Raw genomic sequence first — 59,041 nt, forward strand, 5'->3', positions numbered from 1 at the left:
AAAAAATAAAAAATAAAAAATTGTCCTAACCATATCAATTCTCTAGTCATGTGGCCGAGGTAGTGGAGATTTCGCTGGAAACCACCTTATCCGGTGAAGTTGTCAACTGTTGCGAATTGGGCTGAATACAGGCTGTGCATTTTGATTTTGTTGGCCTGGGTATGGATCTGACTCAATTGATGTTGGGCTACGTTAAGGTGGGTTTATCGGGTCAAGCTGGGCCTCTCCACACAGCCACTGAACAATTATAGCCTCAAACCCCCAACCCACATTAACACTTCAGTACAATATGGAAACCCATAGTAACCCATTCTACCAAATCACTACAGCAATCTTTACCGACACCAATACCACACACTTAAGGGTTGTTTTATATCGTGATTTTATAGAAAAAAAAAATGTGATTTTAAATTAGATTGTAAAAAATAATTTATTTGAAAATTAAATTTTTAAAAAAATATTATTTGAAAACGCAGTTACACATAAATTTGCCTTTTTAATGGAATTTTTTTGAAAACAAAGAATTTTAATTTTAAATATCAAACTGTGATTTTATCAAATACTTAACTGCGTTTTTAAAAATTACTTTTCCAAACCGCACATTTTGAAAATTGCAAACTCAAACAGACCCTTAATCCAAACCATTTAGAGTATGAGAGCAATTAATTAGAGTAATTGCGAATAACAAATAAGTTAGGATTAGATCGTCTACAATTATTTGTCTAAATTTGAGAGAATTCAGGTAGACGATTGTGAGAGACCACTTATGAAACTTAACTAATTAAGTAAAAATTAAGCTGTTCAACTACTTATCCAATCAGGTAGATCTTATAAGTGAACTCTTATAATTACGTATTTAAATTTTTTTAAATTCAGATAAATAATTATAAATCTATCAAGTAATCATTAGTTTTACCGTTACTTTTTTAGACGAGATATTAACGGTGATAGTAAATCTTCAAATATGTACAGTGACACTTTTGAGGTAGCTGATGGACACAGAGCAGCAAACCACTCTTACCTAAACGACAGGTACCAAAATTGTATTTAAAACAAGAAATTAAAGACTACACCAAGACGTCGTCGTCTCATTCAGTTAGCACGTCTTCCATCAACGAGCAGCTCACTACCCTAGCTTAGCTTCTACTTAAAGAAACAGGAAGAAAGGATCGTATAATAGAAAGCAACCTTCTACTACTTCTTTGTGATTCTTCAACAATGGCGTCCTCACCTCTTTGCCCCCTCCTCCTCCCACTGCTTCTTTCTTCCATTCTCTTGCTGAATCGCCCTGTCAAATGTGATAGTAAGCACTTCTTTTATGACTCTTTTCTGTTTTGTTAAACTCCCTTACATGGGTCTTGTTCTATTATGCATTTATTACTTGGGTACATCTTTTCATTCTGAGGTTACTGACGATAACATAAGCCCCTGAGGTTGAATCAGTTCTACGATATCTCATTAGGGATTGGGGAGCTTCTTTAATGTTTTGTCATGGATTTTTTGTAGTGTCCTAAACCCAGTTCAGATGAGATCTGATTTTTCTTTTTTTCTTTTTTTTTTTTCTCTCTTTTTTTTTTTTTGCAAATGGGTGTTTGTAATTGTTTGCTTTGCTTGATGTTTTGTAAAATCTTTGACTTACATGCTTGGATAAGTCTCTGCAACAGCAGAACTTGTTTACTGGAGATTTATACTCACTTGTGCTGGGGATCGAAGGAGATTTAGATTAAATGTTCTTTTAGTGATGCTAGACACGTATTTACTGATGGATTGTGTCCTTTAAAATCAATGGCAAACGCACAATGTGGCTCTCTGTGGATAATTTTGCCACTATTACACGATTAATTTCAATGCAGAGTACGCAATAATGAATGTATTGCGCTGTTTGCACTTTTTTTTTTTTCCCTAAAATACCACTAGTTTGCACTTTGTAGAGTTAAATGGTAGATCATTACGCTTATTTTTAGTATTTTGCTTATTCATTTCTTGTTACACCATGTCCATTGGTCAGTATACATATATACTTGTTGATGAATAATAATAATATTATTGAAAGAAAAGGGCAAAGCCTTCGCACATGAAAAGTATACAAGAGAGCCAAATACCCTAAAGACTACTACAATCTAAAAAACAAATCAGATCTACCAAATTCAATGAGTCAAAATTAGGAACATGTACAATAACTCAATCCAAAAGAGATCTCAAAATAGAGAATTTTTGAGAAAGCACCTTGGACATGCTTTCCTCAAAGAGGCGCCGATTCTTTTCTCTTCAAATGCTCCACATTAAGAAAGTAGAAATAACTTTTCATATTGCGTCTTTGGGGTGTCCCCACCCTTGATATTTTCAGCAATGAAGTAGTTCTAGGATGTTACTAGGCATCATCCAAGAAGCCCCGAATATGTTAAGAACCAAGTGTCAGAGATCAATAATATACTCGCAATGGATGAGAAGGTGATTGATAAATTCCTCATTCTTTTTGCATGGGCAACACTAGTTAGCTAGAGAGAAACCCCGCCTTCTAAGGTTATCCACCGTAAGGATGCTACCCTTTTGTTGTTGTCCATAAGAAGAAAGCAATACGAGGAGGGGTCTTAATCTTCCAAATACATTCTCACCCAAGGGAATTAACTATGCTCACCTGACTATAACATTTTATAATAGCTCTTCACTGGAAAACCGTTTGCTAGTTGGTGTCCACAACAAACTATCCACTTCTCCCAGATGAGTTTTCGATGAGTATAGTAGATTGAGAAATGAGTCAAGAGATTCCAATTCCCAATCATGGGCTGCCCTAATGAAGCTTGGATTCCAATGGATTTAGGAGCTGAAGAGGTCCAAGTAGTCTGACACTAAGGCCTCTTTGTTATAGGCTATGGAATAGAATTCTGAAAATGAGTACTTAAAGAGCCCCTTATCTGCACCACACGTCATGCCGAAAGTGAATGCGGGAACTGTCCCCAACCTTGTAGGATACAAAATTCAAAAAAGATACCCAGTCGTTTCTAATATTCCTCCAAAGACTCACCTCGCAAGGACCTCATGCTTTCTCTGAACACCAATCCCTTTTCTAGATCCCATACTTCATATCAATCACCTATCTTTATAAAGAATTTTTCTCTTGCCCAAATCTCCAAAACCATTTACCGAGGACGGCTTTGTTGAACAACGCGAGATTTTTTATACCCAACCCTCCTCTAGAGATTGGGGAGCAAACAGTAATCCCCAAGAAAGGTAAAAGAAGAAAGTTAAGTGACAATGGAGGGCCTCCCAAAGGCCGTAATCCGTGGGATGATTCTATGATCCAGCATTGTTGTGACCCCTTTTCAGTATTGTGAGTGACATATTAAGGTCAACTCTTTGGTGATACATCACCAATTGTCCCATAAGCTTAAGTTTATATAAGATGATGAATTTAATCATTTAATTAATGTTCTAACACTCCTCTCACATGTAAGGGCGGAATAGCTTATAGCTTGCGGTGTTGAAGCACTCCCCCTCCCCCAAGCCATAAGGTAATTCTCCCAAAAATTTAAAAATTCCCCCCAACATATATAATTTTTTGAGGTACTCTAAAAAATTCTTCATTCTACCCCTTGGGCTCAAATTCTCTATCAATAATAAGTGAGGTTAAATGCGTGAAATATTTAATTGAAATGGAAAATGAACTGTAGAGGTGAGGTTTGAACTCAGAACCTCAGGTCTGATACCATGTTAAATCATCAATTGTCCTAAAAGCTTAAGCTAATAAAAAATGATGAATTTAGTCATTTAATTAATATTTTAACATAATTATTTGCTTAATTCATGGGCAATTGTTTGCCACCCCTCACCATTAATTTCTTCTTGTGCAGTCTTTTTCTCTTCATTTAGATTGTGAAATCAATAGCTTTTATTGGGTTTTTTTTTTTTTTTTTTTGGGGGGGGGGGGGGTGGGGGTGGGGGTGGGGGGAGTAAATGATGGTACTACATTCTTTACTTGGGTGTGATGATATCGATTGTAACTTGTCAATTAAAAGAATTGGGCTGGTGCCATTAGTCAAAAGGTACAGCTGCCAGGAGGTTTGGCCAGGGTAGCCATTATTCTCTCCAAGTAACCCTATCCCAATAGCCTCTAAGGATGGTGAGAAGTGGGGCTGGATTTCCTTGTTTTTATTACGATCTGTTGGAATGTAAGACTAAAATTGTTTCATGTTTTATGTCAAATTTTGGATTGTCAAGTTGGTAGTTGCAGGCTAGGTTGAAACTGTTGTCTTTGCAGGGTGATTTAGTGAGGCATGCAAATTCGTATTCTGTATACATTGTTTCGGCGTAAATTATGTAATACAGTTTCCTTGCTCTATGGGACATGTTTGCGGAGTAAATTATGAAACTGCCTCTTTAAAGGACAAAATGGGACAGGCTAATGTTTGGCTTGACTGACCCAGAATGTTATTATTGGTTTAGATGCAATTTAGGCCCTGGTCGGAGAACCTGAAATAATATCCAAACTTAAGTGGGTCAAAGTGCTGCTTAATCTTGTTGTGAGGGTCTGAATACTCAGAAGTATAACCTTACAAACAAGATATTAATTCAATTCAAGTAAAATCAGTTATTAGCTGAGCTTACTTAAGCTTGTTCTTGTTATTATTGTTTTGCTCAAGAGACCTCTGATTGTTTTGGTAATTGCTCCTCTTTAGGTATATCAGCCATCCACTATACCTTGATGTTGGGATTCATTACTCTAATTACTTCCTTTCATGGAGGTGGAAGTCTTTTTTAACCTCATTTTGCCATTTCAATCTGTCAGATGAAAATTCCAAATGGAAGAATAAAGATCTAGGAAGATTCATGACTTGAAACAGGATTGGAGCATGTCTTTCTGTAACATCACATTTAAGAAAGCTGTCAAACATGAGAGTTTGGTTACCAAAGAACTTTGAGAAAAAATTTCTGTCTCATGCCTGTTTTTTTGTTTTCACCCTCCTTCTTGATGATACAAATATAAAAATGAGGTCGTATAGGAACAAGATTAAGCTTTCATTAATCAGTCATCGGTTTTTAGGTCTTTCAAAGCCTTGGTCTTCTAAGTTTCACTTGCCATGTTGGTATGCCACAACATTTACATTTTGCGAAGAAAATTGCGAAACATTTATAATTGATTTTGCAAGTGACCATTTATGGTAATTGAAACAAACTTGGAACAGTTAATGTTGAGAATATCAGAGAACTGTAGTGTGAAAAGTTCAGTGCATTTTATGAAATTCATGGAATTGTAAATTTCAAGCTTGCTGCAATGTAGGTATATTGGGAATAGATATGATGATGGTAGAAATACAACATGCTATAGCGTGAATAATACAGAACTAACTAGTGTATTCCGTGTAGAATGCTAGAATCATGAACTTCAATCTGCCTGTCTCGTCTTACTCTGTGCGTCTGTGTGCATGTGTGTGTTGATATCTGGACACTGAACTTCCTATCCCCACCATTTTGTTGCTGCAGATGAGGATGATAATCTTCTTCGAGGCATCAACAGCTATCGAGCATCCTTGAACTTGGCAGCTCTATCAAAGAATGACGACGCAGAGTGCCTTGCTGGTGAAATAGCTGACCAATTCAAGGGCCAACCCTGCACAAACACTACAGGGTCCAACACAGTACCAGGCACTGAACCGCAATTCGCTGGCTACCCGAACCTTTTAGCTAAATGCCATTTGAATGTCTCCAACACGCAGGATGGGGTCATAATGCCTGCTTGTGTACCCAAACTGGAGCCAAGTCTGGTCCTCACTAACTTTACAGGGTCTCAGTACTCAGGTAATCTCAATGACACCAAGTACGTAGGAGCTGGGATTGGCTCTGAAGATAATTGGATTGTCGTTGTTCTGACCACAAACACATCCACTGGAAGCTTTACCCCTTCCAACGCTGCCAGCGTAGTTTCCAGGATTGGTTTGATCTTCCATTTGCTGTTTTTGCTGATGGGTTATATCTTCCTGTTGTAAACTAAGACGATGGCCAGACCCTTTGTTTTCTTGACAGTTTTTGGAGGATTACTAATCAATGGGCCATGTTAAAAACTTGCGACACAGGAGTTTTTCCACTTTTCCAACACATATATATCTTCAAAAAAAAAAAAATGTTACGGAATACAGAGCTGCTTTCATGGTGAAAATTTGGGTCCATTCCTCAGTTCCTGCATACATTGATCTGCCAAGTTGTACTTGATAGTTGAATGTTGGGTAGGCCTGTGAACGGAGCGGGTTGTGCAAGGATATGTCTTGTTATCATCATTGTGACATTGTTTTGTAGTTTTTTTTTTCATTGTTGACGTTGTTTAGTTCTGCACTTGTGGGTTTTCTGCGATGAGAAATGGAAGCAAGAATCTAGAACTATTCCATTCATTCCATTTTATCAATATACTTTGGCGTGATGTTATTTGAACCTCCAAGCATTATATGCAAGTTTCAACTCACTACCTCACGAAAAAAAAAAAAAGACATGTAAGCACAAACTCCCGACACATACCCCAGTTGGCAGTTGCATGAAATCTTTATGCACTTTTATTTTGCACCAAAGGAAAAGCTTAACGGCAGATTTTTCTAATCTTAACGATGTTCCCATTAGTATGAGATAAAAGCATATTGATAAACATGAAGTGGGATAACCATAAACCATATAACTAAGAGCAAGGCAGGGCCAGGTAGCATAGGAGGACAACATGCGAGGTGGTAGCAGCTGGGTGGGTGTGGTTTGGCGCGGACTGGGAAAGAAAACTTCGCACTCATCGTATTCAAGCCCTCCTAAGTATCCTATTGTCCTCCCCGATGTTTGGATTTCCAGCACCAAACACCACCGTCCTCAATCCTCTGGAAATTTCCGTAAGTTGTCAAAGTGACACCATTTTTTATTTTGCTTCGTTTTCTGTCTTTCCCGGGTTCAAGTTGTCCAATTCATACGCTTTTGGAGTAACATTTTTTACGTCTATAAAAGCACTGAAAATGATTGATAATGGCATGCAAACCAGCTAGTGGTCGCACTGCTGCAATAATTGATGGGAAATCGATTGCACAAGATATAAGGCTCAGAATAGCTGGTGAAATACGTAGAGCGAAGGCTACCATTGGGAAATCTCTCGGATTGGCTCTTGTTTTGGTGGGTAAAAGGAGGGACTCCAAGACTTACATCAATATCAAGTTAAGAGCTTGTGATGAAGTTGGGATTGCAACTCTGATTGCGGAGCTACCTGAAAACTGCACAGAAACTGAACTTCTTGATGTTGTCTCTGGTTTTAACGAGGACCCATCAATACATGGTATTATTGTGCAACTTCCTCTGCCACAAGTAATTTCTACAACTGTTATTGCCTTCTTTTATTTTTTTTCATTTACTATGCTGTCTAGTTTTCTAAAATTGCTGTTGCCGGGCTTCAGTGGCTGTGACCTTACCTTATGTACGGTACAAGAACAGAGGATCTACATTTTGATGGATTTTTATTTTTGCTAGTTAGAACTATTATTCTAAACTAGAGTTGTTGCCTTCAATTGCGCTGGTGGCAAATTCTATTGATATTCCATCTAGACACCATATATGTAGCTCTAGTCAAATTTTTCCTTCGTTTGCACCTATAGGGCATTGCGTCCTAATAGCACTAGTAGTAGATACCCTATAACTCATTCCCTTTCCTAAAGGGAAAATTTGGAAAGAAAAAAAAAAACCACACATCAGTTTCCCTATATGTGCATTAAACCATTGATTGGGTAAATAGGATTAGGAACCACTTCTAATTGAAATGCTTGACACAGCATTTGGACGAGGAAAAGATTATGACTGTTGTGAGTCCAAAAAAAGATGTGGAAGGCTTCCATCCCCTCAATATGGGGAATCTTGCCATGAGAGGAATGGAGCCTTTATTCATCCCCTGTGCCTCTAAGGGTTGCATTGAGTTGTTGCTTAGGTTTGGTGTTGAGATTATTGGGAAAAAATCCGTGGTAATCGAGAGAAGCAAGATCGTTGGATTGCCTACTTCTTTTCTGTTGCAGGTAATCTCTACTTTTCTGCTTATACAGAATATTTATATGTCCGTTTGTGTGATATATTGTTGGTCGGCAGAGGCACCACGCAACGGTCAGCACCGTACATGCATTCACCAAAAACCTGGAACAAATAACTTCTCAGGCTGACATTGTAGTCACTGATGTTGGGATCCCAAACATAGTCCGAGGCAGTTGGCTAAAGCCGGGAGCAGTTGTAATCGATATGGGAACAAATCTAGTAAAGGTAAGCAGTCAAAATCTTACATTTACCTTGTCTCAAAATCTTGATTCTTGAAGATTTTTGTTAGTCTCAATCTCAATTTATATATGGAATAAATAAAGAAGAAACTATTGCTGATTTAGCCAGATGACAAAACAAGTAATATGATTGTCTTTGTTGCTATTAAGTGAGTAGTGACATGGATTATGTGAGCACTGGCTTGAAATTGTAATTGTTGCTATTAAGGTTAAGGGAGAAATAAAGAAGCGTGACAAAGGAAAAGAGGAAAGAGACCGAGTAAAGTTTAAATTCAATAGCACTTACTTGAGAGTGCAATCAGTGCATAGATGAGAAAACAAATGAAGTGCACATGATCTTACCATATCAGTGTTGAGCTTTTGATGGATATCAGTTTACTAATAAAGCTCTTGCGTAAGTATCTTGAAATGCATGCATCTTTTGATTAACAGTAGCAGCCCTGATTGTGACTGAACTGGTTGAAATGAATGAACTATAGCCTATGGCAGTGAAAGAAAATATAAAGCTATGGAAATTAAAGGAAAATAACGGAATAATAAAATAGAGACAGAATTTTACATGGTTCGGTCTATATGACCTATGTCTACAAGATAAAGTCTTAAGGCTACAATGTATCTCTTATTCACTTGGTTGATTTTACAATACAAAAGACTGTATTTATAGAGTTTACAGTTGATTTGAAATCGTAATCAAATTCCTAAATTTAGGTTAATCCATCAAATCCTTAACTTTAGGGTAATCAAAAAATGCTCTAACAGGCGGATCATTTATTAAGATGCCAATCAAACCAATCCTCATTAGAATAGCATTACACGCCGCTGCTCTCTTTTCAGGATCTTGGTTAGCAGAGTAAATGTGTTGATTGCTTGGTCACTTACCATGACCAAGATAGGATAACTGCATTAAATTTACTTGAATATCTGCAATATACAGATAGATGGACGGAGCCAAGTATTATGCTTTAAAAAGAGAGGCAAAAGACATGCACATGTTATTATGAGAGTAATTCAGACACTCATTTGCTTCTTGTTCTTGAATATAAGTAGTATAGGTATATGTATCGTTGGAACAACTGAAATATAGGCATCAAGGAGAAAAATAACTTGCCTTACCACTGGTGAAGTGATTTCTCATGTTGCTACTCTTTATGATGATTTGTAGGACCCAAGTAGTCGCCATGGATTCCGGGTCACCGGAGATGTTTGCTATGAAGAGGCAATCAAGGTGGTGTCGGCAATCACCCCGGTGCCTGGAGGGATGGGTCCTGTTACAATCTCAATGCTCCTCTCTAACACGCTTGACTCTGCTAAACGTGCATTTGGATTCATTTCATCATGAAGTGGTTGTTTCTTAAATTTAGTTTTATTGTAGCTTTTAACCCAAGGCACCAAAAAAAATCCAAAAGAAATCATCAATATCATTTAATCGAAGTTTTAGAACCTATTGAGCAAGAGGCAATGTGCATTGCTCTCACAGGGTATGTGTGCTAGTTTTAATTTATAAATTTTTTAATTAATATTTTCTGTGCAAAATAAATTTATATATGATATCAAAATCAGATTTTATTTATTTTCACCTAAAATTAAGTCATTGCCAAAACGTTCAAATGAAATTGTTTTAGCAATAACTCGTAATTATTAATTCTTGAACTTGTGCACGAATATGATACAGATGAGTGTTTTGAAAGAAAACGGAAGCATAAGAACTTTAGTATCAGTAAGTTTGGAATCTCAAAGAGCTGTGTGGAGCATCTATGAAACTCTATTCTTTTTTCTTTTTCGGTAGAAACAACAGAAGATGTGATCCTCATTTTGATTGAGACTGTACTTGACCCAAAAATGAAACCAAAAGAAATCTAGCTGTCCCATATAAAAGTCGAATAAAATTAAGCATAATGTCCAATCGTATAACATGCTGCTAGCAGATCATTTCTCAAAAAATAATAAATAATAATAATAATAATATTTATTGAGCGGGATATTCCAAGAGAAACAAAATCCCCTGTTCTACAAATATATACTTTCCTTCTTGACATCCAGAACTTGGTCTCTGGCATCCACAAATGTTTATTGGATGCTGCCACATTATTCCAGTCCATCACTACCATGGAGAAATTCACTAGTCTCTTCATCTATGAGGTTTCCATGCATGTATGTCTCACTCTCATCACTAATTCAGGTGCTCTTCTTCAGTCTGGTGCGAGTCACAAACAGATACTTTTTCAGTGCAATCATTAGGACCCATGTCGTCTTCGTGATCTTCTCCTTTATCATCAAAAGCAATGCCGAGCTTAGCACAGTCTTCAGTATCTGCGCATGTAATCCTTTGAAGAAACCCAGTAGGCCTTCTCTTTTCCCAATGGCGTAGAGTGCACCTGAAACTGTCTTCTGGGATTTTTGTTCAGCTCCATCTTCACCTGATTCTGCAGCCTGAATCATGACCTTGCACCTGTTGGCAATTAACTTAGTTCTTTTAATCAAGTTGTGAAGAGGCCTAGACACCTTATTAATGCATAGTATCTTGAGAGAAATGCCATATTTTCATGCAAAACTTGCAGAAAGTATTCTTAAAAATAAAACTTGAATGAATTCATCAGCATGAGGTTCAAAAAGCCCCCTAAATATAATCCATGTAATGCATGAGGAAGAATGTTTAAATTGCCCATCCACCTGATAGCCGGGTAAGTCAAGCAGGTAGCCACACACTTTGAAACTGCACCCAACATGAAAGCAGAAAAAGCAGAAAGAGCTTCTGGCGACGACTCCGTACCTGTTTTTTGGCTCAGCTTCTGCTTCAGTAGTCTCTGTTTCAGCTGATCGAATACGGTGTACTGTACAATACACGTGTTCTAATTTCAGTTTAATTGGTCTTCTCTTGCACCTTAAATCAACTATTCTAACTACTCACAAAATTGGAAGGTGAAAAATCCATGGATTAGAAAGACCACAGCTAGCAGTTACCATCATCAATTAAACATATGGCCAGGATGAGGTGTCAAGGTCATTGGTCCACTCCATCAAAAAATTCAGAAATAAAAGTCGTTCGCGTCTAAATACAACCTCAAGAATCTGAAATGGGACCAGTGAAACCAACCACACTCTACACACAACCTATATACTTGCACACTCAAGTACCTGGATAGATGGGTTTGATGTCAAAAGAAGAGATATGCCAAGACCATCAAATGCCTCACCCCAAGTGCCCTCCGACAGAGTCTTCCAAAGTCCTTGGGATTTCCCAAACTCACTCGTCTGCATCCTTGAGGATGCTGTATCCAAGGGCTGTAAGGTAAAACCAGAGATTAGAATATCCAAACATTGAGCATTGAAACTACAAAAGGGTCTATTTTGTCATCAACAGCTCTTTCTTTTTCTCCAACCTTTTTTAATAGTTTAGGAATCACAAAATGGTCTATTTTGTTACTAACAGAACTTTACAGTGGTCTGTGCAATTGAATACATAGAATCACTTTCAGGATCTCAAGGAATAGCGAACTGTAAATTTTTTATAATCAATATTGCTATGCCTCTTTACTTTTATTTTACTGACCTATTTTGGTCAGTCATTTTCTTGTAATGATCCCCTTAAGAGGACATGCACTCACCCAATTTTAAGGAAAAGCACAATGAAATATTTTACTTCCCATGTAATGTTTAAACAGCACCATATTAATAGATGCCCGACATGCATATCATCATATATCTACGAGCATATTATCCGAATCCTTTTGAGAGCTCAACAAACAGAGTTCAAAGCACCATGTAATTCGTAAGAACCCCACAACAGACAACTTAGTCAAGAACACATAACTAAGAAAACATGTCAATATATGACTCGCCTGTGTCACTAAGACTGTACAAGCCCCGGCAGCAGCAGCAATAATCAAGTTTGCTTTAGTTCCAATGGTTTTGTTTCCACTTTTCTCTAGGTACAGCCTTTTGAAGAAGCTGTATCCATAGAAGTAAACAAACTGTGAAATAAAGGACTGCAGGTTCTTTGTCCCAAGCCCCTGGTATAGTGAAAGCACCTGCCGGGTAGAAATTGCTTCCCTTAAAACATCAGAAATATTCCTGCAAAAGCCAGAGCAATAAATTATATAAACATATTCATAAGTGAATCGTACCTTAAAAATCTGTGTTACACAAAGCAGCTTATTTGACTTTTAGGCCATATTCGATTAGACATATAGAATAAGTTCACTGATTACACTGTTGAAAAAGGTCAAGCGGAGAAGACAGCAATTCATATATTATGAGCATTGCATGAAGAAATTAATTATAAAAGCACCCACATGGAGTCAACTATCCTTTTTTTTTTTTTTCTTTTGTTTAGAATGTGAAGCTACTTTGGATGACAACGGCTATTATTTCCAACTGGCAATGAAATTGTCCATGGTTGATATAAAATATGTTTATCTCATTATAACACTGTGGAAGCTAACCGTTTTCAAAATAAAAGACTCTAAAGGAAAACATCAAGCATTACAGAATAATCATGTAAAAGGAACTCAATCTAGGCATCATACATCTCCCTTTGAATATACCTAAATTAAACTTCTCTACAATGTAATTATAATATCAAACCAGTAATTCAGACAAAAACAAGTGTCCACTAATACAACAACCTTTTGGTTTCCTGGATATGCTGATGTTCGGTTAGATTATTAAGGAAAATTAATGGTTTACAGAAATCTTCCAACAAATCAATCTAATTTGAAATTGTTTAGACACCAATTTTAATTCTATTTTCCCCTACCTTCACTCCAACTAAATACAGAAACTTACAATGTGGGCTTCTTCATCCCAACAACCCCTCCCACACTCTCTCGCCCCAAACCTCTCTGAAGTAGACCAGGCGGCATTTGGGTTTTTGAAGACATCTGGAGCAGATCAGAGTGTGGGCGTTCAAACTAGGTCTAGCACTGATTTGAACTGCCTGAAAAACGAGCCATAGAAGGAGCCATAGATTGGCGTCGGAACTTGCAGTTCGAACTGCAATTGGAATGCCAGCCCAGAAGCTGTCGTCCCAAGTGTCATTTCGAACTGCACTTGGAAAGGCAGGATCAGCAGCAACCCAGAAGCTGCCATCCCAAGTGTAAGTTCGAACTGCACTTGGAACCGCAAGATTAACAGCTGACAAAGTCGTCAGTCCCTATTGGATCAGAATCCTATTCGGCTAAAGATAATACTATAGACTTGAATAAGGATTCTTCTAAAGCTTTAGAGTTAAACAAAGACTCTTCTATTTAGACTTCTCTTTAGATTAACTCTAGACTAGTTGTGAATGTAATCTACTAGGACTCTAGAGTTATATGTTCAGATTAGATAGATAGTTTGTTTCATGTAAAACACATCTAGCTATTATCTAGATGTTTAGGATTCTTCTATAAATACAACTACTGCCATACATGTTATGTAGGCAGAATTGCAAAACAATGTAAAACTCTATATGGTATCAGAGCCTTTCAAGACAAACATCAATGGCTATCCCAACATCTGAAACCAATTCCACTCAAACCTCCAACCCACCTCCTATCTCCACCACCATCGCTTCCCCTGCAGCATCAACACCTATTCAAAATGTTCATCACCATATCTCAGAAAAACTCACCCAAGAAAACTATATTCTTTGGCAATTTCTTATGGTTCCTTTTTTAGAAGGCCAAAACTTGTTTGGCTATGTTGATGGAACTCTTCCGCAGCCTCCCAAGCTCATCCCCGACAGCACTTCAAGTCTTCTTGTTACCAATCTAGCCTATCTAACCTGGTATCATCAAGATCAGATGATTTTTAGCACCATCATCTCCACCTTGTCTGTGGAAACATTACCTCATGTAATCGATCTCTCTACATCACGTGACATCTGGATCACCCTGGAAACTCTCTTTGCTGCTCAATCTCAATCCCAAATTCTACAACTCAAGCAGCAGCTCTCCAACCTGAAGAAAGACGCTCAATCTGTCTCAACCTACTTTCAAAAAGCACAAGGCTTTGCAAATCTCTTGGCTGCTATTGGCAAGCCCATTGAAAACTCAGAATTAATCTCCCACATCCTTGCTGGCCTGGGTGATGACTACGACCCGCTTGTCACTTCGGTTACTACAAGGCAAGACTCCATCCCTCTCACGGATCTTTATGGCTACATGTTGTCCTATGAGCAGCGCCTTGAGACCCATAAATCAGCCCTTGAACTGAACATCTCAATAGCAAACACAGCTCACCGACAAAGCCCCTCCTATCCGAGGAACAATCGTGGCAACAACTCCGGCTATCGAAACTTCAATTTCTCTCGTGGTAGGGGGCATGGCCTTGGTCGAGGATCATCTCCGCAATACTCCTATGGTCCGGGACAGTCCCAACGTCCAATCTGTCAGGTATGTCACAAGCAAGGCCACACGGCTGCAACCTGCTAGTTTCGGTTTGAGCAAGGATATCAAGCAGAAAATCCAACACTGACTGCCAACCTGGTTTCTGCCCCTTCTGCATCAGATTCACAATGGTATCATGACACCGGCTCCAATGTTCATCTCACTAATGAACTCTCCAACCTCAACATGCATGTTGAGGACTACACGGGTACTGATCAAATCCAAGTAGGCAATGCGCAAGGTTTTCATATCTCAAATTCTGGTCGTGGACTCTTACCCACCCCCTCACGTAATTTTCACTTATTTTCTCTCTTTCATGTTCCTCAAATAAAACAAATCTCATCTCAGTTAATCAATTCACACGCGATAACCATGTTTTTTTTGAATTCCATCCTACTTGTTTCTATTTTAAGGACCTTCGAACTCGTCAACTCCTCCTTCAAGGCCCGAGTAAACTCAGTCTCTATCCATGGCCATCCTCTGCTACCTCAACTTCCATTCCTCTTACTGCCTTCATTGGTGAAAAGGTTTCTTTGGATAAATGGCATCTCAGGCTTGGTCATCCTGCCTCTCCTATTGTCAACCAAGTTGTTCAGTCCAATAAGCTGCCCCATGTTTCCATCAAAGTCTTCCTCAGTTTGCTCTCCATGTCAACAGGGCAAGAGTCATCGTTTTCATTTTAGTTAGTCTCCTTCTATTTCCAATAAACCCTTCAATTGTTGTTTGTTGATGCATGGGGCCCTGCCTCCATAACCTCTGTAAACAACAACCGATTTTATTTAAGTGTGGTTGATAATTTTAGCAAATATACTTGGCTTTTTCCTCTTGCTACTAAATCTGAAGTGTGTGCCACTTTTCTTCGTTTCAAACAACTTGTTGAAACATTCTTTAATACTAAAATCAGATCTGTTCAAAGTGATAATGGTGGCGAATTTCATCCACTTCAAATTGCACTCAATTCCATGGGAGTCTCTTATCGCCTAAGCTATCCTCTCACTTATCATCAAATGGGAACCGTTGAAAGGAAACATCGCCACATAGTTAAAACTGGACTTTCTCTTCTTGCTACTGCCAGTGTTCCATTTACATTCACAGCCTTTGAAACAGCCACATACCTCATAAATCGACTTCCTTCCGAAGTAACAAAGAAAAAGCCCCCATATGAGTGTCTCTTTCACCTCAATCCAGATTACAAATACTTAAAAATATTTGGTTGTGAATGCTGGCTTTTCCTCCGCCCATATCACTCTTCAAAACTCTCCTTCCGATCCTCTTCCTGCGTGTTTATTGGCTACAGCAAAAACCACCTTGGTTACAAATGTCTTCATATCCCATCCGGTAGAGTTTACATTGCAAGACATGTTGTCTTCAATGAAAATAGTTTTCCATTCTCAACTTCATCACCACACAGAGTCTCATCTTCTCCTTAAACACCTTCATCTTTATCGATTCCTTGTTTTCAGTCATTACCTTCTCAAAATTCTGAATCCTATCTAAATACACCAAGTTTTACATTTCCACATTCATCCACTTCTGCATCTCCATCAGCAACTACCACTACTCCTCCAAATCTTCGAACCATTGTTTCTTTTGACCCTTCTTCAAATTCTAAGTTAGCTTCTTCACCTGAACCACTGTCCGTCCTTCCAGCTCGAGTCCATGGCATGACCACACGGTCTCATAATCAGATTTACAAACCTTACACATTTACTGATGGCCGAGTGAAGTATCCACCTCCTCAAGCTCTCATTGCTTCCATAGCCGCACATGAAGATGAACCTACTTATTTTTCTCAAGCCAGCAAACATCCAGAATGGCGTACAGCAATGAACACCGAATTTGATGCTCTTCTCAAAAATGGAACATGGTCTCTTGTTCCTTTCTCCCCATCCATGAACATAGTTGGATCAAAATGGGTTTTCAAAATTAAATGGAAAGCAAATGGGGACATCGAACGGTACAAGGCTCATCTAGTAGCCAAAGGGTTTTACCAACAACCTGGGATTGACTTTGTTGAAACATATAGTCCAGTCGTTAAACCGATCACCATTCGCACTGTGCTTTCCATAGCTGTTTCTGCAGGTTGGGAGATTCGGCAAGTAGATGTCAGTAATTCGTTCCTCCATGGTCTTCTTCAAGAGACGGTGTATATGGCTCAACCTCCTGGATTTCAGCATCCTCAATTTCCAACAACTGTGTGCAAGCTTCGCAAAGCTATATATGGCTTAAAACAGGCCCCATGCGCATGGTTTTCTCGGCAAAGTGCTCAGTTAATTGATCTGAAATTCACTAACTCCAAATCAGATTCCTCCTTGTTCATTTACAAAGCTCACGGCATCACCATCTTTGTGCTCATATACGTTGACGACATTATAATTACAAGTTCACATCCAATGGCAATCACTCAGCTCATCAATGATCTTCACTCATCTTTTGCACTCAAGGATCTCAGCCGACTCAATTTTTTCCTTGGTGTTGAAGCTACATGGCATCAAGATGGTCTTCATCTTTCACAACAAAGGCACATCAATGATCTTCTCACAAAGACCAATATGCTGCTTGCAAAGCCAATTTCTACTCCTTTGTCGGCTTCCACCATACTTCGTAGATTTGAAGGTTCAACTATCACAGATCTAACCTTATACCGAAGCACAGTATGATCACTTCAATATCTATCCCTTACTCGACATGATATTGCATTTGCTGTCAATAAGGTCTCTCAATTTATGCAAGATCCTAGGGAATCACACTGGTCGGCAGTGAAGCGCATCTTGAGCTACTTAAAGTCTACAATCTCCTATTATTTCTGCATCTACAAGAATTCTTCCAAGCAACTCACAGCTTACTCAGATTCAGATTGGGCAAGTTGTCCAGATGATAGAAGATCCACCTCCGATTATTGTGTTTTACTTGGTAAGAATATTCTGTCATGGAGTTCAAAGAAACAACCAACCGTTTCTCGCTCAAGTACTGAATCCGAGTACAAAGCAGTGGCCAAATACAGCAGTTGAATTAGCATGGATTCAGTCTTTACTCAGTGAACTTGGTGTTACTTCTCCACATCGACTAGTTCTACATTGTGACAACATTGTGCCACATATCTCACATCTAATCCTCTCTATCATGCACGTATAAAGCATATAGAGATTGATTATCATTTTGTTAGAGATATGGTTGCTAAGAAACTTCTTGATGTTTGCTTCATCTTTGGGAAAGATCAACTGGTTGATGTTCTCACCAAGCCCCTTACTGCTGTCCGGTTCGGGATGCTATGGTCCAACCTCAACGTGCATTCTCCCACGTCAAGTTTGAGGGGGCGTATTGGATCAGAATCCTATTCAGCTAAAGATAATACTATAGACTTGAATAAGGATTCTTCTAAAGCTTTAGAGTTAAACAAAGACTCTTCTATTTAGACTTCTCTTTAGATTAACTCTAGACTAGTTGTGAATGTAATCTACTAGGACTCTAGAGTTATATGTTCAGATTAGATAGATAGTTTGTTTTATGTAAAACACATCTAGCTATTATCTAGATGTTTCGGATTCTTCTATAAATACAACTACTGCCATACATGTTATGTAGGCTTGAGTTTTTCTCCTATTTCAATTCCTTGATAGAATCTTGGTTTTTGAGAAGAGTTGTGATTTGTTTGTTGTTTGTCTTTGCGATCCCACTACGTCACGTTGCATCACTCCCCCACCTCCCCAAAAAAAGGATACTTTAACAAATTTAACAATAAGAAACAAACAAAATCCTCAACCATTCCCATTTAAAATATTTTGATTGGTCTGAAGCAGTATAAATCCAACCCCAGCAACTACAATATTAGTGATAATATAAGCACATTGACTGAGTAGCACTAACTTAATTTTACCAGAGCCTGTAGAGCATTGTAACTCTATAGACAATAAGTACAACATGATCCCTCAAATTATAATTCGTATAGTTACATATAATTATGTTAGGGTCAAAATATAAGTTTGGCCCCTACTGGCTTGAGCCTCATGGCCCTTTATAAAAACCCAAACTTTATTATAAAAACCCATAGAAAAGCTCAATTCTGGCCTCTTTACACCCCAATATTTTTCCAGTTTGAATAAGTTTTATGTGAAAACCAAACGGGTTTTAAAGTCAATTGATGATTCCACAATGTGAAATACATAATCATATGCATATCAGCATATGTAACTTAAGGCACCCAAAAAAAAAAAAAAAAAAACCTTAATTAAGATAAACTAAAACCATCAAACAGGGTTTAAGTCAATTGATTGCATACTACAATGTCTTCTAATTGTTATTTGATAACCATAGTAATTTTTATTTCCTGAAAAAACAACCAAACAAAATTTGAAAAAAAACAAACCAAAAGAAAAAAACAGACAATTGAGAAACACCAAAAAAACTGAGAAAAAAATAGTACACAAAAGAAGAGCAGCTTCAATACTACTACGAAGCCCTATGCTACAGAGTTATTGTCTTTGGCCCTCCTCGATAAGAATTTCTGGTTCCGTCCTTGGGTGTTCCCATGAGAGATACATGACCAAACAAAAACCCAGTTGCTATTGTTTAATATGCTCCTCCTGCGCATTAATAGATGCTATATTTTCTTTTTTGGACTGTCCTAAAATAGATTAAAAAAAAAAAAATCTAAAAACTGGAAGTCTTTTTGTCTATTTAACTTCTTACATTACCCTTAAATTTGAACTATATTTTTTCAAATTTGAGCTCTCTTTCTTTTAGGCCATCTAATGGTATTCTGACAGAGTGTTTGATTAAAGTACATGTCATTAGTGAACTTTTTACCGGGAAATTTGTGTGTCATTTGTAAAAGCTTATGTCCCGAAATAAGATTCAAACTTTTTTTTTCTAGGCAAATAAGATCCAAACGTGCTACGTGTTGGTTCTTGATCATTCTGCAGCGGCAATAACACCTGTGCTCCCCCAATACGAATAGTATCACAATTCAGTGAATACAACTACCACATCCTATAAATGTCTTAAACATAGTCTTACAATATCCCATCTTAAAGTATAAATTGCTGTCACATAACCAACAAATACTTGCCGAACAAAGTTCCAAAATCCTTGGAGAATTATAATCAACCCCATTACCACAGAAAAGAACAAATGAAAATAATTAGCAAAAGCCTTTGTAGAAGAAATGGAAATTCTACAAACAGGTGCAATGAAAACATGAAAATTGGAAACGTGATATATAAATAAATAAAAAGATATACGTGTGAGACCCAGAGGCCAACAAGAACTAAAGAAAAAAAACCAACCTGTACTTCTGCTGATGGTGAGCTCGAACTTCAGCTTGATATTTGGTCTTACAGGTATCAAGAGGGTACAAGATGGTGGTGCTAATCAGAGCTCCAATGGCCCCTGAAGTGGCCTCTGACAGGGACTCCAGATCAGCGCCCATCTTAAAGAATGAATAATTGGGTATCGGAGAAATGAAAAGAACGGCTACGAGATCGAGGCATCCATGAATTTAGGAGCTGGGTATGGTATATAACATAATAAGAGTCCAGAAGAGAAGAGGATCGGGAGCAACTGAAAGTGACGCAATGGCAAACACAATGGGTTGCTTTTCACAGTTGTGTATCTCTTTGGGAATCGGAAACGTTTACGTATGGGGCTTCTCCCTCTGTGTCTCTCTACGCGCTTGGATTTGACTGTTTTGTTTTTTTTTTCCGGTTAAATACATTCCTCCCTGGTGGTTTAACTCCTTTACCTTTTTTTTTTAATGTGATTTATTTCGTATCTTTTAATTTTTGTAAAAGACGAAAATAGTAATTTCATTCAAAAATTAACGGTAACATAAGTTACTCCTACTAAATTCTCTTTAAAAGTGAGGCACATGTTTCAAATGCCACATAAATTTGTCATCTGTTGCATACGGTGAAACATGTCACATCAGTGCCATATCATATGTTGGCTGTCATATTTTAAAAAATAAAATTAAAATTAAAAGCTATAAAAAATTGAAAAAAAAATAATAACAAGAAGGGTGGCTGAGTCTTCCCCTTTGATGGTCTGAGTGTGGCTGAACCACCCTATGACCACCCCCACAAGGCCAAAGAGCAAAAAAAAAAAAAAAGCTTAGGAGTTTGGCCCTTGAGGGTGGTCGAACCAACCACCTCAGGGGCATGGGGTGGCCGAACCACCTCTAGACCGGCCAAGAGGGTGGCCCAGTCACTCTTCCTTTTGTTTTTTCTTTTTTCAATTTTTTTAAGCTTTTAAAAAAAATTAAAAATATGGCAGTCCAACATATGACATGGCACTAATGTGGCATGTACACGTCATACCCGCAGCTGAGATGGCAAACTTATGTGGAATTTGAAACATGTGTCGACTTTTAAATAGAGTTTAGTGGCATTGATGTGGACTATCGTTTATTTTTTTATGAAAATATCATCTTCATTTTGACCAAAACCAGGGTACCGTCTGTAATACAAAATAAATCACAGGGGGCACGAAATAAAAGGAATTAAACCACAGCAGGCAAAAACGTATTTAACCCTTCTTTTATATATGCAATAAATTATATTTTTATTCAATATTATTTTATAATGTTGCTTGTCATGGTAGTACCAACCGATCTTTAGATTAGTTGTTATTTTAAAAAAAATCAAGAATCAATTAGAACAACAACACTGATATTGTAAGATAATTATGAAATAAAAATATTATATTTAAATTTTCTTTGTTTTTTTATTTTTTATTTTTTATTTTTTTATGACCATGGTATCTAAGAGCATGCATGGGATAATGATGTAAGAGTAGTAATTTAGGGATTATGATCCTCTCAAATTATTTATCAAAATTTAAAAGAATTCAGGTAAGTGATTATAAGAGATCACTTACGGGACCTACCTGACCAAATAAAAATTATAATTGTCCGGCCACTTATCGGGTCAGATGAGTCTCATAAGTAGTCTTTCACAATTACTTGCCTAAATTTTTTAAAATTCGGATAAATAATTTGAAAGAATTAGGGATTTGATTCTTACACTACAACTGCACAACAACCCTTTACATGAGGGTGGGCTCCAATGTGTGGGACATACCCTCATATGAGGTGTTGTTGTATTGGTATTGTAAATCTAACATTTTTCAAAAAAAAAAAAAAAACACTCCTTACCTCCTTTAGCTGAACAACTCTTCTCCAACTTCCTTTTGTATTCCTCTTTCCACTTTTTTTACTTGTTTTAAAGGAAAATGATAGATTTACAACATCACCACAACAACTGCATAACACTCCCTCACATGGGGTGGGACCCAGTGTGTGGGGGCCCACTCCTATGTGAGGAATTGTTGTGCAATTGTTGTGGTGTTGTTGTGGTGGTGTTGTGTAGGAATCAAATCCCAGTTTTAAAACAGCCTCTAGCTATCCCTCTTTCTTCCGACGATCACCGTTGCAACGCATGTACGCCACGCGCTGCCTTTGCGCACATGGGCTGCATGCACCGACGCTCTTTTTGGCCCTTTCCAGTAGATTTTAAGCTTCTCTACCGCCCATCCATTGGCTCTCGTCTTGTGAGTTTTTTTTGTTGCAAAAGAAATTCCAAATCCATATCTGAACCTAAAAATATACTAGCTTAGAATTTCTTTTATCTCACAATCCATGGTGTCCGATGGGGGTGACTATTTCACCAACTGCACAAATATTTCTTAGGGCATATTAGATATGCATAACAGACCCTTGAAATAGAGTCATTCCTTTATTTGGTTACTATACACAATTCTTTGTAATAGCCATTCATAGGAATGACTAGTCCCCTAAAAAAATTAAATACTTATTCCTCTCATCTGTTCTTGGAGGAGCAAAGTGTGTTTTTCAAAATATCCACATTTTTTTTTTCAAGAAAAAAAAAAAAAAAAAACTTTGAATGTTCTATGAGTGGTTGACCACACTAACAGAACATCGAGAATGGTACGACCATCTCTAATGCCATTTGAGGTGGCCAAGACCACCCACATGGCTCAGGGGTGGTCGCAATCAACCCCCAAGCATTGCCAAGGGTGGCTGTGGGCACACTTGATGCTCATCGGAAATGATATATATCGTTCACTCCTGGTGTTTTGTTGGGGTGGTTATGTGTTGTCACCAAATATAAGAATATGAATAATTATTTTTTTATTTTTTCTAACCTCTTATATTCCTATGAATACTTATTCCTAGGGGAAAAAAAAAAAATATATATATATATATATATTTGGTTGGGGTGGGGTGGTCCACCCATAAAAACAAGAAAAATTGAGGCATTTTAAAAATTTTAGGAGGTAGGGTTAGTTTCACTCGTGCCAATTCCTATTCTTAAAAGAATAATCATTTTGTGTACCAAAACATGCCTATAGTTTCCCTAGCTCTTTTTGTAACCAGCCTAAAACTAAGAATCTGCTACTTCTTTCATCTCGAGGATACTCCTTAGGGTTGTGGAATGTATTGATGCAAGATATTGTAATATTTTATTATTATTATTATTTTTTTTAAAATTTTTGTTTCAAATTGTTGTTGTAATGTTTGTTTTCACTCGTCTATTAAAAAAAAAAAAAAAAATAGAGATCCCCCCCCAATTCTTAATAACTGGTAACCGCTAATAATCGCTAACAACCGTTAATCGAATAACTAGATAACTGGGTAGCCGATAACCAATAACCGATATATATATACACACACACACACACACAAATAATTATATTTATCGTAGATAAGCCCTAAAATCAACCTTTAAATTTAAGGAATAAATCATCTTAAGTTTTTTAATAATAAAGGTTTGGTGTTTTTTGAATTGTCATCATATTTTAATTACAATACAATTGTCATTATATTTTATAATATTTGTTTGTTTGATTTTTTTTGCAATCATTTTATTTAATCTATGGACTTAATTGTGAGCTCATTAAGATGAATGAATGATGAATAGTAAGTGAAATTATGCACGTCTACTAGTATTTACCATTTAGAATTGAATATTGGATTAAAAAAAAAAAAAAAACTGAAAAAATCAACAATGTATGAAAACTGGTTATCCAGTTAATAATCGGGTAATTGGCGGTTGGTAATAACCGTAACCGATTGTACACCCCTAAATTGGTCGACCACCACAAAATATCTTAAAGATTGAGTGAGACTTTTTATTTTTGCCTCTTGCTAGATGGCGTGGTTTGTTCCCGGTCATTCATTACAAACGAACAACTAAAATTGAGTGAATTGTAGGCCTTGTATGAAATGGACCATCGTCTAGTCAAATTATTGAGGATTAATTATTATTTTAGTACATGTGGTAATGCCTAATATCAAATGGACTCATCGGTTTCCAAAAGTATCATAAATGGTCCTTGTATTGACATGAAAGACTCATATAGTACTTTCGTATAATATTTTAATTGAGAGACATTTTAAATTGTCAACGCCTCTCACAGTGCAACACTTGTCTCATACGCCGTATCATATTGTTTAAAAATACAAAAAAAATAAAAATAAAAATAAAAAATAAAAAATTCCAAGGGTGGCCGAACCACTCTAAATGGGCATGTGTTGTTTCGACCACCTCTAAATGAATATATGGTTGTCAATCACTCTCATTTTGCCAAAGGGGATGACTCCATATTATTGTTTTAATTGTTTTTTCATTTTAGTTTTAGTCATTTTTTTTTTATTGTTTTTAATTCTCAAGTAATATTAATGAAGCATACGAGACAAGTGATGATTGTTAATTAGTTTAATGTCTCTCAATTAAAATATTAGTCGGAAATATCATTTAAGTCTTTCGAGTTAATACAAGTACCATCTATGATACTTTTTGAAACTGAGAGATCCATTTAATAAAAAGAAATTTAGATACTATAATTCGGAAAGCTGCGTAATTGCGCAAATTAATTTTGAATAAATTAATAAATCATATTTAAAAACCATTTTATCCAACAAAATTAAGGTTACACTCCAAACTAATCATTAAATAAAAATATAAAATATTTAATATCACTCATAAAAGGCCATACCACCACGTCCAAATGAATCATTTTTAACCCAAATATTTATGTTTGAAAACAGATCCCCCTCCCTCGCCTTTTCCCTCCTTCAAATCTCCACTCTCTCTCTCTCTCTAGCTCTCACACTCGCTCACACCGAAAATGAACCTCACTGAACTCTAATCTCTCTGCTCGAACAGCAACAACTCAGGAACCAAAACCCCCTTATACAGCGATGCAGGACATTTTCGGATCGGTTCGCCGATCCCTGGTGTTCCGGACCCCAGGCGGCGACGACGGAGGGTTCGCCAGTGGCCTGGTCGAGAAGATCGGCTCCACCATCCGGAGATCGCGAATCGGTCTTTTCTCGAAGTCTCCTGTCCGAGCGCTGCCTCCGGTACCCAAGGACGACGCGTCGCCGATCCGGTGGCGCAGGGGCGAGTTGATCGGGTGCGGCGCGTTCGGTCGGGTCTACATGGGGATGAACCTCGACTCCGGAGAGCTGATCGCCGTGAAACAGGTTGATTACGTATCTATATCTCTGCGTTGATTGGTTTATGGATTTGGTATTGAAGTTTTGGTGGTTCTACTTAGTAGGTTTCGATTGCGGCGAATAATGCTTCAAAGGAGAAAACACAGGTTAGGATATGAATGTGCAGCTCTTCATTACGTAACTTATATGTACCTCTGTGAAAATTATTTTTTTGATTTGAAATAGATTGGGTTCTGAGACGAGCAGATTTCCACTTTGCAATATACTGATTTGTAAGTTTTATGTATTTTAATCTCATTAAAATAGGCTAACATTAGGGAATTGGAGGAGGAAGTGAAGCTGCTGAAGAATCTGTCACATCCAAATATTGTTGTGAGTATGGGGTTGCGATATGTTGGTGGAAATGATGATCGGTTTTTCATTTTCTTACTGTTTTTGTTTTTGTTGTTGCTTAGAGATATTTGGGAACTGCTAGAGAAGATGAATCGTTGAATATTTTGTTGGAATTTGTCCCGGGTGGATCTATATCATCACTATTAGGGAAATTTGGATCCTTCCCCGAGTCTGTAAGTGACTATTACATTGTCATTTAGAGGTTTCCGGTGTTTAATTTGCTAATGTTGATTCTTGAAATCATTCGCTAAACAGGTTATACGAATGTATACAAAACAATTGTTATTGGGTCTTGAATACCTTCACAATAATGGAATTATGCATAGGGACATCAAGGTACCTCACACTTCCTTTTAACAGGTCCATATTTTTTGGAGCTTCTCTCTTTCTCTTATCATAATGGGCCATAATGGGCATGATTCATATAGGGTGCAAACATTCTTGTTGATAATAAGGGATGCATTAAACTTGCGGACTTTGGTGCATCCAAGAAAGTTGTTGAGCTGGTATGCCATTGTCTCCAAACCCACCTCAAATAATCAGTCAGTCTTTTTAGTGATTTTTTATCGTAGCTAAAGAGGTTGTATAACTATACAGGCTACTATTAATGGTGCCAAGTCGATGAAGGGTACTCCATATTGGATGGCTCCTGAAGTTATTCTTCAGACTGGGCATAGCTTGTAAGAACGAATACACAACATTTTTGCTAAATGTGACCACATTTATCTGTTTTTTATTTTGGCATGAAATATGTAAATTAAAAAAGGTTAGTTTACATTCAATTCGCCTTTTTTAATAAATATTAAGAACCTTTTTGACAGTATGAAATAGAAGAACAAGGTTTGGCTATTAGCACAACTGGTAGTTGTAGCAAAGCATGTATACTGCGTTGATGACCCCCATGTTATGTTTAAATAAGAGAACAGGTGGCATTGAATTTTTTTCTTTTTACTTCATTTGTTTTTTGTAAATTGTTTTGAGATTAAAGCTTATGAAATATTTTTAATGAGACCACCTAGAATCTAAGAAAAGATGAGAAAATCCTATGAAAACCTTCTTGTTCCAAACTTCATCGTGAGGAAATCGCTGTGCTCTCATACAGTTTATGCTTCAGTGCCACTCTTTTCTAAAATGGAGAAAAGTAGAATATGGCTGTAGTCCTTAATTATGATCTTTGGACCTATTAATTTTGGAATGTGGTTTTCTTAGCTCTGCTGATATATGGAGTGTTGGATGTACTGTGATTGAGATGGCTACAGGAAAGCCTCCATGGAGTCAACAGTATCAGGAGGTACTCACTTGATGCTACTTGTTAAACTTACTACTTCAGTTTATGTAAGAATTTGACTGTAATTTTCTGAAGTCGGTATGTGTCCTCCTAAAATTTTTGAAAGTAAGAATCGGTGTTTCTCTCAGGTTGCTGCCCTCTTCCATATTGGGACAACTAAATCTCATCCACCCATCCCTGAGCATCTCTCCGCCGAGGCAAAGGATTTTCTGTTAAAGTGTTTACTGAAGTACATCCATTGTTTCTACTTTTCTGTTGTCATTATGTTTCCAACCCCCGACAAAATATATCAGTAGTTTGAGACTTTGATGCTGCTTTTATAAAAAAAAAAAAATACTAGTTCGTACTCTATGATTTCTTTTAGTCAACTTTTCTTCTTTGTAACTCTTACACACATCAAATTATGGCGGCAGGGAACCTAACTTAAGGTCTACTGCATCAGACTTGCTGCAGGTAATCTCTAGAGATGTTCCATATCAACTGTTCATAGATTAAGCGGCAGTAATACAAACATCATAGATAAATACATGCCTAAACATAAGTGTGTGTGAACTATTTCCTTTCAATCTGAATGTTATTGTTCATATAGATACATGCACAGAGGCAGACAAGCATTTTACTTATGATACTGTTCTTTCTAATTTGCAGCATCCATTTGTCACTGGGGAGTATTGGGAATCTCATGCAGTTTGCAGTTCAGTTATGGTCCGTATATTGGCAGTAAGCTATACTAGTTTGAATTCTTATTCTTTTGATTAGCTTATCCCATACTTTAGTTCTTGTTATGTCAGGAATCTGGAAACCAGATGGTAACACCTGGGATGAATCTTAAGAACTCGTAAGCATTTTACTTCGATGATTTTGGAACATTTGATGAATTTTGATTATTGTTTATTCTTTATTGTTTCTTTTTATTTTCTTATCCCCAAAAAAAAAAAATGTTGACAATGGAAACTACATTGCTGCTGAAGCATGAACTCCGTGATTAGAAGGTCAACCTGCACAGGCTTAAAAGATGTCTGTGAAATGGGTAGCCTGAGGTGCTCAACTGCATATCCTCCCAAGTCCTTAAGAGTGGGATCTTGGGGAGCAAGCAATTGTGATGATGACATGTGTCTGACGGATTATAACGATGAACTTTTGGTTGATGAATCCATAAAGCTCAAATCCATTTTAGGTTCGGATGATTTAAATAAGGTAAAGAACTGTTATCATGCCCTTTGTGTGGTTTAGATGGTTATAATGAGCTCCAATAACAATGGCAGATCTCTTTCATTGAACCAGAGTTTTAATCCCATGTGCGAGCCTACCGATGACTGGCCCTGCAAGTTTGATGAAAGGATAGAGTTGGAGAGAAGTGGAGGAGTAGACTTGTCTCCTAGTGCAACAATCCATAAGGCTGCTGGCAGCCCTGGAGTATCAGGTAAGGGGGAGAATGACTTCACATTTCCATGTGGGCCGATAGGGGCTGAGGATGATGATGAAGTTACCGAATCAAAAATTAGAGCCTTCCTGGATGAAAAGGTACCTTGCCCTTAGAGATCATTCTTTTGTGAAAGAATTAATGACTTCATTTTGTTATTTTCTCTTATATTTTTTTACAGTCTTGAATTTTTATATGACAAAAATATGGCATGGCAACTTGCTTTATAAAATTACATTAGGCTTTAGATCTGAAGAAGCTGCAGTCGCCTCTATATGAAGAGTTCTACAGCACAATGAATGCAGCTGGTCCTCCTAGTGTGGTTCAAATGGCAAACGGTGAAAGAGTTTTGAATATCTCGAGTTTACCTCCTAAAAGCAGGTCACCCAGTCAGGCACCTAGCAGAAGACTTTCAGCAGTTGTTGATGCTGCGAATGGTGCAGGACATGGGAGTCATACCAAAAATCTATCAAATGCCAGTGGTGTGCACGATCGAGCTCTACAGGAAATTCAGCCACCTCAGGCTAGGGAATGGAAAGAGCTTCTTGATGCTCAGCAGGAATCATTTAGACCAAGGTTCAGTATATGTTGTTAGTTGAATGTGTTAGCTTATATTTCCTGACAGACTTGTCTTCTCCCATCTTGTAACCAAAGATTGAAATGTCTGCAGTGCTAGCTTCTCTGAGATACAAAGGAAATGGAGAGAAGAGCTTGATGAAGAGCTTCAGAGGAAGCGAGGCAAGTTTACATTTTCTGAATATGATTTAAATCTAAACTGCGCTCTGTTTTGTGGTTTTTGTTGGACCATTGACCTTGAGGACCAATGCTGTGTTCAACTTTAGAATTAACCACCTTGGATTCTAGGTACTAATATGCATGCTTGTAATTAAATAAGTATTAGCCCTGTCTTGAGCATTGATCAGTTCCTGGGTAAGGTATCAGGGAGCTTCTCTTATGGGTCGCTGAATGTGCTTTTGAAACCAAGAAAAATTTGTTTACCCAAGCTCCTTTTAAGTTGAAAAGGGTTTTGAGATTTATTGTTCAGTGTACTTTAGACTATCTAAATTTAGGAAAAAATATGTCATGATCCCCCAATACTTTCGTGCTTCTTGACTTTGAGACTCTAGTTTCCAATTTAATGAATTTAAGATCCATGTTTTGAACATTTGTAAATCAAGATCTTTGTTAGGTTTTTTGTCAAGTAAATAACAGAAATGAACATGAAAATATAATTATACCCTTAGATAAAAATAAAAAGTAAAAATTATCCATGCCCCCCATGGCCGGTCAACTTCATGGCCATGGAGGGAGCGGCCATTCTGAGGAGATCCACAGCCGTGGGTCTCCTCAGGCCGAGACCATAGCCATGTTGAGGAGATCCACAGTTGCGGATCTTTGGCCGTGGAGACCCACGATCGAGGCCATGGAAGTTGACCGGCTATGGGCTATGGCTTTTTTTTAAAAAAAAATTATTATTATTATTATTATTATGTTAATTTTTATATATGAGGGTCATAACTATATTTTCGCACTCATTTATGTTATTTATTTGACGGAAAACATAATAGAGGTCTTGATTTAAAAATGTTTAAAACACGTCTTAAATTCATCAAATTGAAAATTAGGGTCTCAAAGTCAAAAAGCACAGGGGATCCTGGCATATTTTCCCTTAAATTTAACTTGTTGTTTGTGTATTGGTCTTTCGAGCGTGAGATTAGAGAACCTTTTCAAATTGATGGTCATCATGACCCAAGACACTCTAGAATTTCTAGGAACGAGAAAATTTGAGATGCTTGAGAGGCGGAGGTGTTGCAATGGGCAAAAGCTATGCCATATATCTGGTTTCTGAAACCTCTCATTACCAAGTTAGAGAAACCAATCCCATCTCATTCTTCTCGACTAGGCGATGGGGATGTCACACAAAATTCTATTGACACTTGGCTCTAGTGAGAGCTGCAGGTTGTGTTAATGTGTTAGTGAGCTTGACATACATTTTTGGCCTATTTTCTAACAACTCAAGTTTTTAGGACCGATAGTTTTTGACATGTAAGTTATAAAACTATTTGTTCATAATTTGGGGTAGTCTGGTGTTGTTGACACGCATATCTAGTAAGTCATGTTTGCACGATCAATAAGACAGTCAAGACAGATTTTTCCCTTGAGGTGTTCCGTTAGAAAGACAAACTTAGAAACATGAATGTATGATATCTGGAATATAGTTGGGAGACAATAATTTGTTAATGAAAGTATCCTGAAAACTCCACATGGAGTCTTCTGACCAAAGATTTCGTCACTCTCATGATTTTGTCTCAACTAATCTTGAATAAAGTTGCATGATCACATTCTCTTTTTTGTAACCATGACAATGGAAAGTGTATATTGCAGAGATGATGCGCCAGACAGGTGCAGGAGGGAAGACACCATCTCCAAATCATCGGATTCTTAATCGGCAGAGAGAACGTCTATGTTTTGCATTCTCAGGCAAATGATGCCACACATCTCACCTGTATCTATGCCACTGTTCAATGGGAAAAAAATATTGTGATTTTCCATTGGGAGTGGTCATGTATGTAGTATAATTATTGGTGCAATGGCGGCAACACATATTGGTCACATTGCCAAATTTGCGTGAATAGCACGCACTGCAACCTTCCAGAGCAGTCTTGGTCATTCAGCACAAAATATCACACAAAAAAGATCCTCATATGCTCCTTTTTCTTGTGTATGATATTGCGGGATATGAAGCACATTAAACTTACTTTTTGAGCTTGTATTCAAATTAAAATATATTATTTACTGTTGGGGTATGAAGAAGAAAGACTAGCTGTAGTAGTTTCTACATTAGGTTTTAGGAATTTGACAAACGGTTATCAATCTCTATAATTCTCATGCTTGCAACACAAAGTAGTTTGTGGTGTTCTGGTGACAATGACATCAAATCCCCCAAAAAATGATGGAAACCTCTCTCATTATTTATCCATTTTGTTTTCTTTTTATTTATTTTTATTTTATTTTTGGAAAAGTTTTAAGGTGCTATTCAGTTAAAGCTGATTTTTAATTAATTCCCTTGCCCTGAAAAATCTTAGTATCATTTCAAGTCAAGACCGGTGGAACTGTGGGCTGCTAACAAATGAAATGGATCTCTTGAAGTAGACAGATACTTGTGGCTGCGTACACAATAAAGGAATGAGAGAGATAATTATCTTTCACTGTGTTTGCGTGCTCTTTTGAGAAATTCTTTATGTCATACCTATACTTCCTTTGTATCACTTCAAAATTGACTTGAGTTTTAAAATTACCATTAGATCAAAAATTCAATGGCAATTTTAAGCTTCGGAGGAACATAAGAGAAGCACGAGTATGAGTTTTAGCATTATTCTGTTTTTTTTTTTGTCATGGTAGGTAGCTTGTTCTGGAAAGTGGAAACGAAGAACATGTTTAAACGGTGTGCGTGGGCGGGCAGTACTGGGCACCGACGATAATATATTTGGGAAAGTCAAAGAAGCGTATGAGTTTGGTTAAGGAATGATTAGTGTGGGGAGGGCAGGAACAAGGAGGTGTTGAAGCCATCCAAATGTTTCTCATATGGGCCGCGCTGATTTTCCCACATGTCTCCTACTGCACGTACATGGTGGACAATTGGTCTTACATCAAAAAGATTACGAAGAATCTCCAAAAATTCTTCATGTTCCCACCCCGCCCAATGCACCAAAATATCAGGCAATCGATCTACTAGTGTCTGCCGCGCGGGCAGTGTTATCTAGTTGGTGGGCAATTAAGGTCAAAGAATAAAGCAAAAGCTAAAACCTTTAAATCTCATCCAATTTTTGAACATTACATGGTTGAAAGTTTTTCCGGAAAACAGAAAGCTAGAGCATGCATGATGGAAAGGCATTTCTTTTTTTCTTTTTTTTTTTGATTTAAGGGGCTGGATTTTGCGTGATAAGAAGGGAACTAAAGTGCATGGAAAAGATGTTGGTGTGCGATGAGGTGGGCTTGTCTCTTTCGCTTTTCTAGTTTTAAAGGAGAACTTCTTGACGTACGTAAGAGACCCGGATTCTGGGAGATCAACGTGATATGATGAAAAAGATGAGTGAGACTATGAGAGAGAGAGAGAGAGAGAGAGAGAGAGAGAGAGAGAGAGAGAGAGAGAGAGAGAGAGAGAGAGAGAGAGAGTTTATTCAAACACATACCCCTCAATTCATTATGAATTTAATTGGATACAATTGCATGTGTTATATATATATATATATATTAATCAACCCATATGATCTTAGATTATCTTTTTCTAATACGAGATCGACTTGATTATTTTTCACTAATACGACAGATCAAAAACTTATTTGGAGTCTAGTACTATATATACGGATGTTGTTTTCAATGATTTGATCTAATAACACTGTTAGACGCATGCAGCACGCATCCAATAGAAATATCAACAAAGAAGAAGAAGAAGAAGAAGCAAGAATCAAAATACACAAGTTTGACACGATTAGGCTAGCTAGGTTACAAAGGTTTTGTAAGTTAACTTTCTGTAATTCAAATCTTCTATAGTGGATACTTTTTACGTTTAACTGACCCTAGCTTGAAACTGTTTTTCTTTTGAATATATATATATATATATATATAAAATAAATTATAAGAAAAAGAAAAATTAAGGTCGACCATATATATATATAGTCCCATTAATGAGTAGGAAGGAATTGAAAGATTCCTTTTTTGATTGACTAGCTAGAATCATGAGTGTATCATGATTTATGACTAAAATCTTTGAATGTGATTTCATGCTGCTTCTTTAGAACTTTGTTGTTGGATATATATATAAATGACTATGAGTGAGTGATCTCTTTTAAAGATCTTCCATGGACAAGTGTTCAAAGATTTGGTCCCTCCTGGTCATGGTGGCAGTAAAGGTAGATTTCTCTTTTATTTCCTTTTCATGCCGATCCATATAACTAAAAAGACAAGAAAAGGGGGAAAAAGAAACATTCAGAAAAGGGAAAACATTATGTTTCTCCATTCATATCTGATACAGTGGTAGCCTAGCACATGTTTTTTCTTTGCGGTGACCCAATTTTAATAAAATAATATTATATTTTTTTTAAAAAATTTTATTTCATGCTAAAAGGAAAAACAAAAAAAAAATCATTGCATTAATAATCAACATATATCACGTGCTAAAAAAAAATAAAAAAAATTCAACATCTTGTTTTCCATAGAAAAAAATAATAATAAAATTATTATTATTTTGACTTGGGCAGGCCCTCAAATTGTTATGTTATATAAATCATCACATCCATGTCTTGAAATCAAATCCAGCCAAAAATAATATCCTTTTCAAAAGATAAATACATATATAGAGACCTAGTGGTCACGATTGAAAGCCAACTCTTTCTTTTTTTTTTTTTTACTTCTTTTGGTAATGACTAGGCTACTTTATCAAGCCTTTGTCCTTTTAAACCACAGACATGTAACTGACTTGTATACTAAGATTACTCGAATTCTTTGTTTTAAAAATTTAAGTCGATAAGAAGAAGTAAATTTAATTATTTAATTAATACTTTAATATTTTTTTTTTATTTGTAGGCTCAAATATTTTTTTAATAAGTGATGCTCAACACGTAGAATATTTAATTAAAATATGAGATAAATGATCGAAGAAGACATGGTTCAAACTTAATTAGAACCTATTCTCTAATATCATGTTAAATTACGTATTATTTGTCTAAAAAATTTAAATTAGTTAATACTTTAACACACGATCCGTACTCGATGTGAAAGCATGTTTCAGTGGCTTTTTATGTGGAGTGCAGCACCGTACCCTCACCGGACATAAAGACATGAATTTGCAACCACAAGAGTTGTCCCAATTTGGTGTCATGTTTCAACAATATTGAGGCTGAAAACGAATTTACACTTGCAAGGTATACAATAATATGTGTGCGTGGGTACCTTTTTTTTTTAAAAAAAAAAATAAATAAATAAATTGAAAAATGTATCGGATTTTTGAAAATATAAGGAGCAGCTTAAATTTCATAATTTTAAAATCTACAATTTTTTTTTAAAAAAAATTGTAAAAAAAAAAAAAATCCTTCTCTGTTTCGTTGACGGCATTGTCGGAAAGGACGTTGGTGCTAGCTAGCTGTTGAGAATTAGCACTATTTTACAGACCTCAAGCCAATTGATTGGAACGGTTTGGTCGTGAAAGGATGCCTCAACAAATCGTACAATTAAGTTGAGACCAGCGAGGATCCATCCATCCATGGCCTGTGGAAATGGAATGCATGCTTATCCATACGTCTACGTGGAACAGATGTGTAGGAAAGGGATCGGTCGGAAAGAAAGAGGGCAGGCCATCACTAATTAATTCATAATGCATATTTTTTATATTTCGATAAATATAATTCCTATTAGTTGTTATAAATCACATTCTTTCATTTCTCGTCTTTTTCCAATTAATATTTAACCAAATGCATTAATTTTCCATATGATAATAAATTATCAGGGGCCTACTGCATTATCCATAACCAGCTAGAGCCAGGAGATTTGTCAATTTTTATTTCTTTATTTATTTATTTATTTTTACGAATAGTATGCATGTATATCCAAGGTTGGGTGGATGTGGTGGTGGTGGTGGTAGTGGTAGGGTTTATACGAGTAATATTATGGTAGCTTTTTCCACAAAAAGGTCATTACTTTTGATGGTGACGCCATTTTTGGGTTGTGCCCACCAACACCAAGATCAAATATATATATATATATATATTTTTTTTCTTTCCAATGACCACAAATAATAATAATAATAATAATAATAATAATAATAATAATAATAATATCGTCCTTTACCCTAATTAAATTAAGAACAAATTGCCTCTATATATGCTCGGTTCCCTATCTTAAGTTCTTAATGCTTAGCTTAATTGATTAATTACACTTGATTATCCAGAGAGAAATCGAGATCGAGATCGAGATCGAGAGAGAGAGAAAGAAAGAAAGAAAGAAAGTCTCGGTTTGTTAATAATAATAGGTATGATTTTTTCCAAGCCACGACAATTTTGATGATTATAAGAGGAGGGTGGGGGCATTGAGAAAATGTAGCTCACCTATATATTTATGTTTCCGTTGAAATGGACAAAATTTGTGGAAAACAAATTAAATTAAACCTTCCCCACAAAAAAGGGCAATAGGTCGATTGGCTTGTTAATATGGAAATTAAGCAGCCTGCCACGTATGAAAAAGCTCATGCATTGCGAACCCGCTAAAAGAGTTAAAAAAGTTTAAGTACGTGTAGCAAGTTGTCTTAGCACTTGTTAAAGAAACAATTGGCTTTTAATTTGTTCTACAAATAAACAAGATAGTGGGAGCTCTATTTAATTTAATTTGTGGATGCACTGATGAACACTGATGAGACTTGCAACTTTTCAAATCCTTAATCGCCAAGAAAGCTAAATAATTACAAACAAAAACAATTAAGTGGGGGTGAGTTTTCTTAAGGTAATTAAATTTTTGTTTTTTAATAATAAATAAATAATAATAATAATTGGGCTCGAAGCATTTAAGGAAGTGACAAAAATTACCTTTCTTTCATGTAGTTTATAGACCCAAAGGACAGACGTACACCTCATTTATTATTTACAGTTATTCTCAATTTATTAGTTTGTGACATCTAAGGTCTTGACTCTCTTCTACTATCAATTTCATATATTTGGAAAATTCCGTTAGTATTTGACGTTAAAATATATTAGGAATGTTGCGTGTGAGTTACACATGTAAATTTTTTATTTGAAATACCCAAAATAGCACGATTTAAGGAGTTAGCTAGAATATCACATTTGTCTTTCAAATAAAAAATACAAAAACAAAAAATTAAATAGAGAGAGAGAGAGAATGTTGTAGTACCACAACCTTAGGATGAGAGGACGGTTGAACCACTCCTAAATTAAAGAGGAGTTTGGGGTGGCCGAACCTCAAACTCTTTTTTTCTTTGGTTGAAGCGTAATTTGTATATTTCAACAAAAATTTTACACATGTAAGTCGCATGTACAAATTTCTAACCATTTTAATGCCAAACGCTAATGAAAGGTGTCGACCGAAAGGAAATGGTAGTTTAAGGGGGTCAAATATCCAAATGGTATTTTGGGAACTATATACAAAGAGCAATGCTATTTATTTATTTAATATAATGTTATACGACTGCCATACAATTATTTGATGATGTGACTATGAAATCAACTCTTGAATCCGTACTTGTTAAAAAATAAAATAAGGGTTGATTTTTACTATCACGTAATCTTAATTGTATGACAGTCGTATAACAATAATTTACTAAATAACATCGCTCATCTACAAATTACCTTTCAATTCATGAATATTAAAAAACTTTATGAAGCTTGTAAACCCAAAGGAATGCACCATTCTTTTACAATTGCCTTATCATATGCAAAATTTGCCTGACAAGCTTTTCACTTCGCTAGTGCCTTTGGTGGAGCTGATCATCAATTAGGTTATAACTGAACCAACTTGAGAGAACACTTGCGGTCTCTCTCCGTCTAGGCCCCTCATTTCACTATAAAAAACTTTGTTTTTAGCCACTTGCAATTAGCCATGTGTATGGGGTCATACACATGGCTAATTGCTAGCCACGTGCATTTAGCAACGGCCAATTACACGCAGTGAATCCAGTTGTGACTAAATGCAATTTTAGCCACGTGTCCTTTTATATATACGGCTATTTAGCCATGTAGCATTTAGCCACGTGCCACTCCAAGTGGCTAACTGAAATTTCATTTTTCTGGCAATTCTAGCAGCGTGTAATGAAAGACACGTGACTAAAATTTTTGTTCTTTTTTTTTAAAAAAGAAAAAAGAAAAAAGAAAAAACAGAACAGAAATTCTTCTCCCAATCTAGCGTAAATCCAGGTCGGGACCGGCAATCACCCAATCGCCGGATTCGAACCCATCAAACCAAAAATACAAAAACCCAAAATGGGAAAAAATTCAATACACCAAAACAACAAGAAGTCGCTGGAAATAAAACCAGAAAAAAAAAAAAAAAAAAAAAACCAATTCGCCAGCCATTAAACCCAGTTGCCCACTCAACCACTCGCCGGAAATCATCAAACCAAAACAAGAGAATCGGTTGATCTGGATCTGGATCTCTACCTCTCCGGCCGTGATCCTCCGGACTCCAGCTCCGTCGTCGACCACGGATCTATCTCCGATCGGTCTCCCTCTTCCATCTCCCTCTGTGTGAAGAAAAGAACAAAAAAAAAAGGAGAAGAAGGAACGGCGAGCGTGGGAAAAAGGGAAAGAAGGAAAAGAAAAACCGAACGGAAATCAAACCAAAAATCGGCCGACGAGGGTGAGTCGGCCGGATCTCCTCCATCTTTGAGAGTTGGTCGACCACAAGCTCAACCTCTCGGGCCGTGACCCTCCGGACTCCAGCTCAGTCGTCATTCGTCGGATCTATCTCAGAATCTCTCTCTCCAGCTCTCTCGGTCTCCCTCTTCCATTTCCCTCTCAGTGACTGTGTGAAGAAAGGGGAAGAAATAAGGGAAAGAAGGAAGAAAAAAGAACAAAAAAGAAATGAAAAGAAAAGTCAAAGGGGCGTGGGGAAATGAAAAAGAGAGAGAAAGGTGGAAATGAAAAGATGCTGGGCGGGGAAATGCAAAAGAAAAAAAAGAGGGGCAAATTAGAATTAGTAGTTGGCCACGTTTATTTGATGCATGCTGTCAATTGGACGAGTGTAAAAAATACACGCGGCGGATTTATTACACGTGGCTACTTGCTTTTCATATGCAACCTGCCACGTTGTCATCAAGACACGTGGCTAGTTGGCCGTGTAGCTACAGTAACCATTACTGTTGACAAGCGGCTAATTGCAGCATTTTTTGTAGTTTTTAGCGCGTATGTGATATTATGATCACGTCTAAATAATGGTGCGTTTGGGTATCGAATATTTCGAATATGAATAATATTCAGAATCTGATCACGGATTTCAAAGTAATGAAAATGTGTTTGGATGTTGAATATAATTTAAATTCTTTTGAATATGTGTTTGGGTGTTGAATTTGGAAGATTGGAAAAAAGTGTTTTATAATAGTATAAAGTGATTGGAAATGATTGGATTGTATGAAAAGTTGTGTATAATGATTGGTATGATAAAAAATAATAATAAAAAATATATGATGGGTTTTAAAAAAGTGTTTTATAATAGTATAAAGTGATTGGAAATGATTGGATTGTATGAAAAGTTGTGTATAATGATTGGTATGATAAAAAATAATAATAAAAAATATATGATGGGTTTTAAAAAAGTGTTTTATAATAGTATAAAATGATTGGAAATGATTGGATTGTATGAAAAGTTGTGTATAATGATTGGTATGATAAAAAATAATTAAAAAAATATATAATGGGTTTATTCAAACTATTCAAGTGACCCATGGGTTTTATTCAACTTGGATCCGGGTATGGGTTTTTGAATAAAAACCCGGTTCGAATATTGAATATCACTACGAACCAAACGCACCATAAGAAAGTCACTCTGATCGCCTCTTCTATCTTTTTGGTTTTAAACCAAACACAAATGTTTCTCTATGCGTTACGGAGAAGATCACACTAAATGATTTTTAGGATGGAAAACAGTACACTTCTATGAAAACAATGGTTCCATGCATATAATAGGGGGACCTCAAGTGACCCTAAACACATAAAGTCACGTACTTTGGAGAATGTTTTTTGTTTTTGGTTTGAAAATGCAAAAAACTGTTTACGTGGTTTAATGTTTGAATTGTTTGTCGGAGAAAACAAAAATTTCATCAAACAGAACCATGTAATTTGTAGAAGTTGCGAAGGTGCTTTTGCAAATTGCAGTTTTTTCGTTTCCTCACGATGAATGATGATCAGTTTTAATTTGTGGATAGAAAGCCCGTGCATTTATTTTCTGTTGTCAACACGTACTCAACAGTCAACACGTGCTTCTTGTTTGGAATATAGAAAGCGTACGGTGAGGTGGAATAAATGCAATCCAATCAGGGCCACGCTTTCATTTTAGTAATAAGACCACACACACCTACTAGCGAGTCAAAAAAGTTTTTGTTGGGTCTACTGGCCGGTGTTGCAAGTTGTAACAGCGCTAGCCAACTTGTTTGCTTGAATATTTATCAATTTTATAAAGGAACCAACTAACTTTAAAAATGACCTATGCACATGGGTTTGGTCAATATTTTTAACAAAGTTTTATGTTGTTTTTAGGGTTAAATACATATTTACCCTCTGTGCTTTACGACCTTTATTTTTTGCCCCCTCAGTTTCACTTTTTATCAATTTTGGTACCTGTGGTATATGAAAAGACAGAAATAGTACCTCCGTCTGATTTCCTGTTCAAAACTAACGTCCACCTACGGCATTTTTTGTCATGTTGTTGTCTGGATGTTGTTGGAAACGATGTGTAAAGAATTGGGTTCTAGGCTTCAAATTTTTAGGTACCCAATGACATGGGTGGACATTAGTTTTGGATGGAAAATCAGACGGAGATACCATTTTCGTCTTTTCATATACTACAGGTACCAAATTTGATAAAAAGTGAAACTGAGGGGACAAAAAATAAAGGTCGTAAAGCACATGGGGCAAATATGTATTTAACCTTTATTTTTATCATTGTACTCCTAATTTCTTTTTATTTTTATTTTTAAGCATTCAATTGTAATATGAAGTTATCAATCTCGTAACAATTGTTTTTATCAGGCAGGTTTCATAATAACTCTTGCGTCGAGGAATTGAAACGCTAATCATATATATATTGTTATCATTGTGACAGATCATTTTGGAATGTCTTTAATTTGGGAAAAAATTTAATTTAGTCCTTAAATTTTCATGCGATTTCAATTTAATTCTTAGTTTTTCAATTTTGATAATTATTATTATTATTTTCCTGATTTCAAATAAGTCCATCTGTTGACTTATCCTTCAATTAATTTAAGATATGTCATATCAAACCAATTAATTAATGACATATGACTTTCGTTTGACACATTATGTACCTATTGTACGTGTTATGTGACAAAGTTGGCCAATCACCTCTCTTTTTGAAAAATCAAATAAAAAAAAATTGCTTTAAAATTTTTAGTTTATTTATTTAGAATATGTTTCTAATTTAATGTAACTATGCCATGTAACATGTACAGTTGGCACATAGCATGTCAAACAAGAGCTATATGACATTAATTGATGATTTGACATGGTATATTATTAATTAATTGGATGGTAAGTTGATAGAAGACCTGATTTGAAACCATATGAAAACCTAAAGCTAGCTACTTCTAAAGCCTTAAAAAAAAAAAAAAAAAAAAAAAAAAAAAAAAAAAAAAAACCCTAAAGCTAGCTAGGGGACCACCTTGTCCATATGGCAATGTGGTTAAGAGTTGTGTATTGGGATGACAATGTATCATATCTCCTTCAACAAATACTGTGATGTCAAATATCGTGCTCATTAATAGCAGAAAAAGAAGTTAAAAAAAAAAAAAAAAACATTAAAACACTTTCTAATCTAGCTAGATTATGTAATTAAAGAAGACGACTTAACAAATGGCAATAAATAATTTGATCACCGTTAGTAAATTGTTATACAACTGCAATACAGTTTGGATGACGTGGTAATAAAAATCAGCATTTGAATCAATAAGGGAGATGATTTTCACTGTCACATCATCTTGATTGTATGAAAATCGTATACCAGTCTATGAAATAAAATTTATCTTTATAAGTACCAATATTGTATGACCGCAACCAATATTTTTGTCTCTTAAAAAAAAACAAGATTTTTGCTCCGCATATATAATATTATCTGTAAGTGGACCTTTATAGATCGAATCTAAGGTTGTTAATTGCTACCTTGGTTACAAAAGATAAATGTGAATACAATTTGTATGATGTGCTACAAACACTGTGAGATAAATCTATACAAAGAGATGACATTGTCTTTGATGTTGTGTATTGTTTGAATGTAACCGATTGAGTTTCAATGATATTTTGAAGGGGTTTGATTGTTGTACTACATGCCCACAACATGGGGGTACAACAACTCCTCACATGAGGATGGGGTCCAGTGTGTGGGGCCACTCTCATGTGAGGGGTTGTTGTGCCTATGTTATGGGCTTATAGTGCAAGTAACATTTTCCTATTTTGAATGAGGAATGTTAGAGCTTTTTTTAATGTTCTTTTGAAATTTTTCTATGTTGACATGACAATTTTTAATTTTTAATAAAAACAGAATGTCATGTCAGTATTAAAAGACTCAAAGAAACACTAAAAACAACTCTAATATTTCTTATCAATAGCTACTGCAGACATCTTAAGCTTATCATGTGTTGAATCCGTTGCGGATGATATGTCTCTAACAACCTTTAACTACGTATGATGTCGACCACTAATTAAAATCTTAATGATAGTTTTTAAATTGTCGATTCGAGTTAAAAATTGTCTACTCACTACAAAAAACTTGGTTTTTAACCACTTGCAATTAGCCACGTGGACGAGGGTCATCCACGTGGCTAACTGTTAGTCACGTGCAGGTAGCCTACGTGGGTTACGCGTAGTGAATCAGGTTGTTAAATGTACATTTAGAGACGTGGCCTTTTATATATGTGGCTATTTAGCCACATATTATCCCAAGTGGCTAAATACAATTTTATTTTTTAAAAAAATGGACACTTCTGGCCACATGTAATTAAAGCCACGTAGCTAAAAAAATTTATTCTTTTTTTTTTTTCTCCCAATATCGTATATATACGATATTTCCAGCGTACATCCAGATCAGGATTGGCAATCACCCAGTCGCCGGATTCAAACCCATCAAACCAAAAATACAAAAACCCAAAATGGAAAAAAACTAATCACGTACATTAGATTCAAAAAACCAAAACAACAAAAATCCAGCTGCTGGAAGTCAAACCAAAAAAAAAAAAAAAAAAAACCAATTCGTCGGCCATCAAACCTAAACAACAAAAACCCAATCGCCCACTCACCAAAAATCATCAAACCAAATCAACAAAAACCCAAAATCAGATTCAAAATCCGGCTTGTCCTCCGATCCCTGCATCATCGAAACATCAAGGGATAAGAGAGAGAGATCAGCACAAGACAGAGAGAGAGTGAGAGAGATAGAGAGAAAGTATTTGTGGTCGACGGAGATCCGCGGTCAGCGAGCGTGAGTCGGCCAAATCTCCTCCATCTCTGAGAGTCGGTTGATCTCGATCTCTACCTCTCAGGTCGTGACCCTCCGGACTCCAGCGCCGTTGTCGACCACGGCTCTATCTCAGAATCACTCTAGTTCTCTCTCTCTAGCTCTCTCGGTCTCCCTCTTCCATCTCCCTCTCAGTGTGGAAAAAAAAAAAAGGAGAAGAAGGAAAGGCCTGCATGGGAAAAAGGAAAATAATGAAGAAAATAGAAGAAGGAAATGAAAAGAATAGTTAAAAAATGGGCTGGGGGAAATTAAAAAAAAAAAGAAGGTAAGAACGTGAGAAATAAAGAGGAAGTAGAAATGGGTTGGAGTGAAGTTTTAGCAATTAATGATAATTAGCCACGTGGCCAAATAAATAAGTGGCTAAAATTTTAAATCTTAAAATAATTTTAATAAATTAGCCATATGGCTTATGTGCCACGTGGCCAATTGGTGATGTGAGCAATAAACCACATGGCTACAATTTTAAATATAAAAATTTTAAAAAAAAGTTAAAATAATTTTAATAATTTAGCTATGTGGTTTATGTGCCATGTGACCAATTGGTGATGTTGGCAATAAACTACATGATTAAAATTTTAAATATAAATATAAAAAAATTTTAAAAGAAGGTTAAAATAATTTTAATAAATTAGTCATGTGGTTTATGTGCCACGTGGCCAATTGGTGAGGTGGTCAATAAACCACATGGCTAAAATTTTAAATATAAATAAAAAAATAAAATTTTTTAATAATTTTAATAAATTAGCCATGTGGTTTATATGCCACGTGGCCAATTGGCAATGTGGGCAACAAACCACATGGCTAAAATTTCAAACCTAAAAAAAAAAATTTGAAAAAAAATTTAATTCCTGAAAAAATTGGAAAAATTTTAGCCACGTGGCTGAGCGACTTAGTAAAAATTCATGTGGCTAATTGCCTACACAAATCATTTAGCTACGTGATATATTATCCACATGGCGAAATATCACTACATAAAACTTTGTTTTTAGTCACTTGCAGTTAGTCACGTGCATTTAGCTACGTGGGTTACACGCAATGAATCCGGTTGTTACTAAATGCAATTTTAGCCACGTGTCCCTTTATATATGCGGCTATTTAGCCATGTGACGTTTAGCCATGTGCCACCCCAAGTGGCTAAATACAATTTCATTTTCTAAAAAAATAGGCAATTCTAACCACGTGATTAAAATTTTGGTTCTTTTTTTTTCTTTTTTTTTTTTTTTTTTTTTTTTTTTTAAAAAAAACAAAACAGAAATTTATGTTCTATTTTTCTTTTTTCTTCTCCCAATCCGGCGTACATCCAGGCCGGTCTTTTTTTTTTTTTTTTTTCTCTCAATCCGGCGTACATCCAAGCCGGGACCGGCAATCACCCAATTGCCGGATTCGAACCCATCAAACCAAAAATACAAAAACCCAAAATGGGAAAAAAATTCAATAAACCAAAACAACAACAATCCAGTCGCCGGAAATCAAACCAGAAAAAAAGAAAAGAAAAAAAAAAAAAGAAAAAAAAAAGAAAAAGAAAAAGAAAAAAAAGTCAATTCGCCGGCCATTAAACCTAAACAAGAAAAACCCAGTCTCCCACTCAACAACTCGCCGGAAATCATCAAACCAAAACAAGAAAAACCCAAAATCAGATTCAAAATCCGACCGGCGAGCGTGAGTCGGCCAGATCGAGATCGACCGATCCATCTTTGAGAATCGGTCGATCTCGATCTCTACCTCTTTGACCGTGATCCTCAGGACTCTAGCTTCGTCGTCGACCACAGATCTATCTCAGAATCGCTCCAGCTCTCCGATCGGTCTCCCTCTTCCATCTCCCTTTGTGTGAAGAAAAGGAATAAAAAATAAAAATAAAAAAAAAGGGAGAAGAAGGAACGGCGAGCGTGGGAAAAAGGGAAAGAAGGAAAAGAAAACCGAACACCAAAAACCGGCCGGCGAGCGTGAGTCGGCCAGATCTCCTCCATCTCTGAGAGTCGGTTGACCACAAGCTCTACCTCTCGGGCCGTGACCCTCCGGACTCCAGCTTCGTCGTCGACCACGGATCTATCTCAGAATCTCTCTCTCCAGCTCTCTCGGTCTCCCTCTTCCATCTCCCTCTTTGTGACTCTGTGTGAAGAAAATGAAGAAAAAAAGGAGAAGAAGGAACGGCAAGTGTGAGAAAAAGGGAAAGAAGGAAGAAAAAATAACAAAATGAAAAAAGAATAGTTAAAAAAGGGGGTGGAGGAAATGATCAAAAAAAAAAAAGAAAGGGAAAAATTGAAAAAAAAAAAAAAAAAAAAAAAAGTAAGAAGGAGGGAAATTAGAAATGGGTTGAAGAGAAGTTTTAGCAATTAATGATAGATTAGCCACGTGGCCAATAAATAAGTGGCTAAAATTTTAAATCTTAAAATAAATTAAAATGGCCACGTGGCACATAAGCCACATGGCTAAAATTTTAAATATAAATATATAAAAAAAATTTAATAAATTAACCATGTGGCTTATGTGACATGTGGCCGATTGGCCATGTGCACCATGTGGCTTGGCCACGTGCACATAAGCCACATGGCTAAAATTTTAAATATAAATATAAATAAAATAATTTTAATAAATTGGCCACGTGGCTTCTCAGACACATGGCCAATTGGCGACTTGGTAAAAATTGAAGTGGCTAATTACTTACACAAATCATTTAGCCTTGTGGTATATTATCCACATGGCTAAATCGCCATGTGGGTACCGTAGCCACATGGCTAAAAGTAATGTTTTTTTGTAGTGTATTGACGTGGTAAGCCACCACGGGGCGTGGTTAAAATTGAAGTTTTTTTTGTAATGACTTACGTACCACTGATTATATATTATTGTACATTTTTTGGTTCAAAACTGCTGCTAAATCGCAGATTTGTTCCAGCTAGTTAGTTTGATTCTTGCTTTAATTTACGAAGAGGAAGAATAGTGAATATATGCATGCTCAGGGTTACTTCTTCTCGAATAGCACAATATTCATAAATATTAAGAAAGAAACAAAATATCACGTGTGTGTGTGTATATATAGATATGTGTGTGTGTGTGTTAATTTTGGAATTGAGTGTAAGTAGTTGATAGCTGTTGGAAAGTAGTTAGTGGTCGTAAAACTAGCACGTAAGTGGTGAGTACGGAGATCCACCTGCACTGCAACTTGGTCGGTGAATAATAGGTGGGGGGGAGGGGGAGCCTGAGACCCACCGTGTATAGACAGCTATTTGGTAACCATCAACACGTGGTCGGGTAATTTTTCGTACACCCCAACTTGCACTGCTGCTTCATCTTTTTCTGCTATCGAATTGTTTTGTGCACCGAGTACGGGTACGTTGATGCCTTCGTTTGAATAATTGTTGTGTTGTCGATTTTGTTCCAAAGCGATGGATCCGTAGGCCCCGCGCTCGTACGGACACAAGATACCAATTGCTCCTTTGTTCTTAAATAGTGTGTCCCACACGTTAAATCACAGTTAGAGGTATACTGATGATCATGACCATACCATCAAAATATCAAGGTAAATGCAATCTTGTATATGCATATGGTTTTAATTGGGATCAGACCCTTTCTGGGTCACAAAACCTGGATGGATGTAATGCAATGAAATTGCGGCTGCATGCATCAAATACTTGCTCATTTTTTAGTGTCTTTATTACTCGTTGACGTGCAGTAAAAATTACTATTGAATGATACATGTGCTTCCATTAACCGGTGATTTTTACTAACATGCCAGGGAGTGAATAGTTGAGAGCATGTGTAGTACTTCTCAAAAGACATGCCAATATTCTTATCATGTACATTGTTAGATTCACAAGCTTTAAATCATGATCATGAAATGAAGAGGATTCGATTCCGAACACAAGGCCGGTCAAGAACGGGACTAAAAGTTCTTATGGATAGGGGCCAAGGGCTAAAAAAATTTGTTAGTAAGAGCCACTAAGCTTTTTTTTTTTTTTTTTTTTACCTAATTTTTTTCTTTTCTTTTTTGGAATTGAGAGGGGGCATGGCCCCTACCAACCTCCTCAATTTCCTCCTTGGTTAGGCAAATTAGTCAATCATCTAAGGCTTCCAATTAAATAAGGCCACAAATAGTGATAGTATAATTAAATTTCCTTTTATATATATATAAAATTAAAACCTCAATTATAATTAAAAAAGAAGAAGAAAAAAGTTAGTTAATGCTTTTCAATTAAGGCCTCGATTATAGTACAAATAATATTATAACAAAAAAGTTTGTCAGGGTTCTTTAATTAAGGCCGTAATTACTGTAAAAAAATAAATACAAAGAATTAAATTCCAATATATTAAGGAGGAAAAGAAAGAAAAATAGAATGTTACATTAATTGTACCCTAAAAGAGTTACTAAACTCATAATTTTACATGAATTTAAAACTAAGACTAAGTTGTCGATTAAAATAATTTTTAGAATGAAGTAAATTAAATTCTACATAAAAAAAAAATTATATGCAGCTCAACACAAAATATGACATTTGTTGAAATTAAATGTCTCCTAACAAAGATGAATTTTGCAAGTCATTCGGAAAAAAAAAATATTTAAATATAAAAAACGGCCCTACTTAAATTTGTTGCCTTTGACCTCAAATTCTATCGAGTCAGCCCTAGACAGAACAGAAGTACATAAATGAGGTTGTATTCAAATCATTGAAAGAGGACTAAATTCCATATCCAACACAACCTTGCTATCGATAAGATAAGAAGTTAATTCACCATTCATTTTAAATGGAATGGTGGTAGATAAATTTATTTGAATGGTTAGGAATCCTCGATCATCCAGGTAATTAATCATACCTAAATTAATGTTCTATTCAAATCAGAAGATGTCTTGACAGGAAGGTAAAACACAACTATATATCATAGAGCAAACATCATTGGTTCAAATGGTCAGTTCTTACTTGGTAATGTCATTGCTCTTACATAATATAAATTAAAGATCATTTGAGTGTCCCTCCATGTAACGATAATAACTACCTACAACAAGCATATGTATTAAGGAAATAAGGGAATCCATGGAAGAGAAGGGGGACAAAACACAAAATTTGTGGAATATAGTTATATAGAGATCCAAAATAAAGCCTAATTAAGGAATTAATTAAGTAGCCACCCACAAGGGCTTGCAATCTAACAATCTCTTTTTCTCATGCTGATCACCTTCTTTGCACCTTGTTGGCCTCTCATACTTTTCCAATATTCCCATTTCAGCCTCATCTTTCACATAATCACCATCCATATCTTGACCCAAGTACACAGCACTCTGATCTCCTTCATCTTCTAAGTACCCTTCTTCTTCTCCTTCTTCTTCTTCTTCTTCTTCTTCTTCTTCGTCTTCTTCTTCTTTTTCTTCTTCTTCTTCTTCCATTTGTGGTGTTTCTTCATAGGTGTCGTTTTCAAAGCCTTCATTTCCATCCTCTTCGTCATCGCTTGCTTCATTGTCTTCATTCTCGGCTAGTTCTTCCAAGTCAACAGTACTTGGAGTACAATTTTTCAAAAAGCATATTCGAAGGCGGCCATGGCTTCGTTCAGCTTGGAAGCAAGTTTGTGTTGCTGGGGCCTTGACAGCCTTGATTATTAGCCGCCCACCTTCACGGTGGGGCCTAACTCGAAGAGATTCCGAGCCGCTTATCGTTGTCAAGGGAGGCGGAAAATTATGAGGATTCGCTTTCTTAGCTCCAAAAAGTTGTCGTGGCTTGGCTTGCTCCCTTGTCGGCGAATTCCCGCCCTTGGAGTCCGATGAAGGCAATGAGAAAATGCTGCCTTCGTTGATGTCGGTGCCTGTCTCGTTGCCTAACTTTTCAGTGCACAATTCCAAACTTTTGTCACTGAGCATGGCTGTAGAGCGCTTGACAAGAGGATGGACATAGGTGTTTTCTTTCTCCATTGCTTCTACAGGAGATTGCGAGCCAGGGGAGAGAGCTTGGAGGAAACTCCAGCCACCCATGTCAGGATTTGAGGAGCCATGATTACCGAAGTAATTATACGACTTGTTGCAAATCTCCTGAATGTGGCACGCGTCTTCATGTTCCTTGGTGTTGGAATCCAAAAAGCAAGATTTTAAGGCTAATTCAAGGGGTTGAGAGAAGTGTGGTCTTGGGGAAGACAGTTTGAGCCTCACCGTTGTTGGCTCCACAAGATGGGAGCTGTCTAGACATGACTGCAAACCTTGGCACACAATCGTTGCCATAACAATATCCTCTGTCACGAATTTTTAAAAAATGAAAAGCAATGGGAGGCAGAGGAAGAACAGAGAGGATCGAGTTGGTGTGCTAAATTACGAGGGGAAAGGCTATTGTTTTGTAAGGAGAGGCAGAGCAAAGACAGAGGAGTTGGGGTTTTGGATTGGATGAAAGACTCTCTCTCTCGTATTGTAGGGAGAGAGATGGAGACAGGGAGAAGGAGGAGGTTGAATGAGCATGACGGATAAGTGAAGGTGGGGTGTGAATTTGTAGTCCCCAAAAGTGCTTGAGCTATATTGTAGAGAGGGTGGGTATGGGCCCTTTTTACACCACTAGAATTATACAATTCTAAATACATGTATACTACCTCACGCTCCCAAATAGGATATAAAGAAATACAAAAGCGGGAGCAGAAGAAGTTCCCCTATTAATTTTTTTTTTTTCTTCACCAAGAAAAAAAAAAAAGAATTTGAACAAAAGATCCCACATTAATATTTCATCTCGGCAGAATCTGGGTCTCTTGGAAATGTTCTTCGAGAAATGCTAAATGTATTTTCAAGTACTTATTTCCTGATGAGGCAGTGACAATCACTATCGAATTTTAGACGGGTTTAATCTGTATATTTCATATCAATAGTGATTTTTACTGTCATGTAAAGAAATAAAGCATTTCCCATGTTCTTGTGTGGGCATTGATGTTGTGGAAGGGAGAGACATATGTTATTAAAGATAGGGGGGGCTCATAATTTTGTTTTTTTATGAACAAAATTATGAACCCCTTCCAAAAGAAATCCAACAAAAGGCAAGGAACCAGAAGGATTCTCGCAAATATTTCTTGACATTGATTGCTTTCTTTCTTCTTTCTTTTATAATATTTTATTAGAATATAAACTAACATGGTCCATAGTTTGTATTTATATGCCCTAACAGTCAGAACCAAGGTTCTTTTTTCTCTTTCAAAGGGGATAAAAAGTAGGAAAAAAAAAACATCAGCCCACGCCCTTTGAAATTTGTAGCAAGTCAGTTTAGTTGAACGTTATTCATGCTAACCCAAGAAGGGAATTGACCCAATTTCGTATCCTTTATCCTATCCAACCGTGATCCTCATTTAAAAGGTTAAACATAGCAGCCTGACAGCAAAGACAAGGGTACTTTAGTCAAATTTTCAAAACATTCCGGTTTGGTTTTATTAGCAGAGAGACATGCAGCTTAAGCTTTGCTTCACGGAATAATGATTATGTTTGGGGAAAATATTTTGTCAGTGACAGAATCCAATGGCCGTATTTCCGGCCATGAATTTCAAACAAGCCGGTGCCATTTGTGAGTCCCACCCACAAGGCCTGCATTATCCCTGTCACCCTCTATTCAAATACAATGATGATGTGCGCTAACGGTATTTAAATTAAAATTATAAAAATTAAAATTAAATAAAAGTTTGACTTCTTATTTTTTATTTGGGACAAAAATTAATTACAAATTGATTTGTAACAATTTGTTATAAACCAGTTTAATAAAGTGATGTATATATGTTCCTAAAACACATGTTTTCTTATTAATTATATTAAAAAAAAAAAACATGTACTTTCACATGTTAAGAGATGCATGTCATTTTATTAAGAAATGTTAGAACTCCTTCTAATATTCTTTTGAATAACATGAATTTAAAAATAAAAAATTATCTCAAAAAATGACTTAAGAAATGTATTTTTTTAAGAAAAAAAATTAAATCCACGACATCCAGAAGGACGTTAGAATAAGTTTTAGTATTTCTCAATTTTATTAGATTGATTGTAGCTAATTTCTGTCTTTTTATCTGGTAGTAATTATACATTTTAAATTATTTATTAAGTATAGATTTATAAATGATTTTACAATAAATATTGTAGTATTTAAAATATTTTTTTTTTAATTTAACTCCTCCTGATGTCCAAAAAAAAAAAAAAAAAAAAAAAAAAACCAATATTATTGCCAACTAGTATGGTGTGGCCTTTCATTTAACCCAAATTTCCTCTCAATTGGCCCAACTGTACGGATAGCTGGGCAAGACATTTTAAAAAGTCCTCTGAAAAAGGAAAAAATTCAGTGATCCTCCACTATCCACTAGGCACTAAGTCACCCTTTTGCTTGTCGGCTAGTTGCCAGTCTACGAACCCAACCCTAGCCCCCCTCTATCTCTCTCTCTAACGCCCATCCAAATTAAATAATACAGACAAATAAAAAAATGACCAAAATAATAAAAATAAATAAAGGTATATTTTGATAAAAATAAATGGAACTCTTAAGGCATTTAATCAAAAGGAGAGAAGATTTCTAAGTTAAAATGCTTAGAGTAATCAAATCTAAAAGATCACATGTCAGCTTGAACGGAAGTAATCTCCCCGTATCACGAAGTTGAGTTGGCTACGTTGGTTGGAACCACAAACATCCCGTCCGAACGAAATGGCATTCCTATATATATATATATATAAATAATAATATTGCGACGAGAATATTGTAAAATAATGTAAATATCCGGCCAAAAGTTAGTCAGGCTATGTGGGAAATGGAGAAAAGCTCAGAAACTACAAGCCATGTGGGGGGATACAACCAACGACAGACCCTAATTGCTTAAAGGCTAGGATCGATGCCAAAGCACATTAGCGTACAAAACTTTGCCTAGAGATTTATTTATTTTTGCTACTTTAACGGCTTTGAGGTTGTGGTTTCCAAGTATAGAAATGGCGTGAGTGACGAGTGTAGCTTAATAAGATTCCACCTGTAGAGGAAAAGAGATCGAGCCGCTGGCACATATCAGTGAACATCACAATACACTGTACTATATATGCATCATTAATTATCTTTTGCACGTTGCCTTTCTGCGATCGATTATTACACATGCATGAACAAATCTGTCACTTTATTTTTACTTGTGTTTTGTTCTGTTTCTTCAATAAAATAACGGTGGAAAGCTGATATGACGGAGATCACACGAAAAACAGGGGAGCTAGCTAACAGCTATCTAAAACCAACCAATGTTTTTGGACCGAAGTTGACCCATGAAATCCGCAACTGGGCACCCTTTATAAATATGTTGGATCCTTTTGGGGCCCGGCAAAACCAGTTTCAGCATGCAGTATATCAGTTATTAGTTAATGCAGATTTATCCACTAACTTTCATGCTTTTTAGATAAGAAATTAGGTTACTTGATTTTTGTCTTCTTAATTTCCTCGATCATCCTTAATATTTTTGTCTACATATATAGTGAACATGCATAAACTTTCCTTGTGATCAGAAAATTATCTTCCACAAACAAACTAATCGAGGGTGGGTATATGATTACAAGGAAGTATCTGTAAATCATATACAGATAGATAGAGCAAAACATATCGCTATCAGAAGACTCTTCATAACCTGTCATTTTTTTCCACCTATTTTCCATAGATTCCATTTTCCTGCAGACCATTGTCATGCAGACAGAATTGACCCTTTCCTCTTTTCTACCTGTCCTCCTTACCCTTTCTAAGATATGACGCAAGCAGATGTCTCATAATTTTTGACACAAATGTGCATATATATATATATATGAACAGTAGCCCATGATATGATAAAGAAGGGAAAAAAAAAAAAGAACGATAATTAATTGGATGGTTAATCACCATCAGATCCTCTGGGTCAAAAAAAATCAGTGCCAAATTCGACATGTCATGATTCACGGAAAAGAAAGATGTTATTGATATTGAAAATATGACCATATGCTCTGTTCAATTTGACTACTCTGTTCTTCCAAGAATTTTCGTAGTTAAGATGATGCGCCACATGTGCTCATGAGAATATCTAGTTGGGTTTATGTCCATCACATAGATCACGGTAACTACTTTCCTCTTATCTAGAATTATGTGTGATAATTTTTATTGGTCATCCCAAGGCTAAAAAAAAGGAAAAAAAGAAATTCCACTAATCTTTTACGGCCGTTTGTTCCATTGCGTGTTGACTTCAAAGATGCCACACATCCTATCTTGTCTCTGCTGGCTTGAACTTCCCACTAAGCCCCCATCCATGGTCACTTATAAAACCCTCTACAGGTCAACACAAGCTTGCTGATGGATACTTTGACACAAACAAATACCCAACTAGTGTAGCCGTCAACCAGGATAAAGACCTTCAACAATTTTGTTGAAATGAGTCCCATAAAAAGTTGATCTCTTATATTTACTGTCCGAATGACTAGAAATCCAAACCCATAATGCACAAATGCCACGTATACAAATAAAGAAGCTTATATATATATAAGTAACTTTTGGTATCTCTTAATGAGCATGCTCATCGGTCCCCTCCCCTTAGTTAAAAAGCTTCTTTATCAGCAGTGAGCTAGCTGACTATAACTGTGTGTGCCAATTGAGAGAGAGAATGAAAAGTTGCATCAGAATCCATCAAACTATAGGTTGCTTAGATTAAGTAATTGGGAATCTTTAGCTAAGAGTACGTCATGTCCCCTTGGCCTTAAGTAAAGCCTAAAGTTAAGCCTTTGATGGGATTTTCTCACCATAATTCATATTTAATCAAGACTTTGTCGAGAAAGACAAGAGAATCCAGTTCATGGCTTACACAAGCGCTCTCACCGACCTTTTTGACCATGTTAGTGCCACCTTTTCCCTTCCACTGCCAACACTTTATTTATTTTTTTTCCTTTTCCTTTTCAACTGAAAAACAGCGAACCCCTGTGTAATCCATGCAATATGTCTTTAGTTGTGTTAATTACCAAAATTTGATGCATCGAGCCCATGAAAAAAAGAAAATTCAAAAGGCATGTCTCTGTCTTAGGTTAGCATTGGAGACCGTGACAAGACATTCAGCTGCTTTAATCTCAACTGACGTGTATGATTACTACCAGTCTTACCACTATTATAATAATCGGTATTAAGTTGTCTGAATTTATCTGATTCTAGCAGTCTAAAATTGATAGGAGAGGTGTGAGACTCACTTGTCTTGAGAGGGTTAGTCTTGCATCTTAAGCTGCCGAAAAAGGCAGATAAATCCCACAACCCTCTTTCTTAGACTATCCGAAATCTTAGTAACATGCATGCATGGATCACAATCCTTGCTTATTATATGATTAAAATATCAAATGAATATATACTTTTTGGGGCAATATTGATATAGAACCCTACTATTTGATGAAAGTGAACAAACAAAGAGAATAATCTTAATTTATAACCGAGTATAAAAAGGTTACGGGCAGTATATATATGACTATTTAAGAAGACAGCGTAACAATTAAAGTTAATTCCCTACTAAATTAAAGAAGATGCCTGGGACTCGAGTAGTGGAAGAATCTGTCTGACGTCGCTGCACTGTAGACCTTTACTTATGTCTTCCCCCAAAACTTAAAGACATTTTTCACCGTCTTATGTATATACTATAAAGAGAGGATTCTCTAACTATTACCCTATTTTCAATGCTTCCCCATTGTTTGAATTTTTGCAATATTCCCTTAATCTACCTTAGATTTGCAGTCTCTCTTATGCGCTTAAAATGACAAAAATATCATTTTTATTTTTTTAGTAGTTATTTTAACTTCTCTTACTAGAGATGCAGCTCTTACAGAGCTAGCTCTACTCTCCTCGCCTAAAATGTCACACTCCAATAAATATCAATAACCAGCTTAATTACTCATATGCAAGTTCGTTTGTGCTAGCTAGATAAGTAGAATATTCTTATGAAATCGACGACCACGAATTAGAAACTAAATATTAAATAATTAAATTTATTATTAGTCGAGCTTAATTTTAAAATAATTAGTGTTTTAACATGATATGTAGAGGTAATTTAAACATATATATATATATATATATATATATATATATATATATATATATATATATATATATATATATATATATGATGCAGGGAGATCCGAGTCAGACGATGCTGAGCTATCAGATTACACATTGATGGCGCTGAATTACCTGGAGCAAGCAGATCAGTGCAAAATTGGCAAGAAATCATAATCTAACCTAATTTGGGTAATTTTCGGGTGCGCTACAGTATTTTGGTTATAACTTTGGCTACGAGTATCCGATTTGCGCATATGACCCCAATTCGGAAAGCTCTCTTCAGCGCGCACGTCGTGGCCACCGATCTACACTCGGTGCGCCTTGTTTCGAGCCCAAAATCTGCTGTTTTCCTTTCCAAAACCCTAATTTTAGATTTTTTTTTTTATCATTTATGGTAATTTTTCATTTATTGTTTAGGAGGTGATTCTGAACCCGATTTGGGCTAGATTTTTGGCAGACTGCTTATTTTATTTTGTATTTCGTTTTATTAGGGTTTTTAGCTATATTAGCCCGGCTTGTGGGCGTTTTCCAATAGTTGTTGATTATTGATAATTTTATCAAATTCAGAGTTTGTCTATGTTTTCTTTGGGGTAATTTTCCTGTTTTCTTTCTTTCAAATTGCTTGTTGATTAGCCTACAGAATAATAAATACATATAAATTCAACTTTTTTACAAACACGTTTCTGTTTCATGTTTTATAACACGCACAGTAGATGGCGATTTCAATTAAGAGCAGTAATTCCTAAAAGAACCAGGCATAAACTGTAATCTTTCCCCATAACTTTATTTCCTACGTAGACATGCACCTGATGTGTGAACAAAACAATCTAGATAATTTTTAATAAAGTCTCTTTCAAAAGAAACCTCAGCACATGATCTCTTGCCCTTTTAATGGTAGAGGTGGTCGTAAACAATGTTGCTCCTTGGAGAAATATTGCTGACACCATGAATCATAATATTGAAGTTGCAGTAGGTCACTATCTTCTTTCCAACTCCTAGGCAGAAAACAAAATTGCTGAGTCTATCCAAGAGTGGCATACACATCGATAGCATGAACAATTTCCTAATCATTTTCATCTAAGATTCTAAGATATATATACATTATATATATATATATATATATATATAGAGAGAGAGAGAGAGAGAGAGAGAGAGAGAGAGAGAGAGAGAGAGAGAGAGAGAGAGAGAGAGAGAGAGAGATATTTATATATGTAATTAATGTCACTTTCAACTGAAGTAAAAAGGAGCAAATCAGAAGAGAGCAAAAATTCCTTGGTGTAAAATTGTGTTCCTTCAATTCCCTGCCATTGAAGTTGATCATCAGCTGATCAGCAATTTCAATATGTTAATGACAATGCCAATGGACTTTCGGTCGAATGGCACCTCCACCCCCCTAAGATTTGTGGTAGGTACGGTCCAGTCCCATGAACTGTATGAGCTGCTTCCCAATTAGAAGAACTGTCATTGCTTATAGATATTTACTTCCACCAGAGAAAAACATGAAGCATAATGGATGCACGCGAGAATGGACAAGCTGTTCAGCCGTCCAAAGATGAATGCTGATTAGTATTTGCATAAAAATATCAGAATTAAGTTTCCCAAAGTAGTTTCCAGTGGTCATGGCAGATGGGACTAAAAGAAAAGGTATATAAAATAATATACCAATAGCAGTAGAGGCTTTTTGATGGGCTCCCAACTGGAGAAGCCTTTCCGCTTTTCTTTTTTTTCTTTTTTTAATATAGCATTATGAGCTTCTTCGTGGTATCAAAGCTACCCCCTAACGTCAGTTTTCGATCGATTCTCCTAATGGTCGGTGGAACAAAATCTCTTTGTCTTCATTCTATTATTTAGAAATCTGTAGAGAGTTTGAAATACAAATACATTTGATCACTTCTAGCTAATCTATCTACTGAGTTGTTTACAAAATCTAATTACAACCATATCTGCCGACTATAACATGGAAAGAAGGATGTTTGACTTGTTCCAATGGCTTATCCGGATGTTTATCTTTAGATTCAATAGTAACTAACTTTTTTCCAGCTATTTACGTACAATTCCACTGAAAAGTAGCATTTCAGAGCAATGCAATTGTTGCAACAGAAATATGCATGATCAGTTTATTTTACTGATTATGAGATATTAAAATCAAAGGGAAGCAAATAATAGTCCTCCCAGAACATATCTTGCCTAAGGTAGCAGTACCTATAGATGCACAAAGTAGCTTGATTTTTTTTTTTTTTTTTTGAACGGGGGCTTTCATTCCATAAAAGCCCGAAGGCAATTAGAGCTATCACAAATCTACAACACAAGCCCGAAGGCCCAAGGAAGTGAATAGAGATGAAGAATCCCTAAACACCGAGCCAGGAATAAAACCTAGCTTAAAGCAGCTACCAAAGCAACAAGCTAAAAATACAAGAACAAAACATTAGGGCCCTCTCTTAACAATGAAGCACAACCTATCTAAAATTAGAGGTCCTGATCTAGCTATCAAGCCACCTAAAAGCCCAAGTAATTTTCAGCCCATTACATTAGTAAACTGTGAAAGAAAGCAAGAATATACAATAAAAAACACAGAAATAAAACGCTAAGCTGGCAAGTGGAGGAACCACCCTGACACTAGCACTTGTAAGACGCGCTGCACCCGGGCCTCCCCTGCTACAACCGGTCAACATTCCTTCTTGAAAACACCACCTTGCCGGCCGGAAAAGTGGCGCGTGGCCCTCACTCACAAACCACACCCTCAATGCGTGCAAGCCACGCTCCGAGCGTGGAGGTTCAACACTGCTGGTGGTTGAGGAGACGGGATTAGAGGCTGACGGAAAACAACTCGGGGGGGGGGGGGGGGGGGGGTCGTGTCGCAAGAACTTCGGCGTATCCACGTAGATCTAACTCAAAAAAACGTTGGAAAAACACGAACGAATGTCACTCCCATAGACAACTTAAAACGAAATGTATCTGTCAAAACAAAGAAGAAAACAACAACGAAAGCACAAATAAACAACTCCATAGCCCCAACAACTAGGAGGACATCAATCACCACCGAAAACTGGCCGGAGGGAACAAAAACTCCCACTGGAACAAGCCAAGGGACACAAAAAACCCCTCTAGCTCACGAAGAAACTAGAGAAAGAAGCACCACCGGGAGAAAGGAGGCGTGGCCTCCCTCCCCCGAAGAAATCAACTCTCAGAAGCTTTATCTCTCTAGAAGAAGAAACGAGACTCTCTCTCTCAAAGTAGCTTGATTATTGAGTATAGACGTACGAGTGTACAAATTTTAAATCCCACTCACAAAGCTTAGGCTTTTTGGTGAATTGATCATATCTCAATATGTTATATTATAGTCTTATATATTGAAGGTCTCCTCAAGGCGTTCATCATACTTATACAAATCGAAGCATTATATGCTTTAAAAACCAATATCTATAAACTAGTGCAGGTTATATCAAGAAGGATGCTAAATATCAAAAAAATAATCAACCATAATAGTACATTAGGAGATGCAATAAAGAAGCAAGAATCAACATATTTAGAAAAGAGATCTTTCTTTCTCATAAGAATATAAAATTAATTACCATTGTAGAAGTAATTTCTTGCATAACCCTCACAAGTCACAGCACCATACAAAAAGACATACCAAAGAGGTGGTGCGCTCCAAGTGATTAAAGCAGTGAATTTCACATAACGCAATTGGAGTAGTTTTTAACAACTAGTACCGGAAGATACTTGTATGCATGGTACTAAATTCACTATCTAGTTGGTAGATTTATCGTATTAGTAAAGTTGCTACTGATGCGGCGCATAGTTTAGCAAAGTTTTTTTTTTTTTTTTTTTTAACAAATAAATAACTTTCGTTATAATATCCATAGGGCCAAAAATTGTAATTAGGGGTACAAATACTCCTAAAAACAAAATATATGACTAATTCTTGACTTGGAGGGCAGCTGCCTTAGCAAAAGAATACAGAAAAACACCTCTTTTACAATAAGTTCCACTACAAGAAGATAAGAGAGCAAGATATGATCTAAAAACTAGATTTAAAGTCTACCATGGCAGGCTACAGAGATTAATCAACAGAACACAATTTAAAGAAGCCAAAAATATTAAACTAAATAACATAGGCCGGCATAGAGCGTAGGGAGTCGCCGGTAAATCTGTATAAGGTTTCATCTAAACGAAAAAAAACCAGCTCTGGAATAAGCTTATCCGCGTATTAGAATAAAACCGCACCAAAACCTGCTAAAAAATAAGCTTATTCCCTTGCTAGAATAGAAGTAACCCAATTTGTGCACCCAAACATCAGTCTTCTTCTTTATCAAAATGCTGCCAACACCCAGAAAAAGAAATACTCTAGGTTGTACAACCCATCATAATTCATTCCTCTTAAAACATTGCCGACAACCCCTGAAACAGCACAGAAAGTGCAAATCCAAGAGAGAAAACCCATCTTCATCCTCCACGCTCCCCGCACCAGTCCGAGCCTCACCAGAAATAGAAAACCGATCTTTGCTCCTAACTTTGAACATCCCAACCGTAGAGCGAAACCCACCAACTCCAAATCCTCAAAAGGATT

At 36.4% G+C, this 59,041-nt stretch overlaps 5 protein-coding genes across 5 annotated transcripts; 3 read left to right on the forward strand and 2 right to left on the reverse strand.

The window, feature by feature from the left end:
• The first annotated feature begins 1,115 nt into the window (after positions 1 to 1,115).
• LOC133882156 (uncharacterized GPI-anchored protein At3g06035-like) lies at positions 1,116 to 6,383 on the forward strand. Its single transcript, XM_062321269.1, has 2 exons — positions 1,116 to 1,303; positions 5,482 to 6,383. The coding sequence occupies exons 1-2, from the start codon at positions 1,219 to 1,221 to the stop codon at positions 5,982 to 5,984; spliced, it is 588 nt and encodes a 195-aa protein (XP_062177253.1). The 5' UTR covers positions 1,116 to 1,218; the 3' UTR covers positions 5,985 to 6,383.
• A 163-nt stretch (positions 6,384 to 6,546) lies between these two features.
• Positions 6,547 to 9,790, forward strand: LOC133882146 (bifunctional protein FolD 1, mitochondrial-like). Its single transcript, XM_062321257.1, has 5 exons — positions 6,547 to 6,860; positions 7,007 to 7,323; positions 7,785 to 8,021; positions 8,092 to 8,259; positions 9,436 to 9,790. Exons 1-5 carry the CDS (start codon positions 6,701 to 6,703, stop codon positions 9,610 to 9,612), a joined length of 1,059 nt encoding a protein of 352 aa, XP_062177241.1. The 5' UTR covers positions 6,547 to 6,700; the 3' UTR covers positions 9,613 to 9,790.
• Positions 9,791 to 10,134: 344 nt separating this feature from the next.
• LOC133882165 (peroxisomal adenine nucleotide carrier 1-like) lies at positions 10,135 to 20,313 on the reverse strand. The gene is made up of 5 exons (XM_062321281.1): positions 19,927 to 20,313; positions 12,113 to 12,344; positions 11,409 to 11,555; positions 10,944 to 11,104; positions 10,135 to 10,722 (listed from the first exon to the last, which is right to left on the reverse strand). Exons 1-5 carry the CDS (start codon positions 20,067 to 20,069, stop codon positions 10,449 to 10,451), a joined length of 957 nt encoding a protein of 318 aa, XP_062177265.1. The 5' UTR covers positions 20,070 to 20,313; the 3' UTR covers positions 10,135 to 10,448.
• Positions 20,314 to 24,677: 4,364 nt separating this feature from the next.
• LOC133882174 (mitogen-activated protein kinase kinase kinase NPK1) lies at positions 24,678 to 31,023 on the forward strand. The gene is made up of 17 exons (XM_062321290.1): positions 24,678 to 25,145; positions 25,223 to 25,264; positions 25,425 to 25,490; positions 25,574 to 25,684; positions 25,767 to 25,847; positions 25,940 to 26,017; positions 26,109 to 26,191; positions 26,721 to 26,802; positions 26,928 to 27,028; positions 27,213 to 27,252; positions 27,448 to 27,504; positions 27,591 to 27,637; positions 27,771 to 27,996; positions 28,084 to 28,323; positions 28,464 to 28,798; positions 28,893 to 28,960; positions 30,608 to 31,023. The coding sequence occupies exons 1-17, from the start codon at positions 24,861 to 24,863 to the stop codon at positions 30,709 to 30,711; spliced, it is 2,046 nt and encodes a 681-aa protein (XP_062177274.1). The 5' UTR covers positions 24,678 to 24,860; the 3' UTR covers positions 30,712 to 31,023.
• A 16,489-nt stretch (positions 31,024 to 47,512) lies between these two features.
• Positions 47,513 to 48,913, reverse strand: LOC133858941 (protein FANTASTIC FOUR 3). Its single transcript, XM_062294389.1, has one exon. The coding sequence runs from the start codon at positions 48,663 to 48,665 to the stop codon at positions 47,577 to 47,579; it is 1,089 nt and encodes a 362-aa protein (XP_062150373.1). The 5' UTR covers positions 48,666 to 48,913; the 3' UTR covers positions 47,513 to 47,576.
• Between the last annotated feature and the right edge of the window lie 10,128 nt (positions 48,914 to 59,041).

The sequence above is a fragment of the Alnus glutinosa genome, chromosome 1 (genome assembly GCF_958979055.1).
Source record: "Alnus glutinosa chromosome 1, dhAlnGlut1.1, whole genome shotgun sequence".
Lineage (NCBI taxonomy): Eukaryota > Viridiplantae > Streptophyta > Magnoliopsida > Fagales > Betulaceae > Alnus > Alnus glutinosa.

Excerpts from the sequence above, each read along its gene's own strand:
- LOC133882156 (XM_062321269.1), top strand. The coding sequence starts at position 1,219 with ATGGCGTCCTCACCTCTTTGCCCCCTCCTCCTCCCACTGCTTCTTTCT. Across the intron at positions 1,304-5,481 it reads TCGCCCTGTCAAATGTGATA|ATGAGGATGATAATCTTCTT; the intron begins GTAAGCACTTCT and ends TTGTTGCTGCAG.
- LOC133882174 (XM_062321290.1), top strand. The coding sequence starts at position 24,861 with ATGCAGGACATTTTCGGATCGGTTCGCCGATCCCTGGTGTTCCGGACC. Across the intron at positions 25,491-25,573 it reads TGTCACATCCAAATATTGTT|AGATATTTGGGAACTGCTAG; the intron begins GTGAGTATGGGG and ends GTTGTTGCTTAG. Across the intron at positions 28,961-30,607 it reads AGAGCTTCAGAGGAAGCGAG|AGATGATGCGCCAGACAGGT; the intron begins GCAAGTTTACAT and ends TGTATATTGCAG.
- LOC133882146 (XM_062321257.1), top strand. The coding sequence starts at position 6,701 with ATGCGAGGTGGTAGCAGCTGGGTGGGTGTGGTTTGGCGCGGACTGGGA. Across the intron at positions 6,861-7,006 it reads TCAATCCTCTGGAAATTTCC|CTAGTGGTCGCACTGCTGCA; the intron begins GTAAGTTGTCAA and ends CATGCAAACCAG. Across the intron at positions 7,324-7,784 it reads TGCAACTTCCTCTGCCACAA|CATTTGGACGAGGAAAAGAT; the intron begins GTAATTTCTACA and ends TGCTTGACACAG.
- LOC133858941 (XM_062294389.1), bottom strand. The coding sequence starts at position 48,665 with ATGGCAACGATTGTGTGCCAAGGTTTGCAGTCATGTCTAGACAGCTCC.
- LOC133882165 (XM_062321281.1), bottom strand. The coding sequence starts at position 20,069 with ATGGGCGCTGATCTGGAGTCCCTGTCAGAGGCCACTTCAGGGGCCATT. Across the intron at positions 12,345-19,926 it reads CACCATCAGCAGAAGTACAG|GAATATTTCTGATGTTTTAA; the intron begins GTTGGTTTTTTT and ends TGGCTTTTGCAG. Across the intron at positions 10,723-10,943 it reads TTGACTTACCCGGCTATCAG|GTGCAAGGTCATGATTCAGG; the intron begins GTGGATGGGCAA and ends AATTGCCAACAG.